Below are 72,089 nucleotides of genomic sequence, written 5' to 3'. Positions count from 1 at the left end.
TTACTGATCTTACAGCAGAACTCAATAACCCCATCATGCCTGAAAACATGTTTTCCTCACAAGTCTCTGGAGAACAGTAGTCAGGACTGGTGTGAACATGTCTAGTATAACCCAGTTTGTGGGAAAGAGGATTATCATGGTGTTTATCTGGAGAGGGGAAAGCCTATGTTTTAGGGCTTTTTAAGACAGAAAATTCTACCGTTACGAATGGATAACTCTTCCCCAAACTATCTGCTTTCCTATATTGTCCAATTCCTGACTTTTGTAAGAACTCCCAATGGGGAAGACTCAGGGCACATGGATATTTCTTTTGATTTTCTCCCATTAGCAGTAATTGTAGACTTTGCCATTCTGAAGAACTACCTCAAACACTCTGTGCTAAAATAAAACCATGGCACCATTTCCTTTATCCAAAGATTCCTTGATGCATCGAGAAAAATATAATATATCCTGACTAGAATAGGTTCAATGGTGACAGGATTTCTCGGGCTTCAAATCCATGTAACCCAGCTCTTCCTTAAGGTGGCTGTTACACAAGCTGTGCTTCTCTGCTTCTTTACAGAGACATTGCCCCATGTCCCTGTCTGAAATTATGCTGCTGTTGACTCAAAAATTTAACTGTCTTTCACCAGTAGAACTGTCAATTCATATGTATCTGTGGTGTCCCATTTCCACGCAGGCCCTTTGCATTGCTTCATTTTGCTACAGTCCCGCATAATACCTTAATATACCTTCTCTCCCATCCTTTATATTTGGAAGCCTTGCTCAAGACAATGTGGTTCTCAGTGGCTTTAGCTACTGGTATGACACTGAGGCTGCTCACCCCCCAAATATTCTTCCATTAGCAGTGATTTGGAATCTTACATGCCTGTATCTTTTAATTATTATTTCCTTTTTTTTTTTTTTTTTTTTTTTTTACGTGATTACACACCTGTGTGGATTTGTTTGAAAGTGAACTGAGTATTTAAGTGAAGCAAGATAGAGGGGAAAATAGCTATTGTGTATTAAATATTCTTTGTTCTGTCTGTAATCATAGCGGCAAATCAGTAATTGTTTTGATATAGTATTGACAACTGAGTAACTATTAAATAATCTATTCGCTGTATAAAGGTCTTTGTTAGCATTGATCAAGCAGCCCTAATAAGAGACCCCACTAAAGCCACATTTAAAGCAAATGTAATTTTCTATGGGTGTTTTATAAACAGCCTAATTTTTGTGTTTAATGTCAAAACACCTCTCTTGGTGTGACCTTCTGGGTGAACCTAAACAGTCCGTATCGTGAACTCCAGATCCAGGGAGCTTCTTGGCCCAAAGCTGTCGCCAGTGGTGACAGGCCCAGCAGGGTCAAGCTGCAACTGCAAGCATGTGGACACAACACCAAAGCAAGCCAGGAACAGAGGAACAGATACTGAACTTAGTAATACCACATTTATCTAGGTTGACAGAGGTTATTTTGCATTATTACAAAATGATCTGTCTCTTCCCTCACCATACAGCAGCTCTTCAGGCAGTCTTGTTGTGGTAACAGCTGCCAGGTAGTTCCTGAAACATGCAGGCTCCTTCACTTGACTGACCTGACAGTATACGACTCTCATTTGAGTTCCTGCAAATTAATATGCCTCTTCCTGGAGATTTCAGATTATTCATTGCAAGGCCTCAGAATTCAAGCTAGTGATAGATAATGTGGCGAGGGTAGTCAAAGCAACCATTTTGCTCACTGGGATGACTATACAGCTCCAAAACCACGTTACTTTGTGAGGTCATATATAAAAGTCATCCCTACATTGCATGTAATTAAAGATAATAACACTGTAATAACACTGGTAATATTAATCATATAAATAATCTCAAATGCCAACTGTAACTCTGACAAATAAGGAATATTCAAGCTACCTATACACACTGCTTTTAACATTTTCCACCCAAAGATCTCAAAATTACTGAACTAGCTGGCAAGCATTATTTGGTAGGTATTATCCTTGCTTTATTACAGACATAGACTCTGACATGAATGTAAGTTAATTTATTTGCCAAATAACAAAATTATGGAAGAAATGAAAAAGAAACTACCACATCTAAAATTAAGTGAAATAATATGTAATGCATTTTTTTAAGGCAAGTACAAAGGCATAGTTGGCTCTTCTAAAAAAGAAAAAAAATAGTTATTTTTTTTTCTGGAAACATGTACTTTAGGATTAAAACAGAGAGAACTCTTGCTAAATCGTGTGAGTTCAGATTTTCATTTTTCTGTAGCAGAGTAGGCAGCATTCCTGCTGTGTACTTTTACTACTATTTTACTTTTTCTCCACTAGATGTCCTCAGCATGTCACACTATGCTTTGCTTTCACAGTATCTTTAATCTGAAAGGGTATATACTTTGTTTGAAGTGTGTATTATTAAGATATCATGATTAATGACTTTCACTCCAGAGTTCATTTTATTTGGAAGATTAGTAAGACACGGGTCCTCAAGAAGAGCGTAATAATTTAATTCTCTTCTTGAGATACAGCAGCTTTCCAATTTAGGGAGCAATTAAGAATCATGTATGCTTTCTCTCTAAAAATATTTAAGCAATCAAAGCCTTAAAACAAACAAAAATCCTTGCAGTAATAATCCTTATATATCAAAAGGGAAGCCTTAGCAGGTTTTTTGTTGCTTTTTTTTTTTTTTCCCTCTGTTATTCTATACTTTCAAAGGATGTGTAACAGTTCCACAGACCCATTCACAGTTGACTGGGCTAACAGCAGGAGTCTTGCTTAATTTGAGCTTTAATGGACCTTTAGAAGTAAGACGAGAGTAAGATCTGGAATGATCACAAATATCATATTAAGCCTTACCCACCTCCCCAGAAGGGCCTCTTTGACAAAGTATGGGAGGCTGGAAACAAAGTTCTTATATTAGACTCTTAAAGCAGGTAAGCTGAGCTAGAACTAATCTTGCAATACTTTAGCTTTTTCTGAAAATGCAGTAAGCTTTGTGGAGCTTTAGGTTTTCTCATGTACTCAGCTGTAAGTGCTGCCACAGTAGAACAGTACTGCAGAGGGCTGTGTGTCTGTTGCTTTCAGGGATGCAATAAGGATTTCTAAAAGGCGCCAGCAGGTATCCAACTGGAAACACTAGAGCAGCATGTTTCTGACTTGCAGGGCATCAGGTAAAAAGTTAATGCTGTGTAGATGAGCAGTTGCTATCTCAGAGAAAAAAAAAAAAAAAAAAAAAAAAAAAAAAAAAAAGAGAGAGAGAGAGAGAGAAAAGAAAGTACTCTGAGTGACCTTTTACTCGATAGCTATCACACATCCCTGGAACAATAGTAAACACTGATTGGGGGTCCACAACCTCCAGTGACTTCACGGCACATCAGCAGAGCCACCAGGACTTACTGTGACAATAAAAAGCCTAATTCAGCCAATAATAGCAAAGAATAGATGTAAGAAACAGTGAAACAAAGCCTAGTGCTCCTGTTGTCAGACATTTGCTACTTAGATGGCTAGGTATTTCAGCTTCCAGAAGTCGAAAAAGACCTTACTTGCTTGTGTGTGCGTGTGTGTGTGTAAAAGGCCCTGAAGAATTTTACAGTGGAAAACCAATCTTAAAAGTGAGCTGGCTAACAAGGCTGCTGAGAGGCTATTTCAGCTAAGAGATATCTTAGAGGTTTTGTGCAGGGTTTGTTTTTTAAAAGACAATGAAGTGTCTAATTTTCAGCTTGTTCCTCTCAAAAATATTTTCCTCTAGCTAGATCTTCAGTGATCTCTGAAAAAAAATGGTGAAAAAAACAACATCACAGGATTCAGGAAAGCAGAAACTGGGTGATCAAAAGTGGAGCTGTAGAGAAGACAGTCAAATACTTTCAAAACTTTCTGTTGTTTGCTTTCTCTTTAACATTTGAGCAACAAAGGGATTCCCCTGTGCCAGGGAAAATCTTCACTGACCCCATTGCAGCAGCATTCCTGTACCCAGATGCATCAGCAGGAGCTGCACATCTGACCCATGAGAAGTTCTCAATTGCTGTCATTTGTGGCAGATTTTGCCTGGGGTGGGTTATTACTCCCTCAGGAACCAACCTGAATTTTCTTAGTCTTAAAAGATTTCCAGAGCTTTCCACTTATACAGCCCTGTCACTTTGCCAGTGGGTTACACGTAGGCCACCAGGCAGAGCTGAGGCCTCCTTTTGGGATGTTTTCAGTGGTTTGGAGGCCACTGTGTGGGTTTGACCACAGAATGGTGTCCCTGGTGCTGATGCAGGACCACCATTCTGTGGCCAGGTTGTGTTGGACTTGAGGAGGCTCCAGCTGAGCCACCCCCTTGCCTCCTGTTTCAATGACAATGGCGTTACAAGGACCGAACTCCCAAGTTCCCTAAGACTTTCCCCCGGGGTACAACCTAGGGCAGTCTTTGTTTCCCGTCCCCAGCTGTGGGACAAGCTGCCCGAGGAGTGGCGGGTGGCCCAGGAAGAAATGACCATGCTGGGAACCTGGTCAGGTCACTTAGGGACTGTGGTCTCCTCTGCACCCCTGTCTGGGGGTGAGCAAGCCTCCAGCACCCCTGCAGGACTTGGAATGGTGGCCAAGGGAGGCTGCTGAGGACCTCAGAGTGGCACAACCAGGCAAGGATGGTGAGAGCAGAGTTGTATCTGGCTCTGCTCACCCTGTCTCAAAAAGTCTCAAGTCTCCCACCCCCACAGCAGCATGCAGCCTCAGTCATCTCTTGCTTAATTAGATAATTCAAACGTTAGTATCACGACTATCTTGAAAATAAGTAGCCATTCTGGTTGAGTAAAGATCAGATGAGATCCCTGGTTCCTGTTGTTTAATCCTTTTACAACTCAGCCAGCTGGAGCCGTATGCAATCTACGTACAACCAGCTGGATGCATCATCTTGTGAGAAGTGATTCAAAAACAGGTAAAGCTGAACCGCTTCAGTACTCCTTCACTTAGGCCTCAAGCACATTAAGCCAAACAAACTGCAATAAGTGAGCAGGGCACTAAGCCAAAAGTCACACAGGCTGACAGCACAGTTTTACTGCTGGCTTCCTGAGTCACCTTCAAGTCCCTAAAGAGCTGTCTGTCTGTACATCCCCATCTGCAAAGCAGAGATAATACTCAACCAAACTCTGTGGAGGGGGTTCAGCTTCTAGCAACTAATCATTTTTTTATGTGTTCTGCATGTTTATTGTATATATTGCGTAATAACTGACACACTTTCACAGAGTAAGGTAATTTACCAAACTGCTAAGAGTTTCCTGAGTGCCTTGCAGAGGTTCATTTTACCTCCTGAGTACCCTAAAACTCATAAAAGTGATCCTAATACCTTCAAAACTGAGAAATGTGGAGGTCTGTGATTGATTGAGCAAAATTTTTCAAAATTAGGATAGAGTATCTGAATTGATTCAAAGCAAAATTTCTCTGACTTTTTTGTGGCATAAATAATGTTCAGAGTGCTCAAAATGTAACTTGCTCATGAGGAGCGTTTGACAATGTAAAAGGAGACCATTTCCTCCCCGAAGTTCACGTGGTGGGCTGAGTAAAGCTCTCTGGGGCTTCCCCTTCTGCAGACTTCAAGCAGGGGAAATATCACCAAATATATCAGATCATCTGTTTTCTTCTACTCTTTCCTGTCTGCAGACTGTCTAAGGTCTTCTGAGGTTCCTCTGGAGTGGAACTCCCCTTAGATACCCCACAGAGTTCTTCTGGTCGACAAGGTAAAAACCTCAGCTTTTCTCCTTGTCATATGTTGCACTCATAAATATTTTCCTCTGCATTCCTGATTTCTCTGCTTTGAACTGTCCCTGTTAGACAAACATGTGCTTTCTCCATGCCTCAAGTGTCCTGATGCCATAAAGCAGGAAAAGTTCATGGACTACATAAGCTCATTCATTATGCTCTTCCACAGAGTTGAGCTCTGCCTTATTTATCCTTCTCATCTTTTTCCAGACTATATTCATCTTGCTGAAAGCTCATGTGTGGTCTAAGCTCGCCATCTAGGCTCCTTAATGGAGACACAGAAAATGATTAATTTCATCTCTGTTTTACAACTTCAGAGGATAAAATTACTCACCTTCAGAGTTCTTCTACCTCTTCCCTTCTTTCTCTCTCTCTCTGGGGGAAGTCTAAACAACAACTTTAGACTGAACGTTATCATTTCTTTAATGAAAATTAGATGAGCTCAATTTCAATCCCACTTACCAAAAGCTTCCCCCAAATAACTGTTCTATTCCTCCACTCTCTAGTATTCTTGGAAATTGCAGAAGCTCCATGATGAGCCTCAAAAAGAAGGAGATGTGTCATGATATATAAAGCTTGCCAAGCAGTTGATCCACTGAGGAAAAAAAAAAAAAAAAAAAAAAGTACTGGAAACATTGTACAGTCCTCTCTCCTGGAAAAGGTTAGGGCTGCATGATTCTGCAAAATATGAGATGCTTGGAGAAAGGGAATATATTACTCCCAAGAACCTCCACTACCTCCCCATTTCATGGCTCAAAAATTAAGACTTAGAAACCAAGAAAACACTAAGTAGCACTCTCAAAAAGAACATCCAAATGTTCTTTTGGATTAAAGACTCCACGTCTTTAAAGACCACAGACTCTTTAATTAAAGACTCTTTAATTAAAGACTCCATGTACAGGCCAAATATCTAACACTGTAAAGAGTTTACAGTAAAACACACACATAAATACACATAAATACATACATAGTTCCAGGATCCTCTGTGAGGAATTATCAGCATGAATGCTACTGGTATTAGTTGATAATAATAATAGTATTTAATATAGATATTATAGTAGATAATAGATAACCCAACCCTTTACTGTAGGAGACTCAGAGTATCTTACTAGATCCAGACCTCAGGAAAGAGATGCAGGTGGTCTTTCTTCCCAATTTGTCCAACCAGAAGGCTATTTATTTTCTACAGAGGCTGCTGTATCTTCCATCCTTAGTGATCTTTAATTTACCATCCTTTATCAGCATAAATAATTGGCATAAAAATATGAATATGTAAAAGCATAGTATAAATATTTTGTTGTATGTTCTATTTTTTTATTTTTTTTTGTAATAGAAATCCATGTTGTGTTCTGTATAAACGCTTACATAGAAAGTGTTTTGAAAATCTCAACTATACTCATAACTTTTATGTATATATAGCTAGCTACACAAGTAATTTTTCTAGTATGTTCTAAAATCGCTACTGTTGTTGTAGTTAGAAATAGTATAGTTTTCTGAAATTATAAAGTATTAAAGTGCATTATGACACAAAGTTCATATGGGATGGGGTGATATTCCCTCTGAATTCAAGTTTTATCCTTGAGTTTTATCATATCTTTTCATTTTTTGTAACTCATGTTCTTGAAAGATGAAATTCAAATAAATTGTTGTGCCTAGTATTTTAGTAAAGTGTTTGGGAAAAAAAGTTAATGCAACCTGGCAGAGGACTATGAAAACTCACTCTTTCTTATGTCAAATGTAATACTTCTTCCAGAACAGACGGTGCTCCTGTCATAGTAATAACAAGTCCAGATTCAGGAATATTTTTCATCAGTTGTCCATAACAAAATAGATTAAGTTATGGTATTACTTGCATTCCTACTGTTAAGTACACGTTTAAGTGTTTGGAAAGCTAAAGCATTCTGAATTTTAATTTCTGGATAGAATATATTATTAAAATTGTTTTTAAGATTAAAAAAAAAAATGAAAATGAAGGCTTGCCTTTAAAGTTCAGTTTTAACAAACTGCTGATTAACTTCCTAAGTGTTCTTCCTTAATGTGATTCTCTTTTTTAACATAAAAGCTGCCCAACCATTCAGATGTTCAACTATACCTGTGGCAGGTCTCAGAACCCATATCAAATCATTGCATCCTAGGAGCACATCTTTAAATGAGGCTGATTTTATGCATTTCTGTATTGATAGAGATTAAAAAATTCCCAGTAATTAATAGCAGTGAAGAGGAATTGACAGAAATTCTGTGGGAGTCCCTAAAAGCAATCCTCAAAGAAAATAATAAATATTTTTTGAAAGGAATAGCACTGAGCAGGGAAAAACAAATCTTTTGGGATGATAATGGCACATTTTAAGAAATGCAGCATTAAAAAAAAAAATCCCATAGGAATAGTGCTAAAACCTGTAAAGTTCAATAGAATTGAATAGAATAATAATAATAACTGAAAACTAACCTGAAAGATGTGTAAAATCAGACTGGGGAAAAATGGTGCTAACTTTTTATCTAGGGGAACAGCAGTCCTCCAGCACAAGCCCACACATTTTCTATTGGCTGTTGACTAAACTAACAAAGGAGTGAGAACTCCAATCTTCCCTAATTATTAAAGAATATGAACATTGAATAACATCAACCCCATGTCTCAGTACCAAAATACAGATCTGCCTGACTACTATCTCATAACATCAGCACCTCTCAGATAATTGCTGGGAGAGGGGAACATCATTTAGCTTTTTAGCACTCACAGGATTCTGCTCACTAATGCAAAATCTACTGAACTCTGAAGAGTATAAAGTGGTCAGCATTACAATCATAAATTAAAACGTAAAAAAGCAATATTCACCTACTTTTACAGCAAAATGTGTGTATGAAAATCCACTGCTGCCACTTACGTATTTCAGGTAATAACTGTTCAAAAAACATCTATATCAAGGGGACTTTTTCTATCTGAGGTTCAGCTCAAGGTTAAGAGATGCCAGTCTGTGTGCCTGCCTGTAGAAATCCACACTGTGTTAGGTATCTTAAGCTTCCATTACAGGCACTGGTTATCATGGCATCAATCAAAGAACAATTCAGTTCCCCTTGGAGGAGCTAGTCAGTTGAATTACTCTCCAGGCACTGTACTGCCCAGATCTTCACTGAGTTTAAGGGAGTTTAGACACTTAGCTCACAGGGCACCTCTCTGTAGGTGTCCAAATCTCAATTCAAATCCCATTTGTCTAGAGGGCTTTAAAGCATAATATTATGGAACTTTCTGAAAAAGGCAGAGTTTCATTCTGCTCAGACTTATTTCCTCTAAGATTCAGCTTGGTCCCCATCTTGGAAGAACTACTTACATTCTGTATGCCAAGGGGGTATGCGCCTGCAGTTCTTCTATCCTTCATGTATGTGACAGGATATACTATTTAATTGAGAGATCATAGGTTGTTATTTTTTATCTCAGGACCCTGTTTTATTTAGTGCAGAAGTCTAACAATAAATGTGATAAAAAAAAATTTGGGGTTTGGGACAAGAGGACATTGTACATCTGCTTGAGATCTCTTTCCATAGTTCTAATATGATCTACAGAATATTGTTCTGCAGAATTTATCATGTTCTTTGCTGTTGTATACCTCAGTGATCACATATCTCTACCTCTCCATTTATCATTATTTGCTGTAAGCAATTTTTTTTTTCTCTTTGATACTAATTTGAAGCATCTTGAGGCAGACCTTATGTGTTCAAGCTGGATACCTCAGTCCAGTCACAACACTATCAAAAACAGATAGGAGGGAACTTGTTTGTGAAGCATTCTCAGACTACATCTAATATGCTTAGGAATCACTGACTTCAATAAAAAGTGGCTGTAGTCACATTGAAAGAAATTTGAAGAAGGATCTAAAAGTGATTTCTTATATTAAGAAATGGTTACAGTGCTTCAAGAACTGTGAAACCTGGGGACCTCCTCAATCTGGTGAGGCTGAAACCTACAACCCACAACTTCCCAGGAGATTGTCCAAACCACAAGTTTTTCATTCCATCTCTTGAAACCAGGCCACAATTCATCCAGGAGTCCCTGGGACAGAGATCAAGTTTGACCCTGTTGACCACTGTTGACCACCACGACCACCATGAGTTAGAAGTCAGGGGCTGGGGACCCTGCTTAGCTTCCGTTTACACATCATGGATTAAAACATAAGTGGACAAAAGGTAAAATTGACTTTGGTAGCAGGGACTAGATGCCACTGTTGCAACCAGTTAAAAACATCTCTCTGAAGCCTGGTCCCAGCCGCAGCCCTTCCATCTTTTAAATGCATTTGGCTCCTACACTGAAGAACTTCTCTACCCTCCACTGTGTTAGAATGATTTCACAGTTTTTCTAATCCCTTTTTCAAGTAAATGAACACAAAGACCTATAAATAGATTTTAAATTACTGTCTCTATCACACGCAGTTGTGGAGGACATGAAATCTCTTGAGAGTTTGATCTGTGTTAATTAAATTAAAAAAAAAAAAAAATCTCCATAAGGTCTAAAGCATGCTTAATGAATTAACATGGAGGCCCCGTTGAGCAAAAGCCTTTTAAACTCCTGTGAAACAAATCAACTCACATTTTATTATTATCCACTTAACAAATTTAATCTGTCACTTTATATCATGTGAAACCACAGTTTTTCATAAATGCTAATTAAAACCATTAAAAATGGAAATCTTCTTCTAAGGGGTTTATGCAAAGTGTGAATATTGATGCAAAGAGATAGGCTTATTTGTCCTTATGAATGAAAGATAGTACTTCTGTTACAACAAGCTATGCTTGTGAAAAAGAATCTTCTGGGAGTAAGCATAGCTGCTTAAATAAATTTGAGACATAGATGGCTTCAACAAAAACTGCTAGTTGGAAACTGCTAGTGCCATGGGTTACCACTGATTTTTGGGGAACGTCATCACACCTGAATCACAAAAAGCTGAAGAAAGAAAAACAAATTGAAACGAAAAATAAGTGCCTCCTGATTTAAATCCACAGAACCCATATGGATTAAAGCCATTTTAGTGATCATCTTGTCCCATAAGTTACTAATGTACAGGAATAATGATGCTCATAGCAAAGCAGCAGAACTGAGTTGGGTATGATGCACAGAGCATCAGAGTGAATAAACCTCCAAGCAAGCAGCAGGAAGGGGTTGAATTCACATGCAGTACATCCCTTCTGTGCCAACTGTTCTTACTCTGCCAACTTTTTTCCATATGATTACTGCTACATTTTCTGCTAGTAGATCCTAAGCAAGATGACAGATCGGTAGGAATAAACATGAAAAATTCAGTTTAAAAATCTTCTTGAAGTCCATGTAAGTAGCCTTTAACTCTTGCTTTCTTTACATTTTCTTCTGACCTTTGCTCTTTGTCTTGCATGTACAGTCATTTTTATTTTTTTCCTAAAGCTCTTCAGACCAGTCCATTTTCCAACACTTGAGCACACATCACAAACACTGAAGCCTCCTAGGAAAGCATTGAAAAATACAACTGGAAAGGTCATCAGGAAATCACCTCATCCATTCCCCATATCTACTACACCCATCGTTCCTGACAGGTGTTCATACAGTAAGATTCCTTCACAGACAACCTGACATTTCTCAGTGGTAGCGTGTATAAGCCCTAACATAAACTCAAATGTTACTGTTACCTGTTTATTATTATTTGTCACATCAGAAATCACTTCTGTTGGCCACGTTTATATTTATTGCATATTTATATTTGTTTTCTATATAGAAACATATATATAAAGATAAGTATTATATATATATTTTATAAAACGTATTTATGAATTTTATAACATGAACACTCTCCTGGCTATTTAATTTTCTTAGACAAATATGTCTCACTATTAGAAATGTTAAGTGGTTTTTAAATGCTATATATTGTGTTTTTAATACAATGACTTTTTTTTTTCTTTCAACTATCCTAATTATCAGGGTCTGCAGACCTCCAAAAAAAAACTATTCGTGTATAAAGTATACCTGCTGTCTAACAAGAATTTCAATAGCACATGTCACAACATGAAATTAATAAGCTAAGTTTACCAAAAGGGATGGCACCTCTTACTGGTAAATGTGATGGCATTTCATTCAATTGAGGAAATTCAAGACAGATCTGAGTCACTCGCATTCACATGATGTCCAAGTGCCCACACATAAAAAAAAAATAATATACACAACTTCTTACTCCTGAGACTTTATACCTCAAATGTTTTAGACCAGTGATTTCACATTGGTTTCACTTTTTGTCAACATAACACTCTGAAAAAGAAATTTTGCAAACATGGGATCATATCCTCAGACTCGTTTCAGGAGACATTATGTTATCTCAGCCATTCCAGCAGGGGATTTTTCTTCCATCGGGGTATTCCTCACATACTCTTGAGCTGGGATATAGTCATTATACTTTTTCCTAAAGCATAACTCAGTGGGAATGAGAAAAGCAAAAACCAAAAGGCAAGGATACAGGTAAGTATCTACAAATACACAAATAGATTCCAATGAATAGGCCAGCATCAAGACACTGAGAAACTGACAAAAAGCCACCTTTGTCATCTCTCTCTGATTCTGTGTCAAAAACAGGTGACAAAATTGAAGAGACAGAAAAGAATCATAGCAGTAAAACAGATGTATTTAGGAGGGGAGAAAAATGAGTCATTTCTGAAAAGTCAGTAGTTGAGTTCTCTCTTATTTTCAATAGGACTGTTCAGAGGAAAAAAAAATGTAAAAAAAAAAAAAAAAAAAAAAAAAAAACAACTGTAAAACCTGCATATGTAAGCAGCAGAAATAAATATGGCAAGAAGAAGAAAAAAAAAAAAAAAGTTCAGATACTCAAGCTGGAGACAATAATAGGGCATTTTCAAGATAAAAAAAAAAAAAAAAAGCCAATGGTAGTATTTAGGCAAGTACAAGATACTGATGGCAGAATGATGTGAAAGTGATAGACTGAAAAAAAAAAACCACAAGTTAGCGCAAATATAGCCATTGTCCTTAAACTCTAGTGCTAAAACAAAACTGTCAGGGATGATTTCTCAATTGCTATGAAGGGCAAAGACAGTGGTGTCTGACCAGTAAATAGTTCTTTTATTTGAGTTAGAGCATCCACAGCACTGTAAAATCACCATCGATTTCTGCATTTTGTTGAATCACAGAATCATAGCATCAGTTAGAAGAGCCCAGGTTAAAAGGGATCTCAAAAGATCATCAGGTCCTAGGGGAGCCTAGATGAGATTATCTAGCACCCTGTTTGATTGCATCTTGAAAACCTCCGGTGATGAGGAGGCACATGCACAACGCTCAGGACCTAGTGAATAGTCTCTGAGAATTTTGAGAATGATCCCAAAACACATAAAAGTATACATAATAACAATAAAATTGTATTCTGTCAGAAAAGAGAATGACATGCAAAAGACAGGTTAAATGCTTTCCATAAGCAAATTATTTATACCTATATCTATGCAAACTGAGTATAAAATGAAACCAAAATAAAATGGCAACATGAAAGTCTGCTTCATGTCAGATAAACCTGTCTTGTGTAAATGGACATAGTTTATCGCATTACTAATATATCACGTCAGGCAGGCAGCAGCTTTGCATTCAATAAACACTTTTTGCTCTAGATATTGCTACTCGTTATGTCTTTCACCTTTCTATCCTGTCCTTTTATTACCTTATCACCCAACAGCCCTAGTCATTAAGAATCTGACATCTTATCCTTTTACATATGATCAGATAAGCAGAGCAAACCAAGAAACTTTATGTGTTAGACAATGGTAGTTAGATGAAAAAGGTTCACAAAGATCCTGACACTATTGTGAGTCATTTGGACATGACACAGGGATAATCTTATGGAAAAAGATGCTGACAAAATTTGCAGCCAAGATATCAGAAATTAGTCTAGCATAAAAGAAAGGAAAAAAAAAAAAAAAAAATGTTAAATTACAAGAGCTTCTTAAAGATATGGCAAATTTTATTTTTAAATTAGCTTTCCAGCATCCCGTCCTACTATAACGTCTTCTCCTATCAAGAGGAGAGCTTCTTCAGATAAATATGCAGCTCTCCTTCCTTCTTAGACCAGGAAGAGAAATCTGATCATTGAGGGTAAGTAGAGAAGACAAAATGAGGATTCGTGATACTTCTCACCCAAGGCTACTTTCAAAGTCAAAGAGAGCTAGGCATCCTGCATTGCATACATATGTGGATATATATGTGTATACATACATAAGTATATGTCTATATATACTTATATATTGCTTGCACAATTCCAGGCACAAAATCTATGCCGCAGATGGGGTGACACTGGACTCAGCACACACACAATGTGCACACATGAAGAACAAATACACACAGCACCTCCTCAGCGCTCATCGCACCTCTGAAGCCATGGCACACACATTTAGAGCTGTCTCCTCCATGGAAAGGCCAAAAAGCCGTGGGTCGCAACACAGACTTGTCCTTTATGGAGGCAAAGTCCTCACTCCTACGTTCCAGACTCCTTTCCAGAGAAGGAGCTGGCAGAGAAGCATAATCGCACTTTAAGGTCAACTGAAAAAGGGCATGCGTGGTCTCCTTCATTTAAGCATCACATGTTGTGCAATATGTTGAAAGAATATAGATCCCCCTTTTTTATATCTAAAAATACATAGTGACATTTGAAAGGAGGAAGTGTATTCCAAATATAGATGTGGGAGATTTCAGCATTGTCATCCTGTGCTGCTAAAAGCTTTGATAAAATAACTGAACACCCATTGTTCCATATACATAGAGCCATTACCAGCAACTGAGCGCTTACAGGACACTGCATATTTTCCATCCATTCGGGGCACAGTTTTGATTACTTTACTCATGCTTAATAGTGCTTTATTCTTGAGTAAGTCCTCTTATGTCAGTGGTAGCAACCATGCAATATGAATAAATATATTCTAATACTGGACTTTAAAAAAAAAAAAATGTTTCATTGTTCTTTTATAATGCAAGCAAATATAAACTCCTTCTTCCCTTTTTGTGGGTTTATTTTGAATAAATTTTCCCTCGAGGATAAATGGACCAATATAAACACTGATGTATTTTTAGCAAAGTAAAATAATAAAATGGTTCCTTTAAATGTTAGTTATGTCACGAAAAGATAATGATCTACAGATGAATTTAGAAGCTAAGACTTTTCTATTAATTATGATTATTAATTGAACAAGATGTCTCAAGTGCTTTGGAAAACATTAGGAAAGTGACTGCTATTAGGAAAGAAAAAATATCTTAGAGTTATTAGAGTAATTTTAGCATTCTGTAATAAATTGCAGAACACAACTATTTTTACATGACATTCAGTTCTACAGACACTTTAGGGGAAGTAGGACATGCATAGGCTTCTTGCCTCCATCAAATCTGTAGCATCTGAATGCCAGTAAAACATCCAGTCTTTATTTTCTATTTTTTTTTACAGTTTTAAATATAGATTGACCAAAGAAGGGATGGAAAAATCAGGACATGGTTACCTCCTCAGTGTCAGATATTTTAAAGAATACACTGTCGTTTTTTTTTCTCTCTCTTTCACCTAGCTCCCTTTGTCTTGGCTTGAGAAACCTCTGACAGCTTGTCAGAGAGCAGACTGCTTTCATACTGCCTTGCGCCCAGGACAGCTATTCCAATTAGAAACTGAAGTTCTGGTTTTGTCACTGTGCCATCCTAAAACTTCTGACCAAAGTCAGCAGCAGTGATGTAACTTTATGTTCAATGCCATTATACCTACATCTGGCAACTGAGATGTGAAAAGTCAGTGTGCAAGAGTCTATTTGAGTGTGAAATCATTAAGGTTATACCACATTCTACATCTCTGAAAAATCCAAACCACATTTGCTGCTCTGTATTTAATTAAAAAAAAAAAAAAAAAAAAAAGCATTAAGCTGTTTTCACTGCCACACATTGAGTTTTACATGGCTGGAAGTCTTTCCACCAGAAAAGCTCACTGGAGAAGCATGGCCCTACGAAGGGCACCAGAGCCTGAGCAGGACCAAATCATCCACTTGCTATCTGGAGCATGGACAAGAAGCTGACTCACGCCAGGGCATCAGCCAGCACCGACAAAGAATGGGTGCTGTACTTGCACATACTATTCTAACAGCGATTTTAACATCATACATCAAAGAATATGATTCAGCCAAATATATATGTGTATTTATATATATATATACTTCTGTCTAAGCATCTCAACCCTGACCTTGTGAAGTACTGCAATAGCCACGCAATAAAGGCAGTTTTATCCTATGCAAAATTTTACACATAATAATAAATTTCATGACATCTTCATAAAACAAATAAACACTCTGGTTGTTAGTGTTACTCTCCCCTTAACACACTACTTTCTCATCCCAATGACCTTTAAATTATGATACAAAGTATTTAATGGCAATTAAACGTATTTTCCTCTTTGTTCAAAACAATGATCCCCAACCTGTTCAGAACATCGCTAGGCATCAATGTAACACAAATGCATAAATAAAAATATCTTAGTTATTACAGCTTGCTACAGTGAAGTTAGGCTTCTATCTATCCTTTTTGTGTTTTTGTTTTTGTTTTTTTTTTCTTGTTTTCTCTCTTTTCTTTTTTTCTTTTCTTTTTTTTTTTTTTTTTAATGGCTTAATGCATTACAACCAGCAAAGCATCTGCTTTCTTGTTTCTATTTCCTGAAGAAATATTCAGAAAAAATGTTACCTTCAGTAATGCTGCAGGCACATGGTTTGCTGTGTGTATTTTCTGTATTGGCTTTTCAGACACAGAGCATGTTCTCCTTCAGTTCTATATGAGTGACTGTGTCTCCCTTTAGACAAGGTCATGCTATATAAACCAAAGTCGCTTCCTCTTTTTCGCAGAAAGCTCATTCCCCGTTTATTAAACAGAAATCTTCATCTGTGACTAATGTAGAAGCATAACTATTTTGACTACTGCCAGCTCAGAGAAATTTCAGTATATTATATAAAAATAAAAACAATAGGTGTTTCTAAACTGCTATACCTCTAACACAATTTTAGTAAAGAGGCCCTTAAGAATAGCAAAATGTCCAATATTTCATATGGTAAAAAATAAAATACCTACTTAGTCTAATGAATAGCAATACTACTCAATACCAAAAGACAAACAAAAAAGTAAAACTGATGACTATTTCCTTGGAATGCTGACTACATTTAGGAAAAAAAATAACATGTATAAACATTTTAATATTATCTTAATTTATGTGCATTATTTATCTCCTTATTCATTCTAAGTGTTCCAGTAAATCAGCACACAGTTTGTTATATATTACAGACCATAAAATTTTATTGATTTTTTCTGTGTAATTGTGAGTATACTTAATCAGGGTTGTGATGGTTGGATGCAGACAATAACATGTGGCTTTTCATTGTTAACACTCCAAAAACAAAAGATATTCCCTGTTCTGAGAATGGCTTTGAATCCAACTTTACTTTAATTTACTTTGCTATTGCAATGTATTTTCTTTTATTATTTGACTGAGTTAGGTGTTATTCTGACAGATTCAGCTTTAAGGAAGTTAACTCTGTATGGCAAATCTCATTTCTTCGTTAAGATTACATTTACTGTATGTGAAAATCACATCTCTGAGTGGAAAAAGTATTGTTCACTTCACAGAGATTTACAAAACATTTTTCTGAGTTTGAGGCAGTCTTTACTTTATTATGCATCTGGTTCTGTCTTGGGCATGATCTCTTTTGCATATGAAATGTTTTTTCAGACAAAATTTTCAGGATTTTTTTGCCTTTGTTTAGAATTTTAAGATGCACTTAACTTATTTAAGATGCAGTCAACTATGAATATGTAGTTTGATCAGGGCTAATTTGTGCCTTTTGCAGGGAATTCAAGGAATGTAGGAGGAATATGACTTTTGGGTCATGAAGAACACTAATGCATGCTCACAAGAAATGACATGTCTGCCCATGAAATCCTCTGCTCAGGTCCTCCTGCTCTTCCCTAAATAGGGATCAACAAGTTTTGACATGCCCTTACTAGCAACTTGTGAACCCAAGGGCTACGAGCACATAACTACAAAGATTAACAACTCTTTCCTCACATTTGGTTTCCGAATTCTTTACTATAACCAGTTTGTCTGCTAATTCTGAGTTTTGCCTGTAACATGCAACAAGCCAATGTGCACACTGATAGTTTGCAAAGTTTCTGTACTGCTGTCAGGACAAAACTGCAGCCCTGTCACCAGCTGTTGAGGACGAGTCTGGGTACCCCCAAGTGTGTGTGAACCACCTGGGTTCCTCCCACCTCTGCTGAGGCCACATTCCCATCTTAACGTTAGACATAACAAAATCTGATCGAAGGCGAGTTACCAACTCTCGGGATGTCATTTTAGTTGATTTCCACCCACGCTACCCTTCTCTGTACTCCCACGGTTTCATTATATTGCCTCACCTGAAATTCCCGGACTAGATACCGGGCTCCCCACCCACACACACAAATGCTGCACCTCGGTATGCCCTTCTGCTTGCAATCTCTTCTCAAGGAACTCAAAGGAAAACATGCAGAAAGTCTCTCTTTTCCATAATTGAACCTCTTACTCCAAAGTAAGTCCTCATACTACACAAAATATTATGGGAAGCTGAAGAGTAGGATGTCACTTTTAACAGTGTTTTATCTCTTCTCTTTGTAATGAATGTAACTGTTCTTTGTGTCCAATCCTTCATTCAGCATCAAAAGCAAAATCTCCTAAACTTTTAGACATGAACACGACTCTTTGGCCCGTAATATTACATAGCATGATGTAACAGGGGTTTGTAGAGCATCCTTTAAGAGCCAAAGTCTCTGATCACTTTGTCTTACTCTAGAACAATTTGTCTCAACAGTCAAACTGAAGTAGGAAAAAGGAAATATTACTGGCATTTTACTATCTACTTAGTTATAGGAAGTATTTCTATGCTTCCCTACTCTACTTACTGGTTACTTCCTCTTTATTCAATATGACTAATTTACAAACTGATAACAACCTAGTTCTTGTTAGAAACTCCCAGGAGGTGCTGTTGTGGCAGATGTTGGAGTTTAACTGCTGAGTCATTGTGTCATCTGATCATGCCAAAAATGACTCCTAAATTTACAGATATATGTCAAAATTAAATGAAAATTCACAAGCTGATAATAAAGTTCTTTGCCTTGGATTCATGTTTGCAGATAGCAACTGTAAAACAGAATTTAGGAAAGTTACCACAGACTTTCTCCAATGGAGTGCCTGAGCTTCCTGCCCACCACTCAGTGGGTATGCTTGTCAACATCACCCTCAAAGAGTCCTTACACTAGACAATACCATTTCTTTAAAAAAAAAAAAAAAAAATCAACTCTATACATATAGCCTCAATTGACAAGTACTCAATGTAGAGAATCATCATAGGCAGTGCAATATTTTTTGACACTGATTTTATTAGAGTTCTAGAGAGGGAGAGAATACTTTAATTTTCAAAGCTAAACCAAATGCATGACAATAACATCATAATAATTATCAAATAATAATAAAATAAAATAAAATAAAATAAAATAAAATAAAATAAAATAAAATAAAATAAAATAAAATAAAATAAAATAAAATAAAATAAAATAAAATAAAATAAAATAAAATAAAATAATTACCAAAGCAAGGAGATGACCAAGGTATTGATGGCCTCTGCATCTCTGAAAATATCAGTAAGAACACTGAAACTCAATACGGTTACTGCAGGTTGGGTACTACCGCAGGCCGTGTCCTCAGGAAGGAGATGTGCAGAGATGAACCTAGCAGGGGCACCCACCCACCACATCCTATTGCTTCCCCAGCTAGAGAGAGGCAGTGATATAACCTGCAAGAGCTGGGCATTGCCAGTAGTACCTAGCAGTCCACACTATGTGCTTGCCTTATGCAGACTAGTTGTCCTATTCTTTCCCTCAAAGATGAGAATGTAATTTCAGCAATGAAATTAGTATAGGTATAGGCCCAATATTAGCATTAGTGTATTAGTATAGGCCCAGTAAAAGTACCTTTGTAGCATATGTGTTTCTTACCAAAGAGGATGGCTATGTACCACTCCCCAGGATCTCCCTTGATTGCCTGCTATCTGAATACACAAATTATACAAGCCTAGGAGAAGAAGGAACCAAACTATAAGGGAAGAATTAGTCATTTTGACTTAGGCAATTCTATTTTTGGTCATGTATTAACCAGTAAATCCTTTATGACAAAGGATAAATTATATCACAAACAAAAAGTTATTTTTTCTTTGTGGTAAATAACTACAACTCATGATAGAACAGGAACTATAATTACTCCTTTAAAGAAGGAGAGACTATTGCAGTGAGAGCTATTCAGAGACATATATGTTGTCCAATTCTGGCTTGCAACTGTATTCATCAGGCTTAGTGTATGATAAAAATATTTTTAAATTCCCCCAAAATACTGATTCCTGCAATTTACATAGTTGAAGTATAGCTGCATATAAACCATCTACCCACTGAACCTTCATTAAATTGAGTTTCCAGGTAAAGACGTGTAAGAAAAACATTGAAAGAGTGTGAGATGAAATAATAGATTTCTAAATTGTCCTGGTTTCAGTTAAGATAGAGTTAATTTTCCTCCTAGTAGCTGGTAGGGTGCTATGTTTTGGATCAAGATGAGGAGAGTGCTGATAACATGCTGATGTTTTAATTGCTGCAGAGCAGTGCTTACACCAAGCCAAGGACTTTTCAGCTTCTCGCTCTGTGCTGCCAGTGGGCAGGCTGGGGGTGCAACAAGAGCTGGGATGGGACAGACCCAGGACAGCTGTCACAAACTGGCCAAAGTATTGTTTAGCATGACATCAGAGGGTATATTGGTATATTCCATATATTCTCTATTATATGGAATATACCCTCTGATATCATGCTAAACAATTGATAGGGGTGGCTAGCTGGGATGGGGGGGGTGGTTGCTCAGGTATAGGCTGGGCATCGGTCATTGGGTGGTGAGCAATTGTATTGTGCGTCACTTGTTTTGTACATATTATTATTATTATTATTATTTTATTTTATTTTCTGTCCTAATAAAGTGTCTTTATCTCAATTGACAGGCTTCACTTTCACGTTTCTCTCCCCCGTCCTGGAGAGGGAGGGGGGAGGGTGAGCGAACGGCTGTGTGGTGTTTAGCTGCCAGACAGGTTAAACCACAACATAACTCTAGAGTGAGTTCCACAACCCTTTCAAGTCTCCTTGTGTATTTAATGCAGGCCTGACTCGGGGAGAATTTGGTAACTTTGCCTGTGACAAGCACCACCACTGCTCCCTAACACCGCTGTTCTCAAGGGGCACAAGCTGCCGTGACAACGAAGACAGTAAAAATGCTGAGCTCCCTCCTCACTGCAAGCAAGATCCAGCTTGGAGTTCTGGGGTCAGCAGGGAGCAAATTGCAGACAGCAACACGTGAGAGACTGGAAGATATTTCAGAACACATCACTGCTGCAGTTCGCATTCGTCCAAGCAAGCACCATCAGTATCCATCTCTAACCCACATTCAGCCACTAGAGGGAACACGTACATGCTGGAATTATTAACACAGGAAAATCAAGTGTCTGCCTTTACTTAATTGCTTATATTCCTTTTAGAATTCTTTTGTCAAAACTAACAACAACATAACATTTCTGAGATGTGTGCTATTGTCATTGAAAGAGAGAAAGTAGAACATTAACGTTTAAATGAAATATATAGATTGGAAATTAATGATCATCTGCAGTTCAACATTTGAAACCCACTTTTCCCTATTTTCTTTCAGATTTGCAGAAAAGTTTGTCAGTATCATAAAGCTGTTTTCAAGTAAATCTGAGAACTTTCCAGTGAAAATAATCTTACAAAAATGCTGTCTCACTACAGGATCCTTTTTTTGCAGAAATGAAAAAGGCATTTAAATTCAGTAAGTTCCCAATTTCAACTTCCGCGGAATTTCTGGGCAGAGGAAAAGTGTGAAATGAAATAAAGGAGAAGCAGTTCTGCACTCCTTTCCAGCTTTCTTCTATTGCATTTGAGAGACATGTCTAAGAAGCTCTTGGATAAAACAATCTGTTCTTCAGAAGCTGTTTCAGTTTGCAGAAGCAATTATGCATGCTGATAGAAGCAGGGTTACTTTCCCTTTCCTTATGAGATGAATATACTACCTAGAGAGATATTTACTATTATAAAATCTCTTTGAAAAACTTCTAAAGTTTCTGGTTTTATTTTACAACAGCACAGGACTTTTTAAGGTCAGAAAATTCTGTATAACATAAAATCTTTGCCCCATTCGGGTCCATCCTTCCTCAGAGCTGTCCCAAATACCACGTAATGTTTCTTGTTACTTAGAAAAATTCTGTTAAGAAAAATACTTCATAAACCCATAAGGTGGCAGCAAACTCCTTTTTAAGCAGGAGTTGAGAACTGGTAACTTACTGTCCTCTGTATTGTACAAACTTGATGCTTTTCATGTGCTTCAGCACCTTCCCCCCATCATCCAACTAACATGAAGTTTTTATGTAGCAGTACCATAGGAATTTATCTAATTTAAAATATATTAGCTTTCACCAGAAACATCAGATGCTTTGATAAAAAACAAATGCCATTTAGATCCTCAGGCAGAAAAAAACAAAAACTCTCACAATGAAAGGAGAAAATGTGTCGTGCTGTGAACTGAGTGGTAACTTCTTTCAAATCAGCTGATTTCACTGCTCTGGATATTGGACAAGCAAAACTAACAACATGCCTTATGCAGCAGTTCAATGTGATAAAATCTCCTTCTCCAAGTTTTAATATTACTGAGCCCTGTACCATTTTAATACTCTATCACTAGAAAGCATATATTTGCAAGCTGCATGAGAAATAAGTTACTTTTCATAGTCATGTTTATTGCTAAGAAATTTCTCCACCTGAGGACTAGAGAGGTTCACAGTCAAAAAAGGAAAATCTGTAATGTGTATGAAATATTCTCATTGCTTCTACTACTCTAGCACTGCAATATATTACCTGTGGTGCTGATAAGTCTGTAACAGTCTGATCTACAAGCCCTGTGCTCTTTTTTAAATCTGCTTGATGCTGGAAACAAGTTACCTCATGCGCAGGTTTTCCCTGATATTTAATCTTTCTGCACCAAAAAATGTCCAAGCAGAGTAAATGGCACCATATGTGCCATTTGCAAGGATTGCAAAACACAGTTAGGGTTATGGCTAGCCTACTGACCAGGAAGAAATCCCAGACAAGGCTACTTTGCACGTGTATTCGTAATCTCTGGCACACATATAGTTAGCCTGATAGTTTTGCAAAGTATTTGATTGACTGTATCTATATTGCACAAATAATCCTATGAATTCAGGACATACCATAGCTGCTGAATGTGTAGAAAAGCTAGCCTATGGGACCCATTGTACATAAACCACAATAACAAAAACAAACAAGCATAAAACTAATAGTTAAATGTAGATTGCAGTCATTTTCATTTTGTTCATAATATACACAAGCCTAAGCACATTACTGGAGTCTGTATTTAGCAGCTCTTGCTGATTCAGCTCGTTTCTTCAGTTTTCAAATAAAGATGATTTTTATGCTTCCTACACTGGCAATCTCAACCCAGAATTTTTCAAAGCAAAAGCTCTTTAGGTTGTAAAAGATAACAAGAAGGAAGATGCACATTTCTGAGCTGTCAGAGTCTTCCCTGGGCCTAACATCAAACTACGAGAATGAATGACTTGGGAAGATCTGTGATGGGAAGGCAGCCACTGGAACTAGATCACACTGCCTTACGCCCTGCAGGAATAACAGCTACACATTTATTTAACAAATGTCACATTTTCCTTGCCTGCAAAGGAGTGGAGATGGTTGAATTTGTTGTTTCCTGACTTTCCCACAGGTGTTTCCTATTTCTAGGCCACTCTTAGTTCAGTTATTACGCAGTTCAGAAGGCACTATTTTCCCTATTTCTGCTTCCACGATGACTAAATGTTGCATTTTGTCAGCTGAGACAAAAGAGGTCAGTGTGCACTATGCTGATATATAAATTCCCAGTGTCAGGATATTCCTCTGTCCTTCAAGTATAACATTCATTTTGTCTGTTTCATGTATTACTGTGAGCCATCTGTTTTTATGCTCTCCTGATTCCATAAAATCTTATATTACTTTGTTATGATTAATGCACCAATATTAATGACTATACATTACTTTAAATCAAGAGAAGGAAAAAGAGAAAGAATAAAACAAGTCTCACATCTGCTCATTAAATTAATATGATATCAACTGTGAGCTAAACTTGTCAGCAAATTGAGTGCTTTAGCTGAGAAGATTTATCAGCAGAGCTTTTACTTGGAAGAATTGTGACCTTTAGTTAGCACCATACTTTCTTCTTTGGACTTCGTTCAAGAGCTAAACTAACTTTAACTCTTGGGACAAAGCAAAGTAAGTAGCAAAATGTCTTCTCTGTGTAACATTCTTCAGGCAGTTGGAAGACATTCCTTTTCTAACACACGCATATTTGGGGAATGTTTTAATGAAACCATAAAAAAGACAGTGGTCTAATTCTGAAATGTTTTACATGGTGAATACAAAAATATTTATACAGTGAATAAAATCAAGGCATGGGAAGACATCTTCATTCAGCATTTACACAACATATTAGAATAAATGACAGAAATAAATTCTCTGGTGTCATGCGGTTGAATAAACAGACCTTGAAAGCAGCCTAATTAACCCACTGGGGTTATTCAGGCTTAGGTCTGAAGATATACGGCACTGGAGTGAGAGCTGTAAATCCAGACCGCTCCCTAATGTCAGTGCAGCTGGCTTGTAACCCTCGGTACGTGTACCTCTCCGCTGGAGGGACTGCAGTTTTCACAGCCATTCGGTGCCCTCAGAGCTCAGCACAGCTCTCAAGATTGCCATCTTGGGCAATGGAAAACGTGGGCCATTCATACTGCCGTTTCTTCTATCGGCACTTCCCTCATACCTCTCCCTTTTATGACAGAGGTGGTAAAATGCTGCAAGTGGGAGCCAGAAGGCATGGGGCAGCCTCCTGCCAACACCAGACTGAAGTGGGAGGGGAAGCTCAGAGGGCAGTACTTCACTGAAAACAGGTCTGTGGCTTTCAAAAGGAAGGAAAAGGCTAGGGGTGAGAGGAGCTGTAAACTGCTGCCTTTCAACACTTTGACTGACCAGCTGGGAAGACTTGGAGACCAAGGATCAACTGTAAATGACTAACTGATGCACCTTATGTTATTTGTTCAGTTTTCTGCCTCAAATTCAGCTTCCAGCTTCCTAACCTGGTATGCCCCTCTGACTATTACCCCCTTTTGATAGTCCAGGCGGGCAGTGATAATATCGAAGAGAGAAGCCTCAAGGCTATCAAAAGGGACTTTAGGGGACTGGGTCGGTTAGTAGATGGAGCGGGAGCGCAGGTGGTGTTTTCGTCCATCCCTACAGTGGCAGGGAGGGGTTCAGAGAGGACACGGAAAGCCCACCTGTTAAACACGTGGCTCCGGGACTGGTGCCAACGCAGAAATCTTGGGTTTTTTGATCATGGGGCACTTTACTCAGCACCTGGCCTGATGGCCGCAGACGGGTCCCTATCTTTTAGGGGAAAAAGGATCCTGGGCCAGGAGCTGGCAGGGCTCATTGAGAGGGCTTTAAACTAGGTAGGAAGGGGGATGGGGCTGAGGCTAGGATTGTTGGGCTGTGCCAGGGGGAACAATGGCAAGGCCGGAGGATAAGGCAATGGCCCAGCTGAAGTGCATCTACACCAATGCACGCAGCATGGGTAACAAACAGGAGGAGCTGGAAGCCATCATGCGGCAGGCAGGCTACGACTTGGTTGCCATCACGGAGACGCGGTGGGACCAGTCTCATGACTGGAGTGCTGCAATGCCTGGCTATAAGCTCTATAGAAGGGACAGGCAGCATAGAAGGGGTGGTGGTGTGGCTCTCTATATTAGAGAGTCTTTCGAGGTTGTAGAACTCGAGGTTGGGAATGACAAGGTCGAGTCCCTTTGGGTTAGGATCGGCAGGGACAACAAGGCTAGTGTCCTGGTCAGGGTCTGCTATAGACCGCCGAACCAGGATGAGGAGACGGATGAGGAATTCTACAGGCAGCTGACAGAGGTTGCAAAATCGTCAGCTCTTGTACTCGTGGGGGACTTCAACTTCCCTGACATATCCTGGAAGCACAACACAGCCCTGAGAAAGCAGTCTAGGAAGTTTCTGGAGAGCGTGGAAGATAGCTTCCTGACGCAGCTGGTTAGTGAGCCTACCAGGGGTGGTGCCCCGCTAGACCTTCTCTTCACAAACAGAGAAGGACTGGTGGAGGACGTGATTGTCGGGAGCTGTCTTGGGCAGAGTGACCACGCAATGGTGGAGTTCACTATTCTTGGCGAGGCCAGGAAGGGGACCAGTAAAACCGCTGTATTGGACTTTCGGAGGGCTGACTTTGAGCTGCTCAGGACACTGGTTGGTGGAGTCCCTTGGGAGGTGGTTCTGAAGGGCAGAGGAGTCCAGGAAGGCTGGGCGCTCTTCAAGAGGGAAGTCTTAATGGCGCAGGAACGGTCTGTCCCCACGTGCCCAAAGACGAGCTGGCGGGGAAGAAGACCGGCCTGGCTCAACAGAGAATTGTGGCTTGATCTTAGGAGGAAAAAGAGGGTTTATAAGCTTTGGAAAAGTGGGCAGGCCACTAAGGAGGACTTTAAAGAAGTAGCGAGGCTGTGCAGGGACAAAATTAGGAAGGCCAAAGCTCATCTGGAGCTCAATCTGGCTACTGCCGTTAAAGATAACAAAAAACGTTTCTATAAATACATCAACACAAAAAGGAGGACTAAGGAGAATCTCCATCCTTTACTGGATGCGGGGGGAAACTTAGTTACAAGAGATGAGGAAAAGGCGGAGGTGCTCAATGCCTTCTTTGCCTCAGTCGTTAGCGGCAAGAGCAGTTGTTCTCTGGATACTCAGTACCCTGAGCTGGTGGAAGGGGATGGGGAGCAGGACGTGGCCCTCATTATCCATGAAGAACTGGTTGGTGACCTGCTACGGCACTTAGATGTGCACAAGTCGATGGGGCCGGATGGGATCCACCCAAGGGTACTGAGGGAACTGGCAGAGGAGCTGGCCAAGCCACTATCCATCATTTATCAGCAGTCCTGGCTATCGGGGGAGGTCCCAATCGACTGGCGGCTAGCAAACGTGACGCCCATCTACAAGAAGGGCCGGAGGGCAGACCCGGGAAACTACAGGCCTGTCAGTTTGACTTCAGTGCCAGGAAAGCTCATGGAGCAGATCCTCCTGAGAGTCATCATGCAGCACTTGCAGGGGAAGCAGGCGATCAGGCCCAGTCAGCATGGCTTTATGAAAGGCAGGTCATGCCTGACGAACCTGATCTCCTTCTATGACAAAGTGACGCGCTGGGTGGACGAGGGAAAGGCTGTGGATGTGGTCTACCTTGACTTCAGCAAGGCTTTTGACACCGTCTCCCACAGCATTCTCCTCAAGAAACTGGCTGCTCTTGGCTTGGACTGGCGCACGCTTCGTTGGGTTAGAAACTGACTGGATAGCCGGGCCCAAAGAGTTGTGGTGAATGGAGCCAAGTCCAGTTGGAGGCCAGTCACTAGTGGCGTCCCCCAGGGCTCGGTGCTGGGGCCGGTCCTCTTTAATATCTTCATCGATGATCTGGACGAGGGCATTGAGTGCACCCTCAGTAAGTTCGCAGATGACACCAAGTTAGGTGCATGTGTCGATCTGCTTGAGGGTAGGAAAGCTCTGCAGGAGGATCTGGATAGGCTGCACCGATGGGCTGAGGTCAACTGCATGAAGTTCAACAAGGCCAAGTGCCGGGTCCTGCACCTGGGGCGCAATAACCCCAAGCAGAGCTACAGACTGGGAGAGGAATGGTTGGAGAGCTGCCAGGCAGAGAAGGACCTGGGAGTGATGGTGGATAGTCGGCTGAATATGAGCCAGCAGTGTGCTCAGGTGGCCAAGAAGGCCAACGGCATCCTGGCTTGTATCAGGAACAGTGTGACCAGCAGGGCTAGGGAGGTGATCGTCCCCCTGTACTCAGCTCTGGTGAGGCCACACCTCGAGTACTGTGTTCAGTTTTGGGCCCCTCGCTACAAGAAGGACATGGAGATGCTTGAGTGAGTCCAGAGAAGGGCGACGAAGCTGGTGAGGGGCCTGGAGAACAAGTCCTACGAGGAGCAGCTGAGGGAGCTGGGCTTGTTCAGCCTGGAGAAGAGAAGGCTCAGGGGCGACCTTATCGCTCTCTATGGGTACCTCAAGGGAGGCTGTAGTGAGGTGGGGGTTGGCCTGTTCTCCCACGTGCCTGGTGACAGGACGAGGGGGAATGGGCTTAAGTTGAGCCAGGGGAGTTTTAGGTTAGATGTTAGGAAGAACTTCTTCACTGAAAGGGTTGTGAGGCACTGGAACAGGCTGCCCAGGGAAGTGGTGGAGTCACCATCCCTGGAAGTCTTCAAAAGACGTTTAGATGTAGAGCTTAGGGAAATGGTTTAGTGGGGACTGTTAGCGTTAGGTCAGAGGTTGGACTCGATGATCTTGAGGTCTCTTCCAACCTAGAAAATTCTGTGATTCTGTGAAATAACAGTAATAAAATTTAATATTACTCCACTATTTTGTAAAAGTCAAATGCGGGTTCAATCCCCTAGTATTATATAAAGGAAAAATAAATAATTAAATAAATAAGAATTTAAAATAAAATAAAATAAAAACAAAAAATAAATAAAACCAACCAAACAAACAAACAGTAATAGTATTGCCATCACTACCTGGCTCAAGCATTGAATAAAACTTGCTGCGGGAAAAGGGTTAAGCAAGGCCAAGTTGGGCAAGAGGTGAAAAAATCAGTCATCAGTGCAAGAAGAAACCTGCAGGATGAACTCACCTGTATTATGCCCACGTCCAGATAAATCAAAATCCTACTGACTTCATATTCAGATTATTTTGGGGTCTTATGAGTAATTTGTTTGAACTATTTTGTTGGGTTTCTACCTTCAGAGGAGCTTTTAATGTTACTTTCTTCTGAGTTGCTGCAAATAATCTTGCTTTTGATGAAAACCTATTAAGAAAATTGCATGCCTAACAATATCTGAGATGGACAAACTAAACAACATTTATTGGAACCTTATTTCATAGTTACTCCCAATTAAAATGTTCATCTGTGCAGTCTTCCTGCCACCTTTGTTTGGCTGTAATGTTGATCAGAGGGTCTTCCAAGCTCAGCTATTCTGTGATTCTGTGAAAGTGAGCTGAACTACACTGGCCTCAAGGCTTCAAATGCTCACCATAGCTAGGGGTGATGTGAAAAGAAAGGGTGTGATTAACTAGATATTAAAGATAAAAGAAATTGCTGTCTGTAAATGATGAATCACGTCATCCTAAGATTCTAAGTAAGCCACATGAATCACCCACTAGTAGTATCCATTTCTTTCCATAGACTATAATGAGAGCGTGGAGTGAATAGCTCTGACTCATACATTTAACTCCTATACATCTAAAATTCAATGAGGAAAAGCTCTTCCTTAATAATAAGAGACAATAGTATCTCTCTTCAGAGGGAATACAAGAAGTTGCAGGCTATCCTACAGTTTGCTTTTATGCATTAGTGCTAAGGACAGTTGGACATAATTCTACTGAGCAATGACCTGTGGTAAAAGGGGGTACTACTGTTGCACCACGTGTCTTCTGCTGGTAGCTCTTTTCTCCTTGGTAGCTGGGGTTTAATCCTTTATTTGTTTATTCCAGTTTGGGTTTTATTCTGTGTTGTTTGTTGTTGGTTTTTTTTTTTTTTTTTTTTTTTTTTTATTATTCCTGATTTCAAACTGCTGCTTCTTGTAGCTTCTAGGGGCATCTGCAGATAATAGCATCTGGCTGATTGAGGCTTTTTTAGGCTGTATCTTGATTAAACATCATCATCTGCCTCCTTACTCATTAGTTTCCTACTGATTAGGGAACAATCTGTTGTTCATCCACTGTGGAGACAGATTTAGCTGGTAAATGTGAATGCAGCAGAGTTTGGTAGTTAGTAGGGCAGCTTGTTTGGGTAGGGTTTTAAAACCTGCTCCAGGTCCTGTGGGACTGTGCAGCAATGAGGGTGGTGTGCCGTGGGGTGCAGTCTCTCATAACGGCTGGAGAAAGACCCCTCACACATAAGAGACTTCAACCCTAATGGCAGTCTGGAGGGAATATATTGTGGCCAGGGGACAAGATGCAGGGATTCTCTGGACAAGGGTTATTGGTGACTTCATCCATGGGAGCTGTGCTCTTGAGGCTACCAAAGGGGTTGTGGGGTGAGGTAATTGACTGCACATCATCATGGCAGAGAAAGAGGATAACAGCAAGGTCTTCCCAGATGCCTTACAGAGGCAAGAGCCTGAGCCACACAATGAAGGAAAGGAGCATGGCATAAGACTGTGCTTGAAACAACAGCAGGTGAGAGAGTGAGGAGTGAGAACCAGCCCTGCAGCCCCCCAGGTCAGTGCACCAGGAGGGCAGGAGGTGCTCCAGGCACACAGCAGCAGTTCCCCTGTGGCCTGTGGAGAGGCCCTTGGTAGAGCAGGCTGTCCCCCTGCAGCCCATGGGTCCCACATGGAGCAGATCTCCACGCTGCAGCCCCGCCATGGGTGGAGGAGCCCCCGGTGGAGCAGGTGGCTGTGGCCTGGAGGAGGCTGCGGCCCATGGAGAGCCCCCACAGGAGCAGGCCCCGGGCCAGAGCTGCAGCCCGTGGAGAGGAGCCCATGCAGGAGCAGGGGGTCTGGGGGGAGCTGTCTCCCATGGGGGACCCGTGCTGGAGCAGTTTGTTCCTGGGGGATGGACCCCGTGGTACGGAGCCATGTGGGAGCAGTGCTTGAAGAGCTGCTGCCTGTGGGCAACCCCCACTGGCTCTGTCCGGGGCATCTCGAGGGAGAGACCCCACAGGGAGCAGGGGCAGAGAGGGGCCAGGAAGGAGCAGGGGAGACAGTGTGTCAGGGACTGACCACAGCCCCCATTCCCTGTTCCCCTGTGCTCCTCAGAGGGAGAAGATGGAAGAGGGTGGATGGACAATGGTGGGTTTAGTCCTGTGTGTTTTTGTTTTGTTTTGTTTTGTTTTGTTTTGTTTCTTGCTGCTCTAGTTTGTTAGTAATGGGTAATAAATTTCATTAATCTCCCTACTCTGAGTCTATTTTGCCCATGATGACAACTGTTGAGGGATCTCCCCATCCTTATCTCAACCCTTGAGCCCTTTTCATCATATTTTCTCCCCCTTTCCCTTGGATGAGGGGGAATGAGAGAGTGGCTGTGGTGGAGCTCAGCTGCCCAGCTGAGTAAAACCACCACAATGAGCACTAAGAAGAAATGGTTGATGATAATGGCTGCAGATTCCCACATGTACGGGATGGAGCTGCTGCCATGGGAGTTTTTCAGCTTACTGTGGACCTGATCGAGGACTTTTCTGAGAGACTGCACTGCATTGAAAGTTTGTAAATCATACCATCTGATTAGGGCGAGGAAAAAAAAACATTTTATAAGCAACTTGAGGAAGTCTCTAGATCACAGACTCCAGCTTTTATGGGGGACTTTATCTTTCATGACATTCACTGAAGGGGCAACACAGCAAGAAAACAACCAAGATAACAACCCTATCCAGAGAGTGTCAGGGACTTCTCACCATGAATGTTAGGTGTGCCAACCATACTCATGGATAAGAAAAACCTGTTGGCAATCAGATAATTAATGGCAGCCTTGGCTGCCAGGAAACTGTGACCAGGAAACTGTGGAATTCAAGATCCTGAGCGGAAGGAGAATGGCAAGTATACAGCCCCCATCTTCAGGAGAGCAAGCTTTGCCTTATTCAAGGAATTTGTAGATAGGATCCTGTGGAAGGCAGTTCTTAAAGGAAAAGGAGTTCAAGAATACTGGCAGGTCCTTAAGGGCAGTCTCCCCAAAGTGCAAAAACAGTCTATTTTGATTTTCAGGAGAATGAGCAGATGTATCAAGGGACTAGGTTTGACTCAACAGGGAATACACAACTAAGCTCCTGTGTAAAAATACAGTATACAGAAGGTAGAAGCAAGGACAAAGCTGACAAAAAGAACACAGAAACAATGTCCAGATCATGAAAGGAGTGCAAGATAGTCAGTATCTTCTTTGCCTCAGTCTTCACCACCAGGTCTCTGGTCTTTCTGTTTAGAGACAGGATTCAAAAAGGGAACAATGAGCAGTGGAAGGGAACTGAGGAAAGAAATATTGAATCATACAAAGCTGTGATATCAGATCGTATGCATCTGATTACTTGCCCACATCATTGTGAGGCTGCTCCACACCATCTCCAAAAGAAAAGAATCAGGGGAAGTCCTGATAGCTGGAGAAAGACAAGTTCACATTCATCATAGAATCTTGATGATCTGAGGAACAACAATCTGGTCAGCCACGATTTAGTCCCTGGGAAGACTGGGATTTGGAAATGGAATGGCCTCCCTTTGGAAGCCATTTCTGGGCACAGGAAGGAAAAGAAGGTGATTGAGAATAGCCAACATGGATATGTGAAGGGTATACAATGGTTAAAAAATCCAGTGCTGAATGCCATCTGTGATGAAATGACAACATCTGTGGATGTGTGGAGGACAGTGGATGTTATCTAACCTGCCTTAGCAAGATTTTGAGAAGATCTCCCAGAGCACTCTTGTATCTTTGCTGGGATGTTATGGTATAGGTAGATAAACTACTAGATGGGTTAAAATATGTCTGGATCTACAGGATAACAGAGTATTTGGCTGTAAAAACAGGATTGCAGCTACTAAATAAAGTGAAGTGATTAATCCTCTCAAGCTGGCAGTCGTAAGATCATTTCTGGAGTCCTGCATCCACTTGGAGGCCCCTCAGTACAGGAAAAGGCATTCATCAAATGGAGCGAGTTCAGCAAAGAGCTACCAAGCTTGGTTGGGGGCTGGAATACTTGCCCTGTTAAGAGAGGCTGAGGAAGTTGAGTGTGCTCAGCTTGTTGAGAAGAGTCAGTTTCAGCAGACTTTAGAGACTACCAAGAGGAAAGAACCAGGCCCTTTACTAAGGTGCACTGTGGGTATATGAGAATGCACCCATAAATTGAAATATGGATGTCCTGATTTCATACAAGTAACATTTTTCACTGTAACTGAGCACTGGAGCAGACTGCCCAGAGAGGCTGCATAAACTCCATCCTTTAACTACGCAAGAGAACAAAGCCTTCAGCAATGCAGTCTAAGTGTTGATCTTGCTCTGAGCAGATTGGAGTAGATGACCATCCTTCCAATCTAAACAATTCTGTGAAACGTTTTTCCCCTCCACTGGTTGTATGTAATTGACACATCATGGGTAACTCTGTGAATGACTGAGGATATAAAGGAGAATGGGGAGGATCCCATTCCCATCCATGCAAGAGCTACTCTGGAAATCACATCTGCCTTTTCAAATTCAATTCCTACTTCTCTTTGTTGGTAGGAACATTTAAAATATTTACAAAAAAATAGTCTTCTGAGACAAGTAGCACTTTTCCTTCACTGACCTGTGAAGTACCATGAGATTAAAATCTGTGTTATTCTAAAGTCTCGTTGTAGTTTGATCATCTGCTTCTCAACAGATTCACCTCCCCATCAAAAGAGAAAATCATGGATTATTTCTCCCACCAAAAAAAAAAAAAAAAAAAGATATCAAATTTGTGATGTCAACCATGGTAAAATTTCATCGTTGCTTTATATATTTTAATTTCAAAGTAGAAAGTAGACACATGCTATACTATATGAAAATGGGCTTTACAATTTACATCATAATTATATCTGAAGGCTAATTCAAAATCTCTGGCATTTTATAATGATAATCCAAAAATGTGAAAGTCTATAAAGCAACTAAAGCATTCTCAGACTTCACAATAAGACTACTTTTAGCATAATTATAGTAATTAAGACCCTGCTATTAATAACTTTCATTTCAGATTAACAAGCCACTTATGTAGTACAATATAAAGAGGCTTCTAATTACAGTGACAACATTGTGATTTTTGAAAACTGTTTAATAATGTGTGATAAGTGACTGCCAACTTGCATTAAGCTGTTTTACGAATCCTGCATAGACTTGATGTTTGATAATCCTGTTTTGAAGACAGGATTTGAATTGCAAATTAAATTCAAAGGCAAATGCAGCATTCTTCTGCCAGAAAGGGTAGAATCTTTATTTGTAGTGCTGAGCAGCCCTATAAAAGCACAGCAGCACGTGATAAATCAAGTCTGTAATTTTTTGTTTTTTGATGTAGCTGGCTGTCTGATTCAAAGAATGCTGACAACAATAATACTTCTGTTAATAATCTGAGTGGATCAAAATCTCAAGTGAATTCTCTAGTTTAAACAAGGCACCCACTTAACAGGAAAGATAAACTAGTTTGGAATAAATAAATAGATACAGTTTTTTTGACTTATCTAACATCATTAAATTGTGAAATGTTGGAACTGAATCTACTTGATTACTCCAGTCATGCATCTATTAAAATATGAAACAAGTGAGAAAATATGAAATAAATGGTACTTATGAATTTACCACTTTACCGCATACAAAGCTCTTGGATTCTCAAATGTTTTTTTTCAAATGTTGTATGGGTTTAAGGAAGAGTTATTTTTCTCATTTTACACATGAATAGTGACATACAGAAACAACGTTTTTTTGTTTTGTTTTGTTTTTGTTTTGTTTTGTTTTTTAATAAAGAATCAGTAAGATTTAAGGAATGTTAACTGTTGTTTTTTTTTTTTGTTTGTTTTGTTTTGTTTTGTTTTCTGAAATATTTATCTCCAAAATGTCATGAAACCATTACAGTTTATTGAGCCTAAAGTGAGTAACTCCTCAGCTAAATGGTAGTGACAAAGTTTCAAACTGAGCTACCAAATGCTGACAAGTTTTTGTGGACACAATTTGTTACTATATTATAATATGTCCAAGTTATAATCAAATTCACTTATTCTTTACAAAATAGGAAAAGAGACATCCCAGACTTACTTTCTGCAAAAAAAAATCACATATTTCTGGCAAAGATTAGAAACATAAGGTTCATAGTCTGATGCAGTTCTGAAAGAATAATTTACTTAACACAAATGCAGTTTTACTTCACCTGAATGCATTTGTGAAGTTGAGCTGAACTTGAAAAATAGGTTTTGTTAATTTAAATACAATACCAGAAAAGAAGGGGAGGGTGGACAGGTGATATGACACATATTTAGAAGGGACAGTTAAAAAGAAACAGCAGAGAAGTGTATGTTTTTCTTCCCCAACATTATTGTCAACTGCCTAATAAAGAGGCCTGGGATACAGAAATTGCCCAGTCCATGAACTCTAAATATGGCTACACTAGCATCTATCCTACCTTAAACGGAATGAATAATTATCCAGAAACAGGCACTGGTTCTTCACAGCAGGGATTTTTGCACAAAAACGGATATATCTAAATAAAGGCATGTTTTTTATCAAAGCTGTTCTGCTCAGTTCAGAGTATTTTAAGTACATACTTGGTGAGACAATGATTCCTTACTTTATAGGTTAAGGAGTTTTGTGGGAGAGTCAGTATAAAAAGACAAAGTACTAGACAAAGATCTCCCATACTGCCACAGTTGGATGCCCTAACCACGAGACTATCCAAGAGGAGATCAGCACATCCACTTCACTTGGTTGCTGAATATAGCCATTAAATTTTATTCAAAATGCATCCAAAAAGGGGCCTTTATCTGTCAGTAAAATTTCTAGTGAAGCAGGGACAAGAGTTTTTAACTCTAACAAAAGACAACAGAATATTCTCCACAATTCATGTTTTAGGAAACACCTGAATTATCTGTCATTAACAATAAATTGACTTCTCTCTCCCCTCTATTGTTCCACCTCCACAAGCAAATCAAATAAAAAAGAAACAACAATAAACAAATAAAAGACATGTGAGGCAGGGAAGCTTTCATCTCAGACATGGCAAAGTTGATGTCTGACAAAGTTACAAGAAACTGAAAATAGACTGCACCAGAAAGTGTTGGATAGCCTTGGCTATTGCTACTATAATTTGTCATTCATGGACAAGTGAGCAAAGAAAGAAAGGAAGGGAAAAACATTGGGAACTAGACATGTACACGGGCACACTGACTGCTGACTTTTTTCCCCTGTGTTCCTTTTTGTATATATTCCCTTAGTAACAGATAAATACAAGATGCTATCAAGCAATATTAAAATACCTTTTTTTTGAGAAAGGAAGGCAAAACATGGATGAGAAAGGTAAACTAAGACTCCAGTCACTCCATATAAGGGAATGGGAGGAAGACGTAAAGTTAATCACGTAGCAGCAAAGGGTAAGAGAAAACAGACATGGAAAAAATAGAATGAAAATATATGAAATGCTCTAATCTGATGAACCATATTGTTTGTACTGTTTCTTTTTATTAATGTCTTGTGAATCCTTTACTCTTTACCAGTAAAGTAATACAGATGATATATAAAACAGCTGTCAGAAATTCTGCTGCAATTTTTCATGCCTCCACTTCATACAGAAAAGAAGAAAATACACCATATGGGCAATGAAGAAGTGAAAACACAAAGTGAGATACAATTTCAACAACTTCTGCTTTTTTCAGCATTTCAGCATCATGCTCCATCCGATATCTTTGAGACAGCAGTACCTCCGCTGTTCATTAGAACCAGATGCTTGATCCATTGAATACATTTATCCTGTTTTAGTGATTTGAACTGGCTACCCAAGGAATCAGCAAAGCAGCAGAGGTGGCACAAGGAAGGTCATGAGACTGTGCAGAGGGGGAAGAGGTAGGAAATGGAACTACTGCTTTAGTCAGAATTGGCTGTCAGATATGATCAGTTTCCTCTCTAATTGTTCCTTAGCTACATATGTATCTTTACTGAATTTTCTTTGTAAACACATGATTTATTTTTTTTTCTCCCCAAAACACACTGTTATTAGCTGCATGTAAATTGATACACCATTTGAAGTCACTAGGATTACATGGGGAAATGCTCTCCACTGATGAATTATGAATCTTAACTGGCATTCCCATCAAATCGATTAGGCGGACTAAGCTTGTATTTAAATAGAGGTAGCAAGTGCTAGACCAATAGCGAACATATTATCATATGACAACACTCAAGTTGGAAAAAGGATTCAAGTGTTGCACACAATTCTCCGGGACTGGAAAAGAGAGAGAAAAAGAGAGAGAGAAGCAGCAAGCCAAAAGGAGGGAGTCTGCTTCCTGTAATTTTAGATTATTGTCCTAACTTTAATTTTTCTTGCTGTGCACCATACATATCATCAGAAACAAGAAATCATTTCTACTGAGACTAGTCTTTTGACAAGCTGTAAGTTCCTGTATAAGATCTTGAATGGGTAAAATCTCAAATTGTTACCTCGTTTGTTAATCTAAGAGTGGTTTTGATCCATGTCAGAAAAGGCAAGAACATCTGGTCTGTTTGGTGGCAGTTCGGCGACATACAACCCTAATGGCAACCTCCAACTACTAAAGAGAAAAACTTCTGCTTGCAGAGCGAAGCCTGAAGGTTTTTCTATGTCTATAAAAGGAGCCTGGCATGCAGGAAAGCTGATGCACAGTGCCTGTTTCCTGAGTCTTAACAGGCTTGCTTCTCTCAGATGTGGGTGGCAAGTATCATAACAGACTGTAATTATGAACGGATACATAAAGAATTCAATTATCTATTAATGTTCCTTGGCATTTGTAGCCATAAAAGCATGATGTCATATACCGTAACTACTTGCTTTCAATAGTGCTAGAGATCATCTCTTCAAGCCTCTGTTCAAATTATTAAATATACATTATAGTAAAAGAGTCACTATGTTTCTATCTAGCTGGTAGTTATGTTATCCCTTTTTAGATATTATATACAATCTTTATGTAAATTATTACTAATGGAAAATCTGAGAACTGCAGAACATTTGCTGGAGTTCTGTTGCAAGGGAAAGGAGCCAAACAAGTGCTCATAATATTATTTTGTTAGTAGAGCTGTACAGGAAATTATTTCCTGTCCTTTGTTGTTGTTGTTTTGAGAGAGGGAGATCAACAATTTTCTGGCATTGCATTGAAATGAAACCAAAAATGTTAAAAGTGAGAAACTTGACCGAAGCATCCTTTGCCCTTTACTGAACTAACCACCCCCACAGTCAAAGCATTCACCATGGTTACATTCTTCTAGTCTGAGCCAGACAGAGCAGGATCAGATATTGAGATATTGGTCCTTTGTAACTCATGTAAATACCTCAGTCATAGGTAAAACAGAAATTTTCTTCCTGTGTTTTCTCACTATGATCAGAAATTCCATGCCTCGTGTTTTATTTGTTTCATTCCTGCAGAAAGTTTTGATTTAAGAGAAAAGGCCTGTTCTTATGGAGAAAAAATGTTTGGCAGAAAAATTCTGCCTAATTCTGGTTTCCAAGTTTTTCTACTGAATGTTAAGAGATCTTTGACATATTTTAAACAACTGTAAAGGGTTAAAGGAATTGATGGAGATAGAATCAACATAACTTCAAGACAAACATCAATATTTTGGATCACTCTGCAGACGGAAAACACAGGTGTCTAGACAGCTGTTCCAGATCAAAGTGAAATACTAGAATCTATCAGGAATCATAATAAGGAAACTATAGAATCAACTATAATAACATAATTCCTTTCTGCTATTTCTTCTCATCTTTAGATGAGACAGATAACACCTCTAAGCACTGTCAGAAACCAAACCACAGAATCACAGAATAGTTGAGGCTGGAAGGGGCCTCTGGAGGCCACTTGCTTAAGAAAGGTCACCTGGAGCACATTACCCAGAATCATGTCCAGATGACTTTTGAATATCTCCAAGTAGGGAAACTTCACAACCTCTTTGGACTCTTTTAAACTCATGATAGTGTTTCATCACCAGCACAGTAAAAAAGTGTTTCCTAATGTCTGATGGAAACTCCTGTGTTTGTTTGCACCCACTGTCTCTTGTTCTGATGCTGGTACCATGGAAAAGAACCTGACTCCATCCTTCTTACACTGTCCCTTCAAGCCCCCATGTCCCATCAATAAACATTGATGAAATTCCCCCTGAACCTTCCCTTCTTCAGGCTGGATCCCCAACTCTCTCAGCCCTTCCTCAGAACTGATTGATCATTGTTGTGGCCCTTCATTGGACTCTCTTCAGTATGTCTTTCTCATACTGAGAAGCCCAGAACCACACACAGTATTCCAGGTGTGGCCTCACCAGTGGTGAGGATGGGAAGGATCACCTCTCTCAACCTGCTGGCAATACACCTTCTAATGCAGCCCAGATACCATTAGATTTCTTTGAGGCAAAGGCACACTGCTCACTCATGCTCAACTTGGCATTTACCAGGAGTCCCAGGTCTTTTTCTGCAAAGTCGCTTCCCAGCTGAGTGGCCCCCAGCATGTACTAGTGCCTGAGGTTGCTCCTCCCAGGTGCAGGACTTCGCACTTCCCCTTGTTGAACTTCAAGAGGTTCTTGTCAGACCATTTCTCCAGCCTGTCAAGGTTGCTCTGCATGGCAACACAACCCTCTGGTATATCAGCCACTCCACACAGTTTTCTGTAATCTGCAGACTAGCTGAGGGTAAACTCTGCCCCATCGTCCATTACTGAATCTGCTGAACAGCACTAGACCCAGTATTGACCCTTGAGGTATACTGCCTCCAACTAGACTTCATTCTACTTATCAGCACTTCCTGGGCCTGTTTTACAACAGGAGGTGCTGCTCCATTATGATCCGTGTAAGAAAGACACTCAGATTCTATAAAGTATCATTTAAACTCACATTTTTCATGGCTAACACTAGAAGAAGAGAATAGCATACACAATATTTTATCCTTTTTGATGCCGGGAGCCCTGAACAGTGCAGCATTGAAGGTCACACTGTACATGCAGCATGGCACTGCACAGCCTGGGCCTACTCAGGTTAACTGTTACGTGGATCACTAACTCCTCCATGTTCAATGAATGATCTTCTGGTAAGGATCACTACAGGGCTCAACTGTTCGGCCAGTTTTCAATCCACCTCACTGGCTGCTCATCCAGCCCGTAATCCAACAGTTTCTCTACTAGTATCTTATGGGATACAGAGTTGAAAGCCTTACTGAAGTCTAGGTAGACAAGATCTACTGCTCTCACCTGCCAAGCCAGTCATCTCATTGTTGATTATCAGGCTGGTCAAGCATGACTTCTCCGTGGTGAATCCATGCCGACTACCAATCACCTTGTATTTCATGTGCTTGGAAATGCTTTCCAGGTTCAGCTGTTCCATCACCTTCCTTGGTATGGAGGTGAGGCTGACTGGCATGTAGTTGCCTGTGTCTTCCTTCTTGTCCTTTTTGAAGACAGGAGTGATATTTGCTCTACTCCAGTCTTTGGGCACCTCTCCCAGTTTCAGTGGTTCCTCAGGGATTACTAAGCATGGCCTCACAATGCCATCTGGCAAGGTCCTCAGCACTCATGGGTCTAACCTATCAGGGCTTGCAGACTTATGTTATGTCCAGTTTCCTTAAGTATTCCCTGACCTGATCCTCTGCCACCAAGGGTACATTTTCCTTTCTCACACTGGTTTCTGGACCTTGTGATTTCCAAAGCCTGGTCTTAATAGTAAAGACTGAGACAAAAGCAACATTCAGTATCTCATCCTTTTGCATACCCAACCAGTTGCCTTTGACATCCCTTGCCAGGTTCAGCTCCTTACTTAGTAGTTTTCTGACACTGGCTTTATAACTTACTTATAATGTAATTGATGATATATTTGAGTAAGTTCTTGGGATTTTTTTGTCTAAGTAGATTTACTTCAATTAGAGATTTATTAACACGGGAACCTTCTTCAGATTGGCATGTTTGTAACTACTGATTTTGTGACCGGGACTAAAGAGCAGAGTTGGATTAAAGACTTAGCTCCATTCTCCACTACCTAATTCCTGAGCTATATTCAGTAAAGGATTTTAGAAGCCTAAAAAGTATGCAATATAGTGCCTTGCTTCTGTGCGTACCTAAAGTACGTAGAGGTCATGGAGCAGTTCCATAACCCAAAACAGACTGAAAACTATAAAGTGCAGCGAGCAAGAAAGGAATCTGTCAGCAAGCAGCTGCCTCCCAACTTATCTGAATCACCTATACTTGGTAGAAAACATTTCTGCCTGTTGGGGAATAGAGCTGGTAACCTCCTCTTACCCTAATACTTTCAAAGAACAAAGTACAGTTAATTCTTTCCTTTTGAAAGAGATTTTTCTTTTATTGTTTTCTCCTCTCCCCTTCTTTTCCTGCCTCTAACATTGTCTATTGTCTAAGTGGAAGATCCAGGTTTAAGTTCCTCTTCTTATTGAAGAAATCTTTGTCTTTTCCATCAAGTGCCATGATCATGAAGCTACAGCATATTTGTTATCATTTTGTTTTGCCACTGTTTCAAGAACTGAAGAGTCACAGGGACAGACAAGGAGAACAAGAAAGAGCATGACTGTAGCCCATGTTAACCGTTCTTTGGATAGTAGCTCCTCCTGTCCTGTAGAACTAGCTCTGTACAACTGCAAACCCACTAACTTAGAGAAATATACTACTCTTTTACTAATGCAGTGGACCACTTCTCTTCTGTGCAATGGCACTGCTTCGTTTGCTTCGTTATCTACTCCTCTATTAATACACTTCATCTAACTGGCCAAAGTCTGTTAGCTAGGCTACTGTCCTAACAGATGGAGTCTGCAATTTGAATCCCTACCAGGTTGAGGAAACCTGACAACTTCATACTTTAACTTGGGGGCAGGTTCACTATCTACAAGGTCATTAGAGAAAAAGTGGGGCAGAAACTTTTCTCACTCTTTAAAGAAAGCAATAGCTGTTACTGCATTTTGTGAGGATCTTCAATCTGTGCTTTCTTTCATACATTGTCTGAGACTTCCTAAAAGAATAAGCCTTTCTAACATATTAAATATAATGAAAGTTTGTCTGTGGATCTTGAGCAGACTAAGTATGACAGCTATCAAGTTATTCAATCACTATTAATATTCAGAGAATCTCAAATGTAGGCAAGCAACAAGTCAAACAACATGAAATGGAGAACTAAGAATGTGCTTAGCTGGGAAGCAGACAGTCAGGGTGGAAAGATTTGCAACTTTTGATTTAAACACCCAAATGCCATTCTAGTTGTGGGGTGTTTTTTTTTTTGGATCCACCCCAAGGCATTACACATAACATTCCCTTGTTTTATTCATATGGATACAAAAAGACAAATGTTATCCCTTTCTCAAGCTGAAATGTTTTTTGAAAACTAAATTAGTGTATTAAGCCACTTTGAGGCAAGACAGACTCCTATATTTATATTACACTTAAGATTATACTTACAAAAAAAATCTTAAAAGCACACAGTGTCATCAGTTATAATGCCTGAAGCACTGAGTAAACAGTGCAACTAGAAGAATTTAACTGGAAGCTAGTCTGTTACATTTGCTTCAAGGTTTAAACAAAAGAACTGTTTATGAAATAACAGCTTTCCTAGAAACAAATATTTGCTAAGTTATTATGATATCATCCTCCCTCTCATTCAAGGATGAATTTATGCATCATCTATATAATCTACCAACCTAATGTTTGAAGATATATTGCTATTATGAATGTATTTAACATCATGGCTTCTGCAACCAAAATTGTAAAAACAAGAAGACAGTCAGATAAATTGTCCACTTTCCTTACTCTGTGTTCCCCAAAGCATGTATGGTAGAATTATTAGCTTTTTCCCAGCTTCTGTCTGTTGTCTCTATGAACAGTCTTGTGGGAAAGTTAATACTGGGGGGGGGGGGGGGGGGGAAGGGGGAGAGAGAGAAAAGAAATAAAGGAGAAAAAAAATACAGTTGAATCATGCAAGATTTTATTTTTTTATATATTTTTTTAGCTTCCTCAAATGACAATGTGCTTCTACGTATATTCCCATATGAAAAGAGGACTATGAGACTTTCATTCCTCTGCTTAGCACAAAAGTGCTTAGCAAGTCTTTGTAACTACTGGCATTTTTCACTATTACCTTAGATCATTCAACACTGCAGTCACTGCACAGGCATGATCTCCCGCTCAGTCCTTTGATCTTGGTCTGAGGAAGTTAGGAGTATGGATGGCATTCAAATCATATTGATCTCAGGCTTACCAGGATTTCAGGCACTTCCCCCTTGCCTTTCACCCCAGAATGAGCAGGACGAATGAGAGCAAGAAATGAAAAACAGAATTTCAAAACCTAAGAAAATTCACACAACAACCCTTATCCATGTCTTCTGAACAGAAACACACTGAGCAAAAGAGTACTACCTGATGGCCTCCGTTCTCTTTTTATTATGGCTTGAGACCATCCTCACAGTTTTGTATTGAACTTCTTGGTCAAAGTCTGTTGCATGGATTCTTTGGTAGGAATCCATGCACCACAATACCCATTCCAGCAGAAAAGTCAAACAGAATTTTGCTGTCACCTGTTAACAGACAGCAAACAGGCGTAGTCTCATTTTCCCTTTGTAACAGTCATCTTTCAACAAGTAATGACACATGGAAAAATTAAACACTGAAAGAGAAGTATATTTGGCCTCTAGAAGAGAAGAAAGAAAAAAAAAAAAAAAAAAGCCAAAGACTTGAAAACAGTTGATGTGTGTGGAGAGAGAGTAGACTTCAGATGAGTGAGCAAATAATCTACCAAATTATTCATGACCACTTGCAAGGGTAGTTACAAAGTCTGTACGAATGTTTGCTATTTTTCATGAAGATCAAAAGGCATATGAAAGAAGAGTATGTTTATGGAAGTAATCAATCTTGCATATTAGTAATTATTCTGTCACTTTGTATGATGTATACTTTATATATAAATTACATTTTCTATTTGTAGTTATGTGCCAGGATTGATCATGCACATGTGAATTTGAAGACTGAGATCAAAGTCTAAATTTTTTCCAGAACAGTCATCCACAGCCAACAGGAGAAATAAAACATTGCTCAGTTTGATGACTGGACAAAAATCACTCCTATAAAACGTGCGGGGACCCTGGATGAGACCGGGTCCCGGAGAGCCAAAATCTGTTTGGCAGATCCAGGTGGATGCAAATGATGGACTTGGCAGCGTTGGGTTGCAGGTTGGTCTGGATGCTCTTAGAGCCCTTTTCCAACCTCAGCTGCTGTAGGGTTATGTGGAACTGCTCTGCATGACTTGTGGGCTCAGCAGCAGCAGCAGGGAGGAGCCCCATCCCCTTCTACACAGGCGTGCAGCAGAGGCTGGCAGCTGCTGGGCACATGGCAGCGGCCTCCACGAGGCTCACCCTCTCCTCCTCCTCCTCCTCCCAACCCCATATTAATTGATCTTCCCAACCCCATATTAATTGATTTTCCCCCCTCCCCGGCCCGCACCGGACCCCCCATACCCCCAACCTCCCCCTGCCCTCCCCGGCCTCCGCAGCCGGGCCCCGGGCCGGCCTCCGGGCGGGGCGGGGCTTGTCGGGGCGGGGCTCCCGATTGGCCGTCGGCCCGGCGGGGCGGGCGGGGATTGGCTGCCGCGCTGCCTTTGTTCGGAGGCAGCGGCTGCCGCAAGGCACAGCGGAAGTTTGGAGCGCGGCGGCGGCGGCGGAGTCGCGACAGCCTCGGGATCGCGACAGGCGCGGCGTGTCCGGACAGGCGGCGGCAGCAGCAGCATGGACTTGGAGAGCAAAGTGAAGAAGGTAAGGGCGGGGATCGCGCCCCGTGGCCGCCCGCCTCCGGTTGAGGGCGCGGGGAGGGGTCCGCAGGTGGGTGGGGGTCCCCGGGGGGGCTGGGGACATGGGGACGTGCCCGGCCTGGGGGTGTGCCCGCAGTGCCGGGCCCTGGAGCTGGCTCCGAGCTGGTGTGTCACCGATAAGCATCGCCAGCCCTCCGCCTAGGAAGTGGGGCGTCTCTTTGCCTTCTTTGTGCCCCTTTGAGAGGCATTGAGTAGTTGGTTTGGGGTCAGACCGGCAAGCGGTGAAGGGTAAGTGGCAGAAACTGCTGTGTAATCCAGTTGTACCAGGTCTTGCTCCAAAACTCGCTATTTAAAACCCCCAGTGTAGCACTGAGCTCATCAGGGCACACCTCTGAGTCTGTGCTTCGGTGCTGCTGCGAATTAAATGTGATAAACGAAGTAAAGCAGTTCTCTTCTAAGAAGCACTTCAGCAAAATTTTGTAACAGAGGCTGTGAAAGTAGAAGGAGCCATGTACATGGGTTAAATCTGTACCCTTTCATACACCCTTGTGGGTATGATTTTCATATACCGTTGTCGGTATGTGAAATATACCCACATGTACCCTTGTGGGTATGTGAAAATTAATCTTCTGAAATACACAGTTCACTGATGTACATGACTTTGTTTCCAAGTTATGTTGAAGTGTAGTAACTTTTTAAGTGTACATATGCTCTTTCACATATACCTGTATGGCTGTTCCAACTTACAAACTAGGAACTGGCTCAGACACCGAAGTAGCTGTACGGCATGGAAGGCTATCGGTTACCTCAGGGTTGAACCCTGCTGAAGCAGGTTAGCCTGGAGTTACAGCTTTCTCTGAGCAATGGCATGACAGAGCTTGTTCACTGGGAGTTGTTTGAACTCTGGGAGAGGTGTGTGCTTGTGGAAGATGTAGCATTCCTGCTCAGAATTTCTTAATCTCAAGTGAAAGTAAAGAGGTGGTGTGAAATATCGATGAAGTTCTGCTGATAATAGAATCCTGGGTTGAAGGAACTTACAGCAGATGAATGTATGTTTTAAATTGCAGTGTAATTATTGGACAGTCATGTGTGTTGAAAGTCTATTTGACTATTCTTGTCTTATTTTTCTTCAGTCGCCTTTCATTCTTCCATCAACTTCAAAGACTTTCCGAATGCACCTCAACAGATGTAGAAGCTGGTGCAACAAAAGAAACGAGTACAGCTCTGTTTATAGAAAATAACTTGTATTTTCTATTCAGCTTTACATCATAAAACATTTTTTAGCAGCATTAGTAAAGACCTTCATGATTGCTTAATTTCTGTAATATGTACGTTCAGAAAACCACTTTTATTCTTTGTGTCTTCTCCCATGTTCCCCTCTCCTTATCAAGTTCTTTCCCCTTTATAATGTAGGTGAAGCTTATTTTCCAAAAGAATAGACAATGATCTGTGTCAGCATCAAGATGAACAAGCAAGCTTTCCAATGTAACATTATGTTCTTTAATAAATCCTTTTTTTTTGTTTGTTTATTGCTGATACTTACTTAATCAGAGCTTCTTCAGATTTTGTATTCTGGAATGAAAGAATAATACTTCACATCAACTATGCATTAGCTACATGTCTTCAGTCTACATCTCCTAACCTCCATTTGATCCTTGTTTGTTTCCTTAACTTTTACATCTCTCCTGTTTTCTGTCAACTTCCATCTCTCTTGGAAGGTGGGAGAGTATTTTGGGAAGCTTTCAGTCAAGTTTATGAAAGACAGCAAGCCACTCTGAGAGAAGCCTCTCTTGAGGTAGAGATGGCCTCATCAGATTTCTTTGTCCACCTGCAGCAGAGGATTATTTAACCACAGGTCAGGGTTCCTACCTCCATCTTTCTGCACCGTGGAGAGAAATAACTAGAGTTCTTTTATAAAATCTGAAGGAAAAAAAAATAAAATTCCTGGTGGGCAGGAGTTTCTAAGACTGAACAGAGGAAAGCAGGAATTGCCTCACTGTTACTAAATGCATTGCTGCTCCATTACTCCCCAAACACAAAAATGGGAATGTAGAAACTGCTGTTTGATAACCCCTGGATTCAGCAGAACAAAGGGAACTGAGTGCCCAGTGAAGGAGGGTGTGGTTGGAGGTTCACCCAGCTGATTCCGTAACAAAACAGCTTCTTCCCCCACCCACAACTGTTCCATTATAACTGAGTAGTATAAAAGACTCTTTCTGCTTCTAGAAAACTTCCAGATGAAGTTGCTAAGGTGACATTTCTAAGACTTCAAGTGTCAATAGTTCTTGAGTCTATTCTTCAGCTGTGTGCTTCTACACTGGCCCTTTGGACAACTGCTGTTGGCTTTCAAGGGGTTCTTAACATTCTGGAGAAAGATGTGCAAATATGTGAATAGTGTGTTTTTATCTAGATGTCTGGGATTGTACAAAAAATCCTCACACTTAGAAAAAAGTCTCAGGAAAATCTATTTTCAGTGTTCACATCAATTGCTTTTTTTTTTTTCCTGATAACAAATCTAGCGCAGTTGATCTGGCAGGCATTGCTTCCCCTCCAGCAGAGCAATAGAGCTGAAACAACTTGCCTGTCTTTCTGCAGGAGGAACTACTGCCTCACCTACCACACTTTGAAACCTATTGTTTTATCTGTAAATAAATCATATATTTTGCTGTCATGTGAGAAGAAAAACAGCAGTCCTGTGTAACATACCTCTCTTAAGTGTTTGGCTATGAGGAATCTAAAGATGGGATTGCTTGAGCTCAGACTTCTAATTTAACTTCTTCTGTTTTGGTTCTTCTTTGTGCTGTAAAACTCCACTTACTGTCCTCACAAGTGGCTGGAGGAGGTAAGTCTGCTTGTCAACTGATGTCCCTTTGGTATGAATCCTGGGTTCTGGACAGCCACAGAAAAAAAAAAATAAAGATTTGGGGTTGAATTTTCAGGATAGAGAATATATGGAGAACACATGTATACCCACATATAGAGATTAATCTGTAACGTTTGGAAGCAGTCTGGTTGCCATGCGTCTTAGACACAAAATAAGAACTCTGACATACATCTAGCAGTGAATAATGTAGGAAAAGCACAGCTGCATGGCAGCTTTTTTAGCTATGATGTAAACATTGTCTAATTCCTTACTCTTATAGTATAAAGATGAAGGGGAGTTCTAGGCTAACTGTACACTCTTTTCCTTAGAATGAACTGAATTTGTTGTTTTGTTTTTAGGAGCATGAAGATAACTTTGTACAACAGAAAACATGCCTGAGAACAGTAGCCATAGTTCGGAAAGTACTTGTGCAGCAAACAGACCACTATTTCTCCCAAATACAATATACACTGTGTTCTTGAACTTCACTTTAGGGGGTATAGGAAAAATGAAGATTTAATGCTTTCTTGGAGACCCTGTTAGAACAAAGTTCAACTAGTCTGGATTTTTGCCCTGTCTTTCACCTCAGTGAACTTCTTAAAATGAATCAGTAGGTCACGGTCCTGCTGGCAGCATGGTCTCATGCCTTACTAGGCAGAATAAGAATCTGTCATGGAGTCTGCTCTGTACAAGCTTTCAGGGTATAATGCTTGCTTTGTAAAAAGAACTCTGTTACGGGAAGGGGGCTAAGGAGTTTAGGGGAAGAGATACAACTGTTCTCAAGTGTGGTATGTCTGTGCAGTTCACCCTGTGTGTGTGACTGTTCTGTTATTGTGGAAAACCAAACAGAATTCTGTAGACATCACTAAGTAAACAGCTGTAATGCTCTCTGATAAATGAATGAGTTAAGTATGCATAGGAGCAAAGTCAACTTTGTCATCTTTTACGAAGCATGATTTAGTAATATCTGTTGAGTTACACTTCCTGCTGACATCACTGTTTGTTTTGGTGTTACTGCTGTGGAAACCCATGATACAAGGCTTTTTTCACTGTTTCTTAAGTGTAGTAAAATCAAGGGGGAAAAAATCTACATATGAACTTATTTGCCTATGAGGAGAAGTATGAAAGCAAGTATGGAGATATGAGAAGAACTGGTTAAGTTCGTTTAACAAAAAAATGGAGCAAGTACTTCCTGTTGTGGTTTCCTTGTGCATTTTTTTTTTTTTCACCCTTAGACTTGGCAGGGAAAAGTGCCAATATTGTGTTGATATGAATTGTTGCCTGTAATACCTGTATAAATGCAGGCCTTTGCCAAGCTGATATCCAGGACTGACATAAAAGTAACAAAGACAACAAGGTTAAATTAAACTTTAACTTTTTGTTTTTTTTTCCTTTGGTGAGAGTACTCCCCAGGTGTTTGAATATTAAATGCTTGGAGAGCAAGCCAAGAACAACTTGGATGCAGGACTGCCTGACTTGTAGGATCAGGTAAAACTTCTTTGCCTGGTGTAAGCACAAGGCAAATATAAGTAGTGAGATGGAAAACTAGCATGCTTTAAATTATGACATTCTGTCATTAAAAGCATAACGAGCTGTTTCTGCAAGTGTTCCTGGAAAAAAAAAAGTTTGATTTCCTCCAGATAAAAAATAATGCAAGTAGTAATCACGAACAAGATTTTATTGCTAAAAATGCATTCTTTTCACCTCAAGGAAATACAGTGAACATGTTCTGCAAATTAAAGATTTCTTCCTAGGAAGTGTAAAGCTCACAGGTGCCATGGGGTGCACGGGAAATACATATTATGAAGTATAATACTTATACAGTAAGATATAGTGTTAAACAGACACATTTATATTTACATCTCTGGTCTGTTTGTTTTTAAGTTTACCTCTCCCTTTGTGCCTTGCTTTCAGTCTGAGACTATCTAGCTTCTGATTCTGAAAGCATTGGCTTGAACTGGGGTAGATTTGCAGGTCTGCTTTTTATTAGAAGATGCAGCTGAGCGAGAGCACTGATTTCAGAGCAAAATACACACGTGTTATGAAAACAAATACTTTGTCAGTTACTACACCCTCTTCTAAGCAAGATGACAGATACATCTCTGCAGCGTAATTCAGAAGAGGCTTTGAACCTGGGAGTCATAATAGCAAAATTATCTATTATAAGAAGTTATTTGTGGGGAGCTTTAAGGTACTCAACATTTCTTGTTCTGGAGGTTATCATAAGCCACTAAGCTATGTAAGGCTGGAAGTAACAGGTGATGGTGACCTGTGTTCTTGCAGTGGGTTAGCTTTTCCTATTGACCCATTCTCTGAAGCCCAGTCCTTCCAGGAAGCATAGGGGTGAGCACCAGAGGAAGGGCAGTAACTGAGTTTGCTCCGAGCACTGGGTGATGAATGGTGCTTACTGGGGATTTGTAGACACTGTGTTACAGTGCCTGTCAACTGCACTCAAGCTTAGCACAATACAGGACTTTGTGAATAAACAGTACTTATTTTCTATCTACTTGAGATCTTTAGTAGCTGTTAGTCTTTTGACAGTAGACTGTAGCAGTGTCTTAAATATTTATACTCTGTGCTGTTTGATATTCAGCTAAACACATCACAATAGAAAAAAAATCTTAGTGCTTGTATACTGTCGTAGTCTGTTGTAGCCTCTTGATTTACACTTCTGTTTGTTCTTCTCAGAGTATCTTTCAAATGTTTTTCTTGGATGCAGGCACTTTTTGGCATCCTTCTTTCTGTGCAAATAGACTTCCTTACAAGAGCTTCTGCATCAAAATCCTGGTCAACTTTTCCCTAGATCTATTTTTTTTAAATACACATTTAGAATAGTCTTGTCATCAATTAAAATTAGGCATGTTAAGAAATAACAAATATAGAAAGGTCCATGGGATATTTCTCTTCACTAATTTTTTTTCCTCTGTTCTCATACGGTGCTCTTAGAAGTCATATTTGGACGATGCTGTCTCATAAAAGCATGTTTGTTTTGTCCTTTCAATTTTGGAATTACAAGAAATAAGCTTTAAAAAGAAAAGAGCGAAGTGAAATGCTGTAGCCTATTTCAAATTCCAATTTGTTTTGTTTCCCAACCAAAGATACCTGCAGCTATGGATTACACAAATGCAAGATCAGTTTCCATCAATAAAGCATGCACAACCCAAGATTGCATTCTAATGTGGTTTTGTTCTTAGTGTCTTTCCCTCCCACCCCCAATGCTTGGCTTTAACCTTGACTTTTTTGAAAGTTCCTAAGCTACATTAGAGTCTGTTAGAAATCATCTCTCCTGTTGTGCTCTACAGTTTGTTTTGTTTTTTCCCCCAAGTCTGTATTGGAGATGGGAAACACCATCTTATGTGGCCCCACTACCAATTGAATGAGTTAAAAGCTAGGTAATCTTTGGACCAGGTGAGCCCTGGGATTTTATAGTAAAGTCAAGAATGACTTTAGGAGAATTCTCTTCACTTCTGTTCTTGGAATGCTCAAGAGCAGAAGGGAAAGCTGCAAAAAGGATAGGAAAGATTATTTAGGTCTGTTTTCTGCCCCACTGTTAGTTATTGAAGTGTGCTAATGACAACTCTCACTATATAGCCACAACCTTTCAAATTCAGGAGAGGTCTCAAACAGTAGAATTACTTGTGTTCTTCTGCAGAGATTATTGTGCTGTAAAGTACTGTCCATGGCAAGGTGAAAGACAAGCGTCTGCCAGGTGATGCAGGAGATCTGTCCTGGGGAGAGAGGATGAAGAAGCAATCCCCTGGTTAGCTCTGCTCTTTTGCCAAGGCTCAGAGGGCGTAAAAGAAATGTGGGAGAGAGACTTAGAAACGTCAAGTTGAGCTTCTCCATTTTCTTACAGCTTCCTCTCCTACCTTCTTACCACTGTACCTCAGTGTTTCCTCTTGAAACAGACAGGAAGTTCTGTGCAGACAGCATTATTTGAAGGCTGTATTTGGAGTATGATGACTTTTAAATAATAACTGCTAAAATAATTCCAGACTTCCAGGGGAATTTTGTCAGAATACTCTTGGTACCACTTGTGTCTAGCTAATTAGTGGGAGGAAATAGAAAACACAGAATCAGACTGTAGTAACTGTGCAGTGATAATATGAGAAAGTAGACAGAAGCTGCAACAGGAGAAATTCAGATTAAACATACAGACTCTCTTGTGTGGTCCAGCATTGTAATAGGTTGGTGAATCTGCAAAATGGACCAAGTCTTGCCAAAACTGATTTAATTGTACCGCCTCTTTCCTGGGCAGTTGGATGACCTCCAGAGAACCCTTTCAACTTGAAATAATCTATCATCCTTAAAAGCAAGTATATGCAAGCTTTAAAAACTACTGCTGTGAGTTTATATTTTAATTCATCCGAGGCTTCTTAGGGCTTATCTTTGATAATTACAGGAAAAACAATAGTACTGAGTTTTGTGGCATTGCTCTGATTTAACTAATTAAAGATAATTCTAAAAAAACAACAACAACAACAAAAAAACGCAATGAATGAATGGTGACACAGTTCATTCTGCATAGGAACAAATTTGTTATACAGACTTACTGGTAACCTCCCCATGTAGCAGAAACTATAACTATCAAAGTACAATTCCAGTTGTATCAGATTAAACTGGTCATCTACCTTTACATGCATGGCTACTTGTGTCCATGCTTTGGGGCCTTTTTGCATCCTATGTAAGGAGATACTCATGTCTTCTCATGCTCCTTGAAGTCCACAACTCTTAGAGGAATACAAATTCTGAAAACAGTATTCTAAAATGGCAAAGAAGCCAGACTAACGTTTGGAGGATTTAACTTGCCTAGGGGTGGGGAAAGGGATCTCTTGGACTTCAGTTCTTGATCATGTTCAATAAAGGTAACCACTTCACTTAATCAATCACTTCAGAAAATCCAGGCTTTGACTACTTTATACCAACTGCCATGTTTCTCTTACCCGTGTGAACAAATTATTAGACACTTGAATTGGACCCCTTGAGCTCAAGATGACAGTAAGCTTCCACCTATGGCTGTAATGTGAAGTTAGTCAACTTCTCATACTAGGTTCTAGTCTAAACTGAAATAGAGCAGATTTGCAGCTACTCTCAATTTGCTGTAACTACATAAATTTCTTTACCTTTGAGAACTATTTAATCATGAAAGCAGCACGCAATCGACGATGTCAGTTATTTATCTTCCATTTCCAGACTACTTAAGTTGGCTGTGTTAGTCATACCAGATGGTCTTAGATAGCTTTTTCTGTAAAATGAAAATTAATGGCAGTAGGAACCTTCTTCTGGCAGCATTTCAGCTGACCTATCTGTCTCCTTCTCCCATACTCCCATTTATGGGGAAAACTGATTCCATCCTGTTTTCAGATACGCATTCCCCTTCTGGTGCATGCTTAGTGTGCTCTGTATTTCTGGGTGCTTCAGCACAGAGCCAGCCCCCCCCCCTTTGGAAGGCATGGGGAGTAAACGTGGGCAGCAGCAGTGATGAAACACCTCACCTCAGGCTCTCTGAATTTCCTGAATTTTAGCAGAATCAGCTACTGAAAAGAAACTGTCACTTTTGAGGCGGCTGTTTCCTTACAACTGAAACAGATCGTGCTATGGCACTGTAGAAGAATGTTTGACACACACCGGCTGTTTAGGTATGGAGTCAGAACTCAAAAAGCTGTCTACAACTGTTATTTAATATCCATACCACTTTTGGCAAGTGGCCACCTGGTTTCTCCCTGTGAGCAAAGGCAGAGTCTGCGAGTGTATGTGGAGTAGTGTCTAATTCAGTTCTGAATGTGCTCTGCTTCTAGGCTAAACCTTTTCTGTATAGTGACCAGATGTCACCTGGAAAGGCCATCCTGCCATGTATGTGATGGCTTTACTGAGGTAGGCAGCTGAGCCTATAGCTGTGCTCTCACTCTCTCTCCCCAAAGGGAAAGAGGGAGAAAATACAGTGCAAAAGGCTCAAGCCTTGAGATCAGGATCAGGAGATTGCTCAACAGCTCTTCAAAAACTGCTCCCCCACGGCTCCGTACCACAGGGTCCATCCTCCAGGAGCAAACTGCTCCAGCACGGGTCCCCCACGGGCATCAGCATCCCCCAGACCCCCTGCTCCTGCATGGGCTCCTCTCCATGTGCTGCAGCTCCGGCCCGGGGCCTGCTCCTGTGGGGGCTCTCCATGGGCCGCAGCCTCCTCCAGGCCACAGCCACCTGCTCCACCGGGGGCTCCTCCACCCATGGGGGGGCTGCAGCGTGGAGATCTGCTCCATGTGGGACCCATGGGCTGCAGGGGGACAGCCTGCTCCACCAGGGGCCTCTCCACAGGCCGCAGGGGAGCTTTTGCTGCGTTCCTGGAACACCTCCTGCCCTCCTGCTGCACTGACCTGGGGGGCTGCAGGGCTGGTTCTCGCTCCTGGCTCTCCCATCTGCTGTTGTGCAGTGTTTTTTTTTTGTTTGTTTGTTTGTTGTTCTCCTTTCTCCAATCTGCTCTCCCAGAAGCACAAATAACATCACTTACTGGATTGGTTCTGGCCAGCTGCAGGCCCCTTATCTAACATGGGGCATTTTCTGGATTCATCTCACAGAAGCCACCCTTATGGCCCCCTGCTAACAAAACCTTGCCATGTAAAGCCACTACAACGTATTCCTCAGCAAACTGAGGAAGAGAATGAGAACAAGTCTGTTTTGGTTGCTAATTCAGTTTATGTGCCTCAAATTGCTTAAGTATCTCTTTAATGATGTGCTTTTTATTGCTGGGGAGGGAACCCGGAAGCTGATTTCTTTATTGCTGAAGAAATCAGCGTTGAGAGATGGTTTTGAAGATGCAAGCAGCCTGGCTGGCTGCTGTCAGCTTACTTGGGAGACGGAGTGTGTTTTGGGTAGAGTACTTAGGCACCACACATTGCTTGTATTTAATTTACAAATCACCTCTACTTAATTTACTTATTTTTAGCCTGAAAGTGTTACGAGGCTTGGAAACAATTCACTCGTGAAAATCATTCTTGTTCTCTTGCTTGCGTTTCTGATCGTGTTTGGGGAATTCTTGAAATGTTAAGGCTATTTCTGTGTACTGTGCTCTCCATATGGTAGTGATCCCAGGTTTCTAAGCCTTGTTATAATGCTATATAAAATCATTGTTATTCCTCTTCTCCCCCCCTTTTTTTAAAGGAGGTGAGAGACCAAGCATAAAGGGTTACTGCTAGTTTGGAGTAGTAGCTAGTTAATAAAGTCTTTACATTTTTGTGAAGGCAATTGCACATTTCAAGTTAAACAGATTTTAAGGATGATAATTAAAAAATATCCTTAAAAATAAGCAACAACAACAAACAACAACCACAGTTGTTTTATGTTGTTTTGGCTTCCTCTTCAGAGAACATCCTGGCCCCCACTTTGTTCAGTATGTATCTGACTTGACAAGAGCACTTCCTTGTTTTCTGATGTGCAGTGTGCATGTTACAGATCTATGGCTTCCAGATGAAAGGAATAAACACGTGCAGTGGAGACAAATTTTTATTAACATGTTAGCTTTATATTCCAATACTGACAAAAATGTAGTTAATGGAAAAAGAACTACTTCATCTTTAAAGTTATATATGTTTCAGATGTTTACTGATCTGGTTTCAGGTTAGTTCCTCTGTTGTGCGAACTTCTTGAGCCCTTAGGCTGATAAAAATATTACTGTGATCAGCATAGGCTTGTATTTCTTCTTCAGATAAACAGAGGGACACAAAGTTATTTCTTCCTTTCTTATCCCTGAAGTTGCAAGCAGTAGCTGAATAGTTGCCAAAGTACTTTTCCCTAAATAGCCCATAATCTGCAGTAAGGTTTTGTAGCTTCCTAAGGGATCTCTAATTGCTATAGAGGCAGTGATCCTTCAAACTGCAAAGTGACTGAAACCATTGTCATCCCTGCATTTTATTTACCACGTGCTTTCACCTGAGCAAGGGTTTGCAAGTAATCTGTTCATTCATTTTGGACAGAAGCAAGTTGAAAGATAAACTGTTTATATCATCATACATTTCTCAGATTAAATTGCAATCTTTTTAGTTAATAAATAAATAAATAAAACAGTGTCACCACATCAAATTAATGCATTATGTTGCTGTTGTCAGAACTAAGATAAGTGCTAGTGTTAATGAGTGTCTAGCTCACTTTCCTATCCTAGTAAGTCATGCCAGACTGGAGGTGAGCTGTCTCCTTCACAGTTACTGTCCTTCCCACTGATTATACCCACAGGTAACTGGAAGCGTTCCTCATGTCTGGAAGCAGTGGGTGGGAGCATGGGGACTGGTTACCCTCTGCCTCTTGGCTGTCAACCTATACACTCAGCCGTGACCACAGCTCCATGGCCCTTAATCACTCTGATTTAAGAGTGATGTTTCCCAAAGGTTTGGTGAGCTGGAGTAAGGCATTTTAAATTTAGTATGTGCTATATAGATGCTTAAGTTATGGTGCTTGGTGTCTATTTTTCACTTCAAACTTTCAAGAGCTATTACCCATTTAAATTTGCTAATACATTGATATATTGTGTGAATAGTTGGCCTTTATTATGCACTGGTTTTTATATGCTCTCATAGTTCCTCTACATTATGAATTGGTTATATGCCCTTTTAATCTCTTCACCGTGAAACTCTCTGCATATCATTTATGGTAATTTTACTCACTAACTGTGCTGTTTGTCTTTCGCATTGGAAAGTAAGTTGGTATTAGTCCAGCTGAAATATATTTGTGGAAGGTATGTTCTGGTCTCTGTCACTGTCAAGAGTAGTTTCAAATATCTTCGGGAATATGAGACTAATCACTTAAATGTTTTCTTTATTCCTATCTGATACTCAGGTTATTGATACAGAAGTAGAATATGTTTATTACTTTATCTCTTGTATTTTGTCAAGTCATATATTGCAGATCACTTTGTCCTGACAGCTGGATTAAATGTATTCTGGCTTGGTTTTACGGCCTCGCACTATGGTTGCAATGCCACAGACCTAAGTCAGGGCTGCAGAGTGTGCTTGTTTCCTAGTTCAGCCCTGTAAACAGGCTGGTGCAAATGATGTTACTTTTCTAGGTAGAGAAGATAAAAGGGTGTGTAGACCCTAAAATGCTGTCCTGATGTCAGTTTAGTCAAATGCTTCACGTTCTGCTTTAGTTGTGGATTGTGACTATAAAGGAAGCGGTGAGATGGTTCATGCAGCATAACTTTTGAAGCTGACAGTAGTTTTCTTGTTGATGTTTAAACAGATGGGCTTGGGCCACGAGCAAGGATTTGGTGCCCCCTGCTTAAAATGCAAGGATAAGTGTGAAGGATTTGAGCTTCATTTTTGGAGGTAAGTGGCTGAGCACTACAGATCTTGGCTCATGTCTGCAAATGCATACTACCTGGTTTTGTTCTCTTTTCCCATTAAGCTATTCAAGTATTTTAAAGAACATCTAGGTTCAGAGCTAGTTTCTCATTGGCGATGCAACAGTGTTCAAGTAGATAAACACTTATGAATGTACATCTTGCCTGCACTGAAGTCAGTGTAATGCTACTGAAGCATTTACTCTAGGTTTGTAAACACATCTTTATCTCTACTGTAAAAGAGATGACAGGGAAGAAGAGTGCTTCATCCCCATAACAAAATGCTTTCCCAGCTTCTGATCAAATACATGAGCTTTGAATGGAGACATAGGTAAAATTGTCTGTGTTTAAAAGAAATTGAAACTTAGTAGACATCTGCAAATTACGTGGAAGGGGATGAGGGGATTACATTTCAAAGAAGTTAGATCTTCACCTTGGAGAAGGCACTGCTCCTAAAACAGTAAGAGCTGATGATATTTGCAGTAGATAGACCTTCAGCAGTCTATGCCATTACTTCTGTAGAAGACTTTTTTTTCCTTAAGACTTTGCTTGTCTTACTGAAACCTTAACAACTCAGTAACTCTGACTAGGCTCAGTTCGCAGATCATACTGGATGCGCTTTAAGATGTAGCTTAGTGATTCTGATTTTAAAAAAAGTTTCAAAGTGAAAAACCTACAAAGGACAAACATGAATGATTGTTATTGGCACTAGCGTGTGCTACCTAATGAAAGCAATTGCCTTCCACCAGTGCTATTTCACTACAGTCATAACTGCATCCATGATAGGTTTTTATTTTATGATCTTTTTTTAACTGTAGCCTTTACAACATAACGAGAGTGGCATCAGGTGCAGGTGGGGTCTAGGAGGCTTTGCAGCTGAGACTAAATTTAGCAAATAACCAGGCAGCCCACAGCAAAAGCCTGTTGGAAGTTGATGAGCATATAGCTTCTCAGTTATGTATTTGGAATATGTAGCTATGGAAGCAACTTACAAATAACAGCCTTGAACAAGAAGTGGTAATACACTGACAGATAAAATCTGTTGTCTAAAGGTATAAGAAATAAGTAATTTATGTAAAGAGGGTTTTCTGTATACACAGAAAGGGCTTGTGTAGAGGTAGTAGAAAAATAGAACATGGTTAATGTGTATGTGCACAGGTAACTCAGTGAAACAGAATACAAATCTTGCAGAAGTTAATGCATTGTTTATCCATGCTTACATGAGAGAAGTCCTGTACTACTTGAGAAAAAGATTTTTGTTTAGGGCCAGTTCAATAGATGGGGAATTGCAAGATGGGACTTGTGGCAAAAAAAAAAAAGTCCAAATAACTTTTTCTTCTGATCATTCTTTATCCTCCTATTTTTAGTTCCCACTACTGAGACCTTCTAATTCCTAGTTTATTCTTCAACAGGGAAGAATTAAAGATAACAGAAATAAAATGTCTGAAGTGATATAGTCACATAATAGCATATTTGCCAAATCAGAACATGTCTGCTCATGTGTGTATGCTTGGAGGATTTTTTTGTATGTTTTTTCTTATTTCACTGCCTTACTTCTGCTCTTAGAAAGTGAGAGCCTGTAGATGGCAGTGTATTAAAAAGCAAGTAAGAAGACATGAAAACAGTAGCTGTTCAGTTTGGGTTGAAGTTTTAATTTGTGGATTGAAGAGACATAGGATAATCCAAGCAGCAAGGTGGCTGGAAATGCTTCTAGGTGTTGGACAAATGTTGTATATTAAAAGTTGGGTAGTTAAGGCAATTCTAGACTGGGTTGGAAGGTAGCTCTTCTCCACTGGATCTGCTACTGGGACAGGGTGTGAATCTGAAGTCTGAAATCAATTTTGTGTAGTATATTTTTCCTTTGAAAACTGTTTAATGTTTTGCATGATGCAGGGATTCCAGGAGTTCATTGCAGGAACAGAAAGGGATGGATTCTGAACGCCTGTTTATTTAGTGTCCTGGTGTAGCATTCCCTTCCCCACCCCATGTCCTTTCCTAGCTTGCTGCCCACCCATACCTTACTTGCAGAGGAGGAAGCAGAATAAGAAAGGAAGTACAAGCAATGCTCAACAATAGCAGGTGCTACCAAGGTTTTATCCACAAATCCAAACCACAGCAACGCAGGGGCACTAGGAAGAAAGCAAACTCCATGCCAGCCAGACCCAGTACAGTAGCTGAGGCAGCAGTTTTATTTGCACGTGTGCTACAGCATGGGTAGGCTTTACTCATTGCTCTTGTCTGTGTAAGGGTGACAGTGCCCTCTCGTGGATGGAGCTGAAGTGCTTCAGCAGGTCATGAAATTCTTGTTCTCTCATCTCATGTATGAAAACTCTGGTGTACCTCTCAGAGATAGGTGTAACTTCCCTGCATTTCTGCACAGAACAGGCTCAGTTCTGCCTTTGGGATGTCAAACTGGAAAGTACACCCAAAAAAAATCAGAGTATGCCAATCTGTTAGCAAAGTTTTATATGGAGTCACTACACCATTCTTCTCTATATTGGTTGTGTTTGAAAAATAATCTTCTGATACATTGAAGTCTTTAAGTATTTTGTGCTATAATTCTTGGCACTATGGGTGGGCCAAATACAGATGCAGAACTGTTAATTTGGGCTACTGCAGAAGTAATGATAAACAAAGCCCTTAGCAAAAATTTGTTCCTAAATCTTGAAGTTCTGTAAAATCCCGGTGTTGTCACCTGAAACAAATCTGTACAATGAGAGTTGTAGTCCTTAACGGTAACCAAATGGTGAAGAATTACCTGCTTTATCTCAGTGTGCTAATAGCTCTTGCTTTTAAAGCTGTTTTCAAACTCATGCTTCTGTCCAGGTTCAGCACAAACAGGACAATGTCTTCTCAGTTCAATCTTCCTTCAGACTGCAAAACTTGCCTCCAGAAAATTAGCAGGGCAAGCTACCTGTCAGACACTGCTCTGGTATAAACCTTTGGTCTTTGGAAATGCATTTTCCACTAGAGGGAAGTGTGGGGCAGGATTCAGATCTCATAAGAGGGAGGAAATGTTCAGATTTATCTTAGCCCTGTGTACCAGGAAGTGATAATTGTATCTGGCATGGCTTGTCAAGGTGTCAAAAAGCTTCTGGAGATAAGAATCATAAGCTTGGGAATGACTATTGTTAGCAACTGGCTTCTTTGCATAGGCATTAACCCTGGGAGGCAGAGAGAGCTTGACGTGGGCTTCAGCATTCTCTGATACTGAGGCTGTCAGACAAGTAGCTGTAGTAATTGCCAGTGCAATTAGTACTGTGTTAATAACAAGAAAACAGAAGGAATCATAGGAAGAACTTACTCTTTTTGCATGGAGGACACAAGCCTTGAGATTTGCCAGGTATTTGTTGAGAGCTTCTCTGGGCTTGCAGATGCTTCTCTCTGTCACCACAAAGCCAGTGTAGAAAGTCACAATCTGAATTATTCTTCCTCTCCATACACAAATACCTTGAAAAAGAGGAGGCTGGGTGACATCTGGTTTTGTAGAAGGAACCTTATAATTTGCAGAAATACAGGACGTGGGAATTCATAGACCTGTGAGTTGGGGGGAGAGCATGGAATCTACTTTCCTTCTTTGTACCCATCCAAGACCTGGAAGCAAGACACAGTCCACAAAATCTGTCTCTTATAATGGTACGTTACTTTGAATTCCATGAATTTTCATGCTTCCTCCTTTCCTGCCATGTTTTGAATAAGAAAAGCTTACCAAACTGCTGAAATTTGACTGGAGGAACAGTTGGAACTTCCTCTGCTGAAGTCCTGACAGCTGCAAACACATAAGCAGGAGTCTCTAATGCCTCCTTCAGTAGGGATTCTGCTTAATGCCCTCAAGTGAGAGAAAAATATTTTTTTCCCCCTATGCTGTCCCCGTTATCAACCATTGACAAAGTACATGGAGAAAACAAAGTCTCACTGCCTCTTTTCTAGTTAGAATCAAAAGAGAGAAATTTGAAATCTGTCTGTGTATATATAAAAGCAACTGGGTGTCCCAGCAGATGTGAGGTCCTTGCTTTAACACTGACACTAAACATTAAGTGTCAGATACCAGACAGACTTGCAAAGTCTAAATTAAATTCAAGGTAATGTGTTGTAGTCACTACAGTGAGATAACTGTATCATAGTCAAAGAAAACACAAGGGACAGTGACTGATGAACAGGACTGAAATGGAAGATTAGAGAAAGAAGGTATGGCTAAATTGTAGACAGTGCTCTGCATTAGAGTTGTATGTGTAGAAGATATCCAGTTGACATTTACTGCTGTGAATTAATCAAGAAAAGGGATTATAAATTGGGACAGGAAACCCTTTTTTGGCTGTTAAACAGAGCACAGATGTCTTCATATGGCAGAGATCCAGTGGAGCCTTGGGAAGCAAGGGAAATGGCACCAGCCTCGGGGCTTTTCCTGCAGCCTACCAGAACAGACTGATACCAGTTGTGACTCAGGATTCTCCAAATTCTTTCTGGACTACTTCCTTATGCATTCGGAGACTTATTCACAAGTTCTCATGCCAGTAATCCATGTTTTAACGCACAATCACACTTAGTCTTGTCATGCAGCCCCTGTAACAGCTTCTTGCAAAAAGTGATTCATACTTTCCTTGAAAGTGCAAGAAGATAACATTGTACTGAAATGTACACAGTCAATTTCTTAATGTAAGTAAGCGTGAGGTAGGGGAAGATTAGCAAGCGTAAGGAAGATGACCTTTCTTAATGCAAGTATAAACCACAGTAGCTTTTTTTTAAGACAGCTTGCACAGTGGGGCCCAGGAAGGAGCTGAAAACAAGTTGTATGTTTTCAATTCTTTCCAAGTATCAGCACAACAGAAAATCTCCCAGGTATACTGAAAGTAGTGAGAAATGCTAAGCCTTCAAGGTGGGACTGAAGATAAAAGCAATCGATTCAGGTTATTGCCCTAGGTGGGAACAGAAACAGAACCTCAAAGTAATAGAAAACAAATATGCTATTTCAGGACTTAACATAAGCAAAACCAAGGTGCACTTGTGCTTCTAGTACCTGTGAAAAATGTGAGGGGAAGAATTCCCCTGCAGCTCACTGGTGGTGGCTCTGGTCTCTGCAGGCTGTCACTGCTCCTGCTCTGTAAGTGAATGCTTTACGGAGCAGGGAGAGCTAGACAAACCATCGTACTGCTGTCATGAGCACACAGGTAGCACAACCGTATGAATTGCTCTCGGTGGGTTTTGGTTTGGAAGCAGGGTAGTTCTGGATAGCAAGACCACAGTTTGCTTGCTGACTGCAGTTTGCCTGGGGGTGTCTGTTCGGTCACCTAGCGCATGTCCTGTGAAGAGGCAAGACAGAAGCTGGGGCTTTATATTGCTAAAGGCTTAAGTTGAAAAAGTGGAGAAAATATCTGGTAAGCTGTTGTTCAAGTGGCCTAACTGCTTGAACTCAAATTGTATGTACACTGGGGTGCAGAGCTGTGTTCATCATTGCTGTAATAATGAACTAAATCTGCAAAAAGGAAGGTGCCAGAGAGCGTCAGATCTCAGAGAAGGTATGACTGGGAGCTGCTAATAAGGTGTGCATATGACTATACATTAAAATATGAACAAATTAAATATTAAGTGCTTTATTAGCATATTAAATAGATAGAAGCTATAGCTTGTTAAGGGACTTGTGTAGACCAATGCTGAAGATTTTATCAAACTTTTTTACTTTGTAGTTATCTCTAAGTTTTCTGTGTTGTAAAGAGGAGTCTGTTTTGCCTGATGTTGTTTTGCTAGCTGTTTTTAGAGCAAAGTGACTCACTTCGGCAGCAGAACTGACTAATTTTTGTTTGGAGTGGGCTTTGTAACTTAGGAAACGATGGTTGTATCATCGCATGACCGGGGCTGTTCCCATCACTCACTGAAATGGTAGCGTGGTGTAGTGCATAGCTTCGGGGCTGGCTGTGCATCACTTCCCGTGACCAGCTATAGGCACGTCCTTCCTCTTCCTCCCTTTCTCATCGCCTCTGTAGTCACGGGCACGTTTCTGCCACGTACCTGTTAGATATCTTAAGATAAGGCATGGATCTTGTCTTCAAGGCTTCAGGTAGTAAGTTGCAGAACAATGTGAGAGTTAGGTGGATTTTGGCAAGCAGAGCTGAGAAGTGCTTCGTAGATAGCAGCTTTATGATATTCACTATGTGAAGAATAAATTATGGGGTAAAATACTGCTTGCCCTTCAGGCTCAAGAGATCCAGAAGGTTGATCTGTTCTCTCAGGTTATAAGAACAACCAGTGGTAAACAGCCAGCTTCACTAATTGCCATATACCATGGCTGACTGTTTTGAGTGGATGCTCTAGGAAACCAATTAATAAATGGTGAACTTGCTTGTGTGAGCCAAGGTAATTAATTAAGGTATTAAATGTGAATTGTTTGGTTATGCTTAAGGTAATCTAAAGTCCCTTAATCAAAGGAGTTCTGATGTGTTTTGTTGTACGTAAGGGATATTTCCATTTATCTGAGTAAGTGAAACCTACCTTTTAAGGATGTTATCTGTGAAAATTGTCTGCACAGCATGCACCAAAGTACCTCTGACTTGGTTCAGAGCTGTGTGAAATACTTCATCCATATAAGCTAGTCGCTCTTCTCTCACCTTCTCTTTTAAATGCTGACCTCTAATCGCATCATGTTCTGTTTGCACTGTATATATGGCTGTATGCTCATTTCCCTTTCCAGGAAACTTCTGTTTCCACTTCATAGTAACCCTGTGATAACCAAGAATCATGCATCTGGAGAAATCACATAGTGTGTGTCATTTGGAATGTATAAAGAGAATCCTAAAAAATTAAGAGCACAAATAAATGATCAGGGGTGGGGGAGGCCACGTTGATGCACATACAGTATAAGTCATGTGACTACCCATGACAAATCTGATATTTGGTAATCATGGACATGTATGTGTGTGGTCAGCACTGTGACATAATTGAAGAAATGATATAATACCTTACTAAAATGTACTAATGTAGTTGACTGATACCTATATCTGATCACAGTGAAAAATAACATAACAATAGAAATGTACAAGAATGTACAAGTTCCTCTGCAATTTGTCAAACACCTTTGAAGGATATTCTTTATCAAAGCACTAAAAACAAGGTTTGGAGTTCGCAGTGATGTTGTTGCAGCACATGCAGCTAGCATGAGATGTAGTTTGCAGCTGAGACTATAACTTTGTTTCTGTAAATTTCAGAAAAATATGCCGCAACTGCAAATGTGGCCAGGAAGAGCACGATGTTCTCACAAGCAATGAGGAGGATCGGAAAGTGGGAAAACTCTTTGAAGACACGAAATACACAACCCTTATTGCAAAGCTGAAAAATGATGGCATTCCCATGTATAAACGTAACGTGATGATACTGACTAACCCAGTGCCAGCCAAGAAGAACATATCCATCAATACTGTGACTTATGAGTGGGCTCCTCCTGTTCAGAATCAGACACTTGTAAGTCAGACCCTCTTTTTCTTTGTGTTCTAGGCAGGAGTTGATGGGAGATAAAGAAGTCCACCTTACTAGAAATCTGCTTTTTGTAGTTCTTCTGTGTGTACCTCTACTTCTTTTTTTCTTTCTCCTCAAAATTAAAAACATGGTGCCTGTTTATTGAGCCTTGCCTGTACAGTTTTGCAGGTACGTATGTTACTCTGAGGAACTTCCTGAGAACTGGGGAAATATTTTTTTAATGGTAGATAACTCTTAATCCTATCTGAGGTCTCTGGACTGCAATTTCTCAAACCTGTCTTTCAGTCAACTTGAAAAATTTGCATGGAGTGTGTGCTTAGAATTGTGTGCACACGTGTCCCAAAGCAATTTATGTCACAGTTCAAATTTAAGGGGAACGCAGTCTTGTATATGGCTTTTACTGTATATGGTCAGAACAAGTTCAGCGTTGACATCTCAAAGAAGAGCTCTCTTCCAGTATTCTTGCAGCTCAAGTAGATGAGATGTTAGATAGCCTTCTGAGGATTTTTGCTTTGCTTTTCAAGCTTTGATTGTTAATTGTACTGCAGTGTTGTGTGATCTATGCTGCAATCAAGTTATTTCTGACCTGCCTGTCTAAATAGCCTCTTTCAGTGAATGAACCAAACCTTGTGTAACCCTGTTACTTAACATTTAGTTACTGTTCTCACTTTTACACTTGTCCTTGCTTTATTAAAATGAGAGCACTTTTTTCTTTGCTAGAATTATTTCTGCAATGGGCTGTGTGCCTCAGGCAAGCTGTTTCAGCTTCAACTTCTTAAAGCTGTGCTGGTAATCAGTAGTTTTAAACAGCTTTGAACAGACAAAGTGCTATGTAAAACACTAATTATTGCTTACCCTGAAAAGTAATAACTCTACATATTGTACATGTTTTAAAAAGCTTAAAAGGAAGCCTGTTTCTTACTTTGGGAAGAAGCCAGTTAATGCTTCTGCTGTATTTTGTCTCTATCTACTGTGTTTCAATAGCTTAATGTTTATATAAAGGACCTTGTTGCTAGCAACAGAAACATGTTAAAAACAGTAGAAATTATTTTAGTCGTTCACTTGCTTGAAAGGATCGGTCTATAGTTGAAATGGCATCTGATATCTAATTCCTCCTGGTTTAGGCTAGACAGTATATGCAGATGCTACCAAAGGAGAAACAGCCTGTTGCTGGCTCGGAAGGCGCGCAGTACAGGAAGAAGCAGTTGGCTAAGCAGCTGCCTGCTCACGATCAGGATCCTTCAAAGTGCCACGAGCTATCCCCCAATGAAGTTAAACAGATGGAACAGTTTGTGAAGAAGTACAAAACCGAGGCGCTTGGTGTAGGAGATGTCAAGCTTCCTGGTGAGGTGGAAACTAAAGCTACTGACAAGAATAACGTGAACAGTGGTGACAGAAGCACCTCAGCTGCTGTGGGAGCAATGGAGGACAAGTCAGCAGATCAGAAGGCATCTCAGTATGTAAGTATAAGAAAGAAAAGACAAAGCAAGAAGGTAGATTACTCTTTGAGTGTTCTCTTCAGTCATTTTAACTCAGTGAATTTGGTCGTTTGGAATAGGGAAAATCTGGGGAGGGAAAGAAAGAAGGGGAATTGGAAAACATTGTTAATGTCTGCTCAGAACTTCTGGTTTCTGACAATATTTAGTATGGTGGAGTAAATAACTTCCCAGATCCCAGATGACTTCTTCATGCTCAATTTAAAAAAAAAAAAAAAAAAAAAAAAAAAAAAGTTTGCTTGGAAAAATAGCAAGATGGCTTTTATAGAATAACAATCCAGGAAGTTGTATAATCTTATGGACTGACTGCTACACTTTTTCTCTTCTTGAAGAGTTTAGTGTAATTTTAATTTGTGATACACTGTTTTCTTTCTTAGAAGAGCATCAAAATTGCCCACTTGTCAAATTGTGCTTAAAACTAAATGAAACTAAGTAATAATAAGGTAACACCTCTCTCTCCCATCTCCAACAAGCCAAACACTATAAGAGCTGCTTTGACTAATTTTCTTTTCAAAATCAGATGTATTTTCCCCATTCACATCCAATTTCTGCTGTGTAATAGCTCAACAAAATAATGAGGTTAGTTTTACATAACTTCATTAATATTTCTAAAAGTACAGCCTTGATAAAGCAATACTGACAAAACAAAATTCTGCTGTGCTTGGCTCAGGTACCAATTATGAACACAAACTAAGGGTTGGATAACTGAAGTACCATTAAACTTGTTTCTTTCCAGTGGTTCTTTAAGCAGTCTTCTATTGTTTTCTGATGATAGACCTTCAGGTCAGTGACAAAAGCTCCTATACTTTGACGTCCATAAACGTTACTATTCTGTAACAGATTGCAATTAGTTTAAACCTGATTTAAAAAATAAAATAAAATCAGGTCTCCACTACTAATTTAAACTTACTTGTAATAATTGCCTTTTTGTGTTTTTTCATTGAAAGAATGATTTTATCACAATTAAAAGGTGAATAACAAAACAGGTATTCAGCAGAATAACCTTTACATTTAATAAATTCTCAGTTTTAGCAATTGCATTAAAAAAATCATCAAAAGCAACAATTATCTTAATCTCTTAGCTTTCTAGGTGAGGATTTTGCAAGTGATAGGTAAATGGATCATCTTGCACTGATGTGGGTCCGTACTATGACTACACCTGTTTGACTCATTTTGGATTAAGAGTCTGTAGTAGAAAGAAGAATCAAAGTTTCGTATACATTTGTACCTCTGCTTTCATATGTTCTATAACCTATTTTTTCTCCACTTTTAATGTCTTTCTGTGTATATTTTCATTTGCTCATCTGAAGCAGGTGTGGGGATGTGTGTGTGTACATACATATACACATACAGTCAGAAACTCAGAGCATTTGTGGCTGGACTTGTCATAGTGTGGATTTTGGAGATAACCTTTCCAGGATGTTCAGCCCAGTCCACAGACCAGCTGGAGTGCAGGATGTACCAGACTGATGATTAAACCATAGATTAAAACTTCTGTTTCCATTACATAAACCACCTGTGTTCTTTGACTTGATGACAAAACCCTTTCTCTAAGCAGGTATAGAGCAGAAAGTCGGCTATGAACTCATAGCTACAGCAGAAATAGTTCCAATGTCTGTAAACTTCGTAGTCCCTTTCCCGTAATTACTTTCCCACTCCAGGATTGTTTATCACAAAATATTGTATAATAGCCATAAATGACTAGCATTCCTAAAATGCAGCTTTAAACAGAATGAGTTTCTCAAATGTTCACAACTTTTTTTTTTTTCATTGAAACATTTAGGTAGGAAAAGACCTCTAAGATCATCTGTTCCAACCTTTAACCTAGCACTGCAAAGTCCACCATTAAGCCATGGCACTAAGCACTACACCTACATGTTTTTTGCAGACCTCCAGGGATGGTGACTCAACTACTTCCCTGGGCAGCCTGTTGCAATCCTTCATAACCATTCCAGTGAAGAAACTTTTCCTAATATCCAATCTAAACCTCCCCTAGTGTAACTTAGGCCATTTCCTATTGTCTTATCACTTAATGCTTGGGAGAAAAAACAGACTCTCCACCTCACTGTAGCCTCCTTTATGGTAATTGTAGAGAGCGATAAGGTCTCCCCTGAGCATCCTCTTCTCCAGACTAAACAATCCCAGCTCCCTCATCTATTTCTCATAAGACTTGTTCTCTAGACCCCTCACCAGCTTCATTGCCCGTCTTTGGACATGCTTAAGCACCTCAGTGTCCTTATAGCAAGGGGCCCAACACTGAACACAGTACTTGAGGTGCAGCTTCACCAGAGCCGAGCCTAGAGGGACAATCACCTCCGTGATCCTGTTGGCCACACAGTTCCTGATACAAGGCAAGATGCTGTTCGCCACCTGAGCACACTGCTGGCCCATATTCAGCTGGCTATCGACCAAATCCAGGTCCCTTTCGACTGGGCAGCCTTCCAGCCACTGTTCCCCCATGCTGTAGTGCTGCATGGGGTTGTGCAAGTGCAGGACCAGGCACTTAGCCTTATTGAACCTCATACACTTTGCCTTAGCCCCTCAATCCAGCCTATCCAAATCCTCCTGCGGAGCCCTCTTACCCTGAACAGATCAACAGTCATGCTGAAGTTGGTGTTTGCAAGCTTACTGAGGGTGTACTCAATCTCCTCATCCAGATGGTTGATAAAGATATTAAAGAGAACTGATCCCTGCAGGACACCACTTGTGATCTTTCCTCACCAGTGCTGCAGATATGGCTTGATTACTTTTTGCTTATGACCTCTAAGTACACGGCTGTAGTTTTGCTATGTATACTAGTCTAGGTCTCCTTGGTTACCTTTCATGGAGGCTCCTTCCCCTTATGGTCTGTGAGTGTCACATGCTCAAAAATCCAACAGGCAATTAAAATTTATAAATATTCACAGTAGTCACAAGAATGTGAATATTGCAAAATGTAATAATCCATCTAAGTAACACTAGTGCTGTCAGTATAATATGCATCATCGTGATGTGACAATTGCTGTGCTATGACATATGTCACATCACTATCCGATTGTGGAAGTAAATCAATACTGTAGGTTCAGTATGGGCAAGTGGGATTGATTAAATGTTTAGGTAATGTGGAATTTCCATAAACATAACTCTTCAAAAAGTTATTTAATTTTTAATAACCTCTTTCCAGTCCTGCTATCGCTGCAAACTGAGCATGAAAGAAGGTGACCCAGCTGTCTACGCAGAACGTGCAGGATATGACAAATTATGGCACCCAGCTTGTTTTGTCTGTTGCACCTGCAGTGAACTTCTGGTAGACATGATCTATTTCTGGAAGAATGGCAATCTGTACTGTGGAAGACATTATTGTGACAGTGAAAAACCCCGCTGTGCTGGATGTGATGAGGTAGGACATATCCCAGCCCTTTGTTGCAACACACCAGTTTGTGGTCCTGAAAAGCTAATCAAACTTTACTAAAATATTTCAGCACAGGGGTATGACATCCTCTTATCAGTTTTAGCTGATTGTAGTTGCAAGGAACTGTAAATGATATGGACACTGCTTCCAAGAGTTTCCATAGTTTGTTTTGGCTTTGGAGGGGGGGGTTGCATAGGGTATGGGTATACTACATGAGAGTAAGTCTTTATCAAGTCCCAGTTACACAGTTGTTTGCTCAGGAAGCGCACTAGGGGGAGCACCTCACTAAATTACACCTTAAGCAATGCACAGAGAACAGCCTTCCTGATGTCTTTGGTATCTACTAGCTTTTAATAAATGAAACAGAGGCTTTGGAAAACAGTCAAACAAGTGCATACTTTCACTTTTGTTGAAGTCATTTGAAATGGGAGAACAGCCATCAGTTCCTTGCAAATTACAGAACATCCTGAGGGTAGCTTTAATATAAGTATTTGAATAGCATTTCCTTTATTAATGTTTGTGTATTTTCCTCATAGCTGATATTCAGCAATGAATATACTCAAGCGGAAGGTCAAAATTGGCATCTGAAACACTTCTGCTGTTTTGACTGTGACTGCGTTTTGGCTGGAGAAATCTATGTAATGGTGAATGACAAGCCAGTCTGTAAACCGTGCTACGTGAAGAACCATGCTGCGGTAAGATCCTTGCAGACACAACACAGTGCTGTGAAGGAAGGGAACTTGAAGAGCTTGAAACTCTTACCTTCTTCCCAGAGTGGGAGTATTTGAAATATATAAATTCAATATAAGTTTAGGTCCAAAATGGTCATCTCTTTTTCCCTTTAAAAGAAACAGACAGGTACTCTGTGAATGCATAAACTTGACTTAGAGCTACTTTAGGAGTGGGGGAGTGGTTCAGAAAGTATCTTTAATTTTAGCAGTGTTGAAGCAGGATTGTGTAACAGGAGAAGTAAAATATGTGAAGATGAGTAATGCTGTGAAATGTCTAGTTCATGTCAATCATAGTTCATTGTGACCGGCAGGTCATGACTTCATCTGGTTTGCTGAAAGCCTGTTATGGCAACTGCAATCTAAGTACTTTGTTTCTCTGTGTATTTCTAAGCCCATGAGTGACACAGGAGACTGACTCACTGCATTAAGGCAAAAAATCGCAGAAGGTTGCTAGTTCTTGGTTATGAGCTCTAATCTGAGGTGACAGTCCATCCATCTCTACCAGTTAACTAGCTATTAGTTGGGATTTAAGTCTAATCTTCATCTAGGCTGTTTGAGTAGTTAACGGAGAAGAAAACTGTTGTCTCCAGCTGGTGGCTGATACCTTTTTCTATGCTAGGTGTAAGGAATTATCTTCTGGAGAGGCTTTTCTCTCTTAAAACACTATTACCCTGACATCTAGAAAAAGGTCTTTGGCAACCAGAGCTCAAGATGAATTCCGCCCAAGACTTTCTAATATCCGTTAATTCTTTGGCACGCCTTTATAGCTGCCAATGCACAGGAACATATTTCGTAACTTCAAATGCATGGGTTAATATATGAAGATCTGTGTTCGGCATGACAAGCTGTTATCCTGCTTTGGGCATTGGGAAATCATAACCACCATAACTATCTTAAGCTTAGTCCCAGCAGCAGCTGACTTCTTATGTACATTTTTATTCTGTTGTGTTTTTTTTTGTTGTTGTTGTTTTTTGTTTTTTTTTTTTTCTTCTCAACTGCATTTTGGTCAGAAACTGTGGTTTAAAAATAAAGGAAAAATCAAAAGCTGAAGTCTTACTTCAAAGGCTTCTTTTGACACCTGTCTGTATTCTTTGAAAACATCTAAGAATTCCATCTTTTGTTGGAGTTCAGAGAGGTTGTGCATGCTTCATTTAAGTGATTTTTTTTGTTGTTTGACTTTTTCTCTAAACAGATCTGCCAAGGCTGTCATAATGCTATAGATCCCGAAGTTCAACGTGTGACATACAACAACTTCAATTGGCATGCCACGGAGGAATGTTTCTTATGTTCCTGTTGTAGCAAGTGTTTAATTGGCCAGAAGTTTATGCCAGTGGAAGGGATGGTCTTTTGCTCAGTGGAATGTAAGAAAAAGATGATGTCATAAGAGAAGACACGCACAAAACTAAGCATTGCTGTGTTCCAAAGGCTCTTGCATTTCTACTGTAAAAATGCATAGTACCTGGGCATTTAAAGATACTGAAAGTACTAAATAGCATTTTCCCAAAGATTTTTTTTAGTGACTAAAACATGCTGTGTAATTTTCATTTCTTAGCTATAATACTTTCTTCTTTGGGATTTTGTTCCCGAGACTTATGTCAAATGTCTTCATATATCAGAAATGTAGGGAAAAGTGTGTTATGAACTCTATAAACTTTAAGGGAGCTGTTCACCATGAAGGATCTTTTTGCTCTATCTTGTGAAAGAAGAAAACATGAAAGTGGTCCAATTTTTCTTGTGTTATGTGATCATGTAGTTCTTCCACTTTCAGTTTGACAAATTAATTTATCATGTCTTAAAGTTTCTCAGCTTTCATCAAGCACTTTAGACAAAATGATCAGCTTTACTGCCACATAGTCCACTAGACCTCAAGTGGGGAGGGAGAATGAAGTTTGTGGGTTTAAAAAAAATGTAGTTTTTTGTTCGTTGCTGATGCATGGATTATTGAGGAGTAGTGACTACTCATATCTAGTTTGTAAAGTAACCCTACACCAGTGGAAAAACTGTTTTAGCTCATGATTACTTCTTAAAACTTTTCATGCATGGAGAATTTTTCATTTTATGAATATAGAAATTACTTTGTAGGGTTTTTGTTTTTTTTTTTTGCTTCTGTCTTTTCTGTTTGTTTGTTGTTTTTTTTTTGAGGGGAGGAGAAGGTAGAGGAAAATATAAAGGGAGGTCTTACACAAATTAAAAAAAATAATCCACCACCATTTGTGGTTGTTACTCTTATCCTTTCAGAACTGACTTCTGTTTTTCATGAATGTGCTCTTCATACATTGTGCCTTCTGTCAGAGGGACTTGGCACAATACTATATGGATAAGTCATGCTGCAAAAGTTTCATACTTAGGCTTTTGAATTGTAAGTTCCAACCAAAGCAGGAAGAATTCT

At 40.0% G+C, this 72,089-nt stretch overlaps 1 protein-coding gene across 1 annotated transcript; it reads left to right on the top strand.

Annotated features, from left to right (window-relative positions):
- The first annotated feature begins 44,309 nt into the window (after positions 1-44,309).
- On the top strand, positions 44,310-71,776 carry TES (testin LIM domain protein). Its single transcript, XM_032207759.1, has 7 exons — positions 44,310-44,431; positions 56,516-56,601; positions 63,815-64,067; positions 65,207-65,542; positions 68,742-68,957; positions 69,506-69,664; positions 70,893-71,776. Exons 1-7 carry the CDS (start codon positions 44,405-44,407, stop codon positions 71,082-71,084), a joined length of 1,269 nt encoding a protein of 422 aa, XP_032063650.1. The 5' UTR covers positions 44,310-44,404; the 3' UTR covers positions 71,085-71,776.
- Positions 71,777-72,089: the final 313 nt, after the last annotated feature.

The sequence above is a fragment of the Aythya fuligula genome, chromosome 1, assembly GCF_009819795.1.
Source record: "Aythya fuligula isolate bAytFul2 chromosome 1, bAytFul2.pri, whole genome shotgun sequence".
Classification (NCBI taxonomy): Eukaryota; Metazoa; Chordata; class Aves; order Anseriformes; family Anatidae; genus Aythya; species Aythya fuligula.
Note: the sequence above shows the minus strand (reverse complement) of the source record. Positions and strands in the feature narration are given on the sequence as shown.

What these genes read in the sequence shown, in the direction of transcription:
- TES (XM_032207759.1), top strand. Translation starts at nt 44,405, where the DNA reads ATGGACTTGGAGAGCAAAGTGAAGAAG. An exon ending in CTGTTCAGAATCAGACACTT is followed by an intron (nt 64,068 to 65,206) that starts GTAAGTCAGACC and finishes CTCCTGGTTTAG; the next exon opens with GCTAGACAGTATATGCAGAT. An exon ending in ATCAGAAGGCATCTCAGTAT is followed by an intron (nt 65,543 to 68,741) that starts GTAAGTATAAGA and finishes ACCTCTTTCCAG; the next exon opens with TCCTGCTATCGCTGCAAACT.